We start from the raw sequence: 60,948 nt of genomic DNA on the forward strand, positions 1-60,948 counted from the left end.
TCTACAGCTATGCAACCCATTGAAATAATTGTACAGAGAAATAAATAAAATCTATCTTGTTGAGAATTTCTAATTAATAATCAATGTTCTTGCATGCTCCAGGCTATTGTTTACTCCCTCCCAAACTAGACGTTATTACTCTAACCACAAACGAGAATATTCTGCAAGTGACAGCAGCTAAATCTGAAGAACTCAAAAATAGTGATTGTTTACACATATATGTTCTACTACTATCCATACTTTGCATGACAAACGTATTTCTTATAAATATTTCTCCTACCCTCCTGGTTCGAAATCATATCTTCTGGACATGGAGAACAGTCATAGCAACAAAATTTCTTTCCCTCCTTTTTCCCCCTGCTGTACCCAGGATAGCACTGATCATTACATAAAGAGAATGGAGGTACCTATTCTTGAACAAAGGAAGGATTGAGCATTAATTGTTTGGATTTCCTTTCTCTTCCAAATAATAAGCGATAAACAAAGGGCTGATGAAATGAAATATTAACATCTGTGATTGCGCAAATGGCAAGTTCAGTGTGAGGAAAGCTGTACCAAGTCTTTAAGTAGGGGGGTGGGTCTACTCCACCACAATGAAGGAGGGAATCTAATGCCGCCGCCCCCACCCAATTACTATGAAAGTTATCATTTGATATAAAGTGAGAATTTTCCACACCTGAGACAATTCTCTGTGCCATTCAAGTCTCTCTTCGTTAATAGTGAGCACTTCACCAGGGAAAGCCTGAGGATCCAGCCTTCCCACTTTGACTTTGACATAAGAGTTATTTGGGAAAGTGACCAAGCTGGTAATGTCAAATCCAGCTACTATTTCTCTGTTTTCATTAAACATAATTTCATCACCAGCACTGTTGTTGAATAGAATGTCTTTAAACAATGAATGACTCTGGATGGGGAGAGAAAAAGAACTGAGAAGAAGAAGAAGAAGGGTTTGGATTTGATATCCCGCTTTATTACTACCCGAAGGAGTCTCAAAGTGACTAACAATCTCCTTTCCCTTCCTCCCCCACAACAAACACTCTGTGAGCTGAATGAGGCTGAGAGACTTCAGAGAAGTGTGACTGGCCCAAGGTCACCCAGCAGCTGCATGTGGAGGAGTGGGGAAGCAAACCCAGTTCACCAGATTATAAGTCCACCGCTCTTAACCATTACACCACACTGGCGTAAGAAAATACCAAGACGTTGATTATTTTCAGAAACGTTACTCTGGGACACCCCGCCACTGTACTGGAGAGCTTCCAGTCACAAGGACACTTTCCTTCATGTGTGGTGGGAGTGTGAAAAATGAACAACTTATTGACTATATTCATGAATATTTCTTCAATAACAAGCCAGTCTGTAGCCCTGCACTTGGCTGTTAAAAGTGATCTAAATTTCACCCTTGTTTAGAAGGAGCTGCTAACTCTGCTGCTGGCTGCAGTCAAACTTGAAACTGGAAGTCTACATTGGGTTCCTTCCAGGAATGAATGGTGTCGGACATTAATCCATCATAGCAGGTTTTTGATGCTTTATGGGCACTATTTACATGCTTTATAAATATAAAAAAATACTGCATAGTCCCTCAGTGACACGTGCCTCTATGTTTCAAGGCTACATTCTCAATAAGTGACGCTTACTTTCAAAATCTCTTTTCATGGAATCTATTTTACTACAATGTCTGCAAAAGTGTAGTGAACTTTCTGTTTCTCTTATTCCAATTTCAGTAATGTTCTCCACACAGGCTTTGTTCTCTTTTTAATTTATTGTTTATCTTATTTGTATGTTGTTGTATTTGAAAATGTAATAAATCTTTAATGTGTTTACCACACAAACCCTTGCATATTCACTCTGAAAAAGTTCAATGAAATTTAAAAAGGATTTATTGCCATATGTGCTTGAGAGGGAAACCAATTTATGTGTGGAACTCCCCCCCCCCCAGTTAAAGAATCATAATGAGACACATCATCCAGCTTAAGGTAGCAAACATGGGAAGGAAGGAAGGAAGGAAGGAAGGAAGGAAGGAAGGAAGGAAGACAATATATAAATTAGTGTTATTTTACCAGTAAAATGATGCACTTATAAGCAAATAGGCTATAACCATGGAGACTTTAAGCCATTAGTGGAAGGAAGGAAGGAAGGAAGGAAATTTGAGGAGGTGAATGAGATCAGGAGTTTGGGCCTATGTTGTACATAACTTTCATGATAAAAGTGTTCTATTATTCTGTATTTCATACCACACTGTTCCACCATACAGTTATGTATGCAACTATTTTTCAGTTAAAGGGTTATGGTAAGGGACAGCATCTCACTTATGGTACCAAGCGTGAAGTGCAACATGTGAACCCATGTCACTTCACAAAAAGTGGCAAAATCTTCCATCACCCTCCCCCCAAACTCCACTCTCCCTGAAAATAGATATTTATTTTTTATATATAAAAACAAAACTAAACTAAAACCTACCCATAATATTTCTAGGGAGGACTGAAATTGATGAGCGGGACCAGGGGTTTAGACACATGTTCTAAATGGATTTCAGAGGCATTACCTTCCAGGGTTCCACTTTCCAAGGATGCAGCTTGCCTCCATTTTCCATTTGTCTGTAATTTAATCTGTATGAATGCATGATCTGTAAAGCATGTGCCACAGCATAGACAGCATTATAGATACTGTAGCTGTGACCTGTCATCTTCAACTGAAAAAATTGCCCAGGAAGGCTCTCCAGCTTCTCCTCACCACTACATGCTCCATCAATATCTGTGAAGCCATCAGAACCTGGAACAAAGCAGTCAAATGCTTGTTCCCAGAAATCTTTGATAAAACCATCTTCTTTAGCTTGAGTAGGTTTTAAAGTTTGAATATATTTTTGGAATCCTTGAACCTCATTTGAAGGAATTGTGAAGGAAATAGCACCATGGAACATTTGGATATCCCAGGTTTTTTGTAATATAAAGAGTGCAAAATCAATCTGGGCTGTTGTAATCCATACTTTCCCAAAAGATGCAGTCTCATTGTACTGAGACTCAGCTGCTAGAGACTTCTTTACCCCCAAGATAATGGCTGCCAACCATCTAATATTTGCAGTTTCTCCATATAGAACAATCACATTGGCTTTGCTGTTCTTGAAAACTGGCACGCTCTTCATAATGTATTTATTCATTTCACCCATTTCCAATATTCTCAAATAAATTGGAACTTTATTTGTGAAGGCTGAACAGATTCCATTCTTGGAAAAGATTGCTTCCATGACCTGCAAGAAATGTTCTCCACCAGCATCATCAAAAGTCATCAGCCCAACCCATTTCCATCTAAAATGCACTAGTAGCTCAACAATTCCTTGGTACTGGAGGGCTTCATTGGGCACCATGCGGTAAAAGGAAGGGAAAGCGACTTGATCATTCATTGCTGGTTGAAATGAGCCATATGAAAACTAGCACAAAGAAAGAAACAGATTTTAACTGTAATAGCATCCTGAAGAATGAGCCAGGTTGTATTTTCCCTCTGCCTCTTTTCCAAAGCAAAATATTGGTCCAAAGAAGCAAGAAAATATCCATCCCAACACCAGATCTAGAACCTGGACAATACCATTTAATTGGATCTGTTCCTGGAAGTCACAGTCCTCTGCCAAGAAATCAAGGCACAAACAGAAGTATGGGTGTGCCCTTAGACTCCTTCCAGGAAAAGAAGAAGATTTTATTATCCCCTATGAATGCAACACATTGATCCTACCTGTGGAATCTTGTAAAGTCCTAAAATATCTGCCATCTGTGAGGATGTATCAGATCTAAGTCCACCAACGATGCCCATTAGATGTGTCTGAGTGTCACATTTGTAGTTGGGGAAAAACTGATGGAATTTGAAAATAAGATCCAGTGTGGTGCGGTAGGTCATCCTTGCATCATAGTAGCTATCATAGATGTGGAACCCAAGAGTGACATTGGGCAAGATGTTGGAATTCTCGTTGATCTCATGCACAGCAAATGCCAAGGCCAGGATGTGCTGGTAGAATTTTGGCACCATCCTGGAAACAGATTTACAAGCTCTTCTTATGAGAAAAATCAACAGCACATTAAAATATGGTTCCACTCTGGTTTTAAGATAATTTAGCTGTCCAATGAAAAGGAAAAGCTATAATTCCCAGAAGATGGTTGTGGTAAATACTTTTAGTTGGACAGAAAATGCAATTCACATTGGCTCACTTTTACTGGATTGTTTTCTTTATCATTTACTTTAATAGAACACACCCTCTGAAGATCTTGAAATGTTTTGTTTTTTTAAAAAAATACCCACTATTCCACCATGTAGCCTAAAGCTTCCAAACAAAAACATGGCAAGCCAAAGGCTTACACTGCTTAACAAACTTCTACAAAAATGAAAAACCCATATCAACACAAGAAATACAATGCAAACTAGCAGACACCCAAATACCCTAGCTGACCCAACAACAACTACATGACTTCTTAAATAATCCACCAATCATAGCAGCAGCCATTAGGCCTCTGACAACCTTTGAAAAACTTCTCCTGACAACAGAGGGACACAGCAAGGGGATGGTATCCACACTATACAAAAGACAACTCCAAGACCCTACAAAATCCCTCACCACAATTAAAGACCAATGGGAACCTGATATAGGTTACGAAATAAATCCTACCGAATGATCTAAACTGTGGTCTAAACCACCCTTTAAGTCCATCTCAGCCAAAAGAAGGAAACTCACTTTGCAACTACTTCATAGATGGTACCTAACACCTCGGAAGCAGGTGCTGACACACCCAGGAACTTCACCTAAATGCAGGGGAGGTTGCACCACTACAGGAACATACCTACAGATGTGGTGGGATTGCCACCAAATTCAATCCTTTTGGACATCAGTCCTACAAGAAATATGCAAAATAACAAAACAGGCACAGTGGTACTTCAGCCAATCACCCATTCCCACCACCCTTCTGAGTAATACCCCTCCCCACCCTCTCACCATATATAAGGGTCTGGTGACTTCTGTTTCAGTGTATCTGAAGAAGTGTGCAAGCACATGAAAGCTCATACCAAGAACAAACTTAATTGGTCTCTAAGGTGCTACTGGACAATTTTTTTATTTTTAAAATTTATATATTTATACATTATCTTTGTAACCGAAGCAGTCATAAATATACTGAACAATACTGAACAATATTAGAACTTACAAAGAATGGCTATCAAGCATATACATATAAGACCATCTCCACATCCCTGAAGCTCTAATGGGTTCATTGCCCCACAGTCACTGGACCATTTAATACATCTCTCCCATCTTTCACCTGAGAAAGGGTCAGTTCAGAGTAGGCTGTCACCTGGAGGGGGGAAGCTATAATACTACTTTCACCCACTCAATCCCAGCTCCTGATAAATAACCAATCAGCACTGGTAGTGACAGAGCTGGCTCAAGAGATTTTGGCATCTAGGTGAACCATAAAATGGCACACACACCTTCCCTGCCAGGGAAGAAGGGATGAGTGAAGATCTGCACCAGGAACAAGTGGGGAATAAATATCTACATCAGGATCTTCTGCCACTGTGGATCCTGCCATCTGAGGAAGTTACCTCACCTTGCCTCATGGGTGCGCCTGCCCTGGAAAGCTGACACAAACATCAGCCTCACACTCAAGTGGTCCTGAAGGGCACCATAAACTCAAGTTGTTGCAGCCAATCAGCAGCTATGCTCTTCTTCTCCACCAGCAATTTCAGTAAAGGGAAGGGTTGTGGCAATTCAATGTATGTTTGCTCAGAGGGAAACTGATAGAAGAACTTAACAAAAGTTACAAAGTGATTTTTAAAGCACTTCATATATTTACTGAGATATTTCCAGGTGGGGAAAAATGGAGATCTCTTAAAAAGCAGCACATCTTTGATCATTGACCTGTTTTGTATAAATTTTAAAAAGAGAGAGAAACAAGCCAATAAGAAGAGAGAGAAAAATGCTTCTTCTTTGGTAAAATGGGAAGCCTCAGCAGGCAAGCCTATCACCTCAGCTGAGTGAAATCATCTCAAAATATTTTAATGATTCAAATGGGTTTCTAAAACAATGATATATCTAGTTAATGTCTTCTGGTCCTTAGGAACATTCACTCAGTCACAACAATTGATACTGTTCAATATAAACCAACCTTTGGTGATTCTAAAAGGATATAAACACCAAAATAAAAGCAAAGCTCAGTTTTATGGTGTGTGGGAAAAATAATTTCTTACAGTTGGACACCAATCTCCTCCTCCAAAGGGTGTTTCAGGAAATCGACATCAGTTAAAAGGAAGTAGATATGAGACATTATTCCTCCAATGTGGATTTCACTTGACTGGTACCATTCATGCGGAATATGTACTGGATCATTCCCAGTGCAGTTGAAATTTTCTACTTTGGAAGCCGTATGTGGTAGCAACAGCAAGAACAACATCTCAAACCTCATCCTGATGGCCATAGGAAGCTCTGAACTGAGATTCCTTTCTGATGCTCTAGGGTACAGTTATTATTGCTAGCTTGGATTGAAGAAATTAGCTCTGCTGCTGGTCTCTTTCGAAAATACACTTTTAGGGATCTGTATCTCGTATCTACCTTGCATTTACCATCCAGAGGGTGAATGTCCCTTCACATCAATTGCAAGACAATAATCTGACTCTTGACCTGTTAGATCTCAAGCCTTGCCTCTCTCCAATCCCCCTGCCTGTAGCTGGCAATTTTACAGTGGGGTAATATAAAATCCTTTCAGGCATGCTTCTTTTCTGCACCACCACCCCACTGAAAAGTCCCTGCAGAGTTGGCCAACTGAATAAAATACAGTAATTTGGGTAATTACAGGGTGACATCACTACTTGCTGATTCAAACATGTTTGTGAGATGTCAAATCAAACTTCTTCAGCTCTCTAGTTGGTCTTCAGCTGAGTGGTGACTTGAGAGTGACCCGCAGTGACCACAAGGATAGAAAAGGTCTGGATACAGGGATATTTCTATTAGATATGTCAGAGTTACAGTTGAACTCCTGCTCTCCAATGGCATTATGGCAAATAGCAAAGCACCCTTGATGGTGTGTCATTTCCCACACACCCTGCCCTGTCCCTTGTCCTCAATTTCCACTGGTTATCACAAGATAATTCCTCATATCAAAATATTATGTATTTGGGAGTGATATATGATCACTGGAGTCCTCTAGGCTTTTATTAGTAGATTTTGTACTTATAACTACATGTTATAAAACTACAGTTTTATAACTACATGAAATGTGAGCTATAAGCTATGAGTCAAGGAAGCTATGATTTTGAGAATGTATATGAGCACAAGTAACAAAATAGCAACCATTGTATCCTTCACATGATACAAAATGGCTTCCAATAGATAGCTGGCATGACACGAAATGGCTGTTGTGGCTCTAAAGCACAAGTGCAATTTTGTAGTTAAAGACTCACATATACACAAAAAATAGGAATGGGGAAATAAGGACAATATGGATTAGTCTGTTCAACATTTTACTTTCAAATTCTGCAATTTACTATACTTCACCAAGCAAACAGGAACAAAATTCAATACTGAGGAAGGCATTACTCAGAAAGGCATATGAAGGTTTCATTCTACATAAATTTCACCGGCTGTTTGTTTTGTGTATGTGAGAAGAATGCTTCAGATATTTCAAAAGGACGGTCCAAAATCAGACATTGCACAAGGAAGCTGACATTCACAGAAAACAAATTAAAATGAAGAAAATGATTTGAATATTTGAAACATTAATGTTTTCTCCGTATTAACTGCTCCTTTTTGTTCAGATCAGGCCTAAAAACAATAATGTAGCATTTAGGAGCAAAGATGCAGCTCAGTAAACCTGAGCCAGATGACAGGATGGAGAAGACCTCCACGGCCACCATGTATTTCCCTTTGGTGCTCAGGTAAGTTGGAACAAAGGACAGCCACACACTGCAGAAGACCAACATGCTGAAAGTGATGAACTTGGCTTCATTGAAACTGTCTGGCAACTTCCTAGCAAGGAAAGCCACCGTGAAGCTGACAGTGGCTAGAAAGCCCATATAACCCAGGACACAGTAGAACATGGTGACTGACCCTTCATTACATTCAATTATGATTTCTCCATACACTGAGTGACTGTCCAAATATGGGAACGGGGGAGAAAAACCCAACCAAAGAGCACAAATGGCGACTTGAACGAGGGAGCAACACAATACGACAGAATGTGCCAATCTTTTCCCCACCCATTTCCGGAAACTGTTTCCTGGCTTGGAGGCCATGAAAGCCACAACCACTGTAATAGTCTTAGCCAAAACGGAAGAGACAGCAATCGAAAAGATGATGCCAAAAGCTGTTTGTCTGAGGAGGCAGGTGATTTTCTTGGGTTGTCCGATGAATAGCAAAGCGCAGAAGAAGCAGAGGAGGAGAGAGGCAAGGAGAAGGTAGGTGAGGCTCCGATTGTTGGCTTTGACGATGGGAGTGTCCCGCTGCTTGATGAAGACTGCCAGCACCAGAGCTGTGATCAGGGCAAAGAGAAGAGCCAGAGAAGTCAAAGTAATGCCCAAAGTATCTTCAAAAGAAAGAAAACTTTGAATCTTGGGGATGCAGTCATCTCTACGATTATTAGGGAAGTGATCTTCGGGGCATCGGGTACAGTAATCCAAATCTGAAAGAAAAAGATGTGTGTGTGTGTGTGTGTGTGTATATATGTATTAAAGATAACATCAGTAATTAGAAACAAGTTTCTATGAGTCCACCTAAATCAGTATTTGCAGTCTTGGTAATTGCTTCCAGGGATTAATTCTCATTCATTCTGCATAAGAAACATGCGGTTTGCCAGGGTTCTTTAACCCTATTGAGTAAAGAAAGACTTGTGGTGTGGCAGGCTATTTGGAGATAGGGAAAAAGGGTTGATTTCAATTGAGATTTCCCGAGCCTTCTCTTCCCTTTTACAGTATATAACATACTATATATATATATATATATATATATATATATAGATAGATAGATAGACATATAACTATTACTATTCTCCATCTTTGTCAGTGCTTTAGGCAGCGTCAAAAGTTCACTAGACTCCTTGCCTGGCTCCTTTGCATTACATCAGCCAAAGTGATCCAGCTTTCTATTGTGCAGATCTATTATTTTCTCCCCTTCCCCCCTCTTTTTGGTGGAGTTCCAAGATTTCAACAAATGATCAGTTGTTTCAAACATTATTAAAGGGCCATACAATATGCTGTTGGGTTTGGTTTTTTTGCTGAAGCACCCTTTCCATCTCCTTCCCATCCAGAAAAACACTATTGAAAATAATCTACAGGCTAAATCTCATGCATCTGCCTCCAAGAACTGTCTATACTTTCCATTAGAAATGTTTAAACATGTCTCCTACCTTCCTGTGTTGAGATCATTTCTTCTGGGCATGGATAACAATCGTAGCAACAAAATTTCCTCCCCTCCTTCTTTTTTCTGCTGTACCCAGGATAGCATTTTTCATTACATAAGGAGAATGGAGGCACCTATACATTGATGAAGGAATAATTTTCCATGGAATTAATTGTTTTTATTTTATAAAGAAGGATTGGTTAATGTTAAACATTAACATATTTGACTACAGAAACAGTGCAGAGAGTGTGGGCAATGCTTACTACTGGAATAAGAGGAAAACATGATAAAGAAATCTCTGTCCATGGTAAACCCTGTACTATATTTTTTTCAATAACTAGAAAGTACCAAAAAAGGGGGGGGGGGAGAAATTAGAAATAGCAAAACAAGATGGGCTAAAATATCTACAGTCTCTTAGCCACCAGCACCAATCTTCTGCAGTGGCTACCTGTTTGCTACGAAGCCAGGTTCAAAATCCAGGTCTAGGGACTTCCTGAACAAATATATCCCAGCTCAGTGTCTGTCAGAAGTCCCAGTTCTCAGCTTGGTAACACAGCCAGCATAGGTAATTAAAAAGGAGGGTTTATTGCAAAAACAAACAGATAGGTCCTGATGGCTCTAACAAAGCCTCCGGCATCTTTACTCAAAATGACCCTTCTGAAGAATCCTGAAGAATCCTTACTTTGATGTTAGAAGATATTGAACTTATGAACCTTACGTCTCTTGCTTTGCTTCCTGTCTAACAGCCCACCCCTTCGCCGATTCTCCACACTTATTGGATTAGCTCCAGCCTCTTCCTTTTCTGACAGGCTACCCATGTCTCTATTCCCTCCTGCTTGAATTTCCTGAGAGCTTTGGCTGCGCTCCAGCCCGTTCCCAGTTGTTCACTTGGCAACCAGCATTCCAATGCTCGGAGGAGACAAATCTGAGCCTCTCTGTTCTGCCGCAAGCTGTGACGTTCCACTAGGAGCTGGCGCATTCCTGACAGTGTCACTGGTTGTCCCGCACATTGATTCAGTTGACACTGACAAGAAATTGAGTGCCATTGGCCCAGCCTTGTAGAACACTCTTCCAATGGAGATTCAGAATGCAGCTTCTATCTTGACCTTTAAATGCATACTGAAAACTTTTATTCGGATGCTTTCTGTAATGGTTTCTGATCTGATGATGGTGATGGCATGATGGTTTTTATTCTGTATATATAATTCTGTATATATAAACTTCAGTTCTTTTCAATGAAATTGAGGTATACAGTGGTACCTTGGGTTAAGAACTTAATTCGTTCTGGAGGTCTGTTCTTAACCTGAAACTGTTCTTAACCTGAGGTACCACTTTAGCTAATGGGGCCTCCCGCTGCTGCCACCACACGATTTCTGTTCTCATCCTGAAGCAAAGTTCTTAACCCGAGGTACTATTTCTGGGTTAGCGGAGTCTGTAACCTGAAGCGTCTGTAACCCGAGGTACCACTGTACAAGCATTTTAATAAATAATTAAAGAGTTTTCACAATGAATTTATTCCTTAGGGCGGCATTTCTCTAGTAATGATATCGCTCATTATATATTTGTGTGTGTGTTTGTGTATAATTGTAGGCTGCCTTTTTCTATTAAAAAAAAACAGCAAGGTGATGGACAGCATGCAAAATTACTCTAAGTTCAAAAACAAACCAACAAATTACCACCCTTATCGAAGATACGTTGTGATTTATTAATTGGAGTAATGTGCTAATACTATGCCAAGCCAATGAATGTCATTGTATGAAACAAAATTTGTAGCCATTTATTTTAAACGGATGCCAGCCCATGGATGGATGTCAATGATATCATATGAGATGCTCTGCCAATGCTCTGCACCTGAGACAAGTCTCTGTGCCACTCAAGTTTTTCCTCGTTGATGGTGAGTGCTTTGTCCGGAGCAGCCTGAGGATCCAGCCTTCCCACTTTGATTCTGACATAGGAATTGTTTGGGAAGGTGACTATGTTTGTAACATCAAATCCAGCTACAAATTCCCCATGTTCATTGAACATAATTTCGTCTCCAACAGTGTTGTTGAGTGGGTTGTTCCTAAGCAATGAATGAAGCTACACGAGGAGAGAAATAGAACAAAGAGACCCATAAGAGACAGAATATTCTCAGCAAGATATACACAAACCATTTCCAGCTCATGCTAAGCATATCTGCTCAGAAATATATCCTAGTAAATTAATTGGGGCTAATTCAATTTCCTTAGGTAATAACAAAGTAATACACAATAGTTGGGTTTTCCCCTGTCTGAGAGCTGTGTCGTTTTGTGGGAACACCTTCCTGGGGATATGTTGCCAGTGGCAGGAGAGCTAAGTGGCAAAAGTGGGCAAACACAAAGCAGTTTACAAAAAGATGAGACAAGGAAATCAAGGAAAAATTACTGCCCAACTTTAAAACACACTAAAGTTAAAATACTGAAACAGATTCAAATTACCTTAACTTTCTAAGCACCTGAGCAGGTTTGTCTAAACCAGGCATGTCCAAAGTCCGTTTTGGGGGCCTAATCCGGCCCACCAGCCAGTTTAATCTGGCCCCTGTGGCAGTTTATTTCCTGGGGTAAAATCCTAAAAAAAACCTTAACAACTTCAATCCTAAAAGAAGCTTGACAACTCCAAACCCCCAAAAAGGTCAACAACTTTGGCTGGCCCTTTGGTTGGCCCCCACGGCCCTTCACTTCATCAAATCTGACCATCTTTGAAAAAAGTTTGGACACCACTGGTCTAAACAATATATGGAAACTACAGAAAGGAAATTGATGTGATGAGTCTGACTAGCTGCTTGGACCTATTTTTTGAAGAGAGCTCAAAACTAAATCCATGCATACTATTCTATGTGCCACTATAATGCTCTAGCCCAAGTCACAGATGTTTGTGAGTAGGAGGCATTTACCTGCCAGGGCTCCACTTGCCAAGAATGCAACTTGCCTCTACTTTCGATTTTTCTGTGGTTGGAGCTAGCCGAGTATTTGACACGTAAGGCATGGACTACAGCATAAACAGCATTATAGATGCTATAGCTATGGCCTGTCATCTTCAACTGAAAAAATTGTGCAGGAAGGTTCTCCAGTCTCTCCTCACCAGTACACACTCCATCAATATCTGTAGAGCCACCAGAATTTGGAACAAAGCAGTCAAATGCTTGCTCCCAGAAATCTTTGATAAAGCCATCCCCTTTCGGTTGGGTAGGACTCACACTCTGAACAAATGTTTGGAAACCTGGAATGTCTTTTGAAGGAATTGTGAAGGAGATGGCTCCGTGGAACACCTGGATATCCCAGTTTCTTTGGAATAGAAAGAGTGCTAAATCAATCTGGGCTGTCGTAATCCATACTTTCCCAAAAGGTGCCTTTGCATTGTAGTAAAGATTACCAGCAAGAGACTCTTTGATCCCAAAGATAATGGCAGCCAACCACCTGAGGTTTGACGTTTTCCCATATATAACAATTGCATTGGCTTTACTGTCCCTAAAAATAGGAATACTTTCCAATATGTATTTGTTCATATCGCCCATTTCCAATATACGGATATTAGCTGGAACTTTGTTTGTGAAGGCTGAGCAGATGCCATTCTCGGAAAGCATGGCTTCTATAGTCTGTAGGAAATGCTGTCCCCCATCATCATCAAAACTCATCAAACCAATCCATTTCCATTTGAAATGCAGAAGTAACTGGACAATTCCTTGGTACTGAAGAGATTCGTTGGGAACCATGCGGTAAAAGGAGGGGAACCCAATGTGATCATTCACTGCTGGATGAAATGAGCCATAAGAAAACTAAAATATAAAAAAGGTAATGGACAGGTATTTATCTGAAGACTCTGTAAGGAATCACTGCTGTCCAACACTTATCATTTCCTGGTTTTATTCTCGCAATAAATTCTAGATGCATATTTTTTATTAATTTCAAGGCCAGAGTCAGTAGTTGGAATTGCACCCAGAAACAAATATGGACACAATGTTCCGTTCTACGTAGTGTGCACCTCTAAACAAACATCTGACTGGTGTCCAGCCTGTGAGTTCTGTATATTTGTTCAATAGCAGTCCCATAAAGATTGTACTGCAATAATCTACTCAGGAAATTATGAAAGCATGGAAGAGAGTGGCTAGCTAATCATTAGTCAAGCAGCCAAGAGAGCTAGAGAGTTCTTTAGGGGTGGGGGTGGGGGAATACCACCTGGGCATTCAGAATCAGACTTCTTGCCATATTACCTCCAAGGTGAGGCAGGCTAATCTAATAAGACTGTCCTCCAGCTTCATGATCAATTTTACTACCCTACCACCTTCCCCATCTTCCATGATTTCATGTATTTATTGACCCCAATTCATCCTCTTACTCACAAGACACATTTTCTGAGGGCATCTGTAGGAGAGTTTTGTTATTAGTGATTGTTGTTTACTGATTGTGTTTCTGATAGATTCTGATTTACTCTTTGCCATCCATCTTCCTTGAGAGACAACGGGTTGAAGCCAAGCCACTGTGTTAGCATCACCAAAGTGACCTCCCCAGGGTGCAAGCCTGGGCAGTGTATATGGAGGTCCTGGGCTGCCTAGATGACAAGCCCCCCCCCTCTTGGCCATGCTGTTGTGGTCCAAAGGAAAGTAGAGCAAGATGTTTTTGTTTCTAATATGGGCTACCTTCCCAGGTTGACAATCCGCATCTCCATCCCCTTTATTTACTAGTTTTATTATAAACCATTGCATGGACTGTGGAAAAAATGGAATATAAATCTAAAAATGAAATATTCATCATTTTGAAAATACTTCCCCATGAACTCCATACCTGTGGAATCTTGTAACGTCCCAAGACATCTGCCATCTGTGAGGAGGTATCAGACCGAAGTCCACCAATGACTCCCATTAGGTGTGTTCTGCTGCCACATTTGTAATTTGGGAGTAAATGGGGTGATTTGAAGAGCAGTTCCAGAGTGGTACGGTAGGTCATCCTTGCATTGTAGTAGCTATCATCAATGTGCAACCCAATAGTGGTGTTGTGCAAGACATTGGGAAACTCGTTGATCTCTTTTATGGCAAATGCCAAGGCCAGGATGTGCTGATAAAACTTTGGGACCATCCTGCAAAAATAGAGATATACATGCTCATCATTAAAGGGATAAATCAACATGTTATCCATGTGGTTTTCAACTCTAACTCGCCAGTGCTGAGCTGCAGATACTGTAACATGAAGGTGAGATCCATCAAATATAGTTTCACAAATGGTACATTCTCTTGCCATCGATACAAAGTGGGGTTTGGGGTTTACCTGTTCATGAGAGCTGGCAAATTGCTTTGATGCAGGAGCCAGATTGCCCAAATGGAGCCATTTTTGTTGGAGGGTATGTGTGACACATACCATAAATGATTGAGGCAACACCCTCCTACAAGTCAACATTCACAACCCAGAGAGTATTTTCATTTTCATCATAGATTTTTGTTATTGAAAAGTTTGAAGAAGAAATGAAACCAACACTCTTCATCAGAGCTGGTCCAGCAGAAAAAAATGGGGGAGGGAGGAATCAATGATATGCAAGTCCATTCTTACAACTGTAGAAAACCTCAAACTTCATAATGAAATTTCATTCTGAAAAGTTCTGTGCAAGTAGTTGCAAAATGCATGGGCAACTTTTTAAAAACATGTACAAGAAACACAAGTCTGCTGAAATGTTTCTCCTCTGTTTTTACTTTATTTCAATAGATCTTCCTGAAGAAGCCGTAATTTTAAAGCAAATGGAACAAATCTGGAAGCAAATAAATTAATAGGTATCATCCCCATCCCATATATGATTTAGCTTATATGACATAACCGGAGAAGAGTGAAATTGTCTTTTAGAAATTTAATGACTCAAAGATCCTGTTATTAATGCCCTCTATTGCGTACTTCATTAATTTGAAAGGAACTTAATTTGGAGACAGTAGCAAAATACATGAAATCTATAAGCACACAGTTTTGCAATCTCCAACATCTACTCCCTTTCCCCTGAAAATATCCTGTGAAGTTTGGAAGAAAGTGAGAAGGTGGTGTTTGTTCATTGACAGTTCTTGCTTCAAATCTGATAAAGGGCACCTTCACTTTATTCGTTCCATTGCGTTCTTAGAACATTTTTGGTTGGATGGTTGGTTGTTTTGGAAAGCCTAATCCAAAAGACACATTTCTTAAAAACTGTTTTATCTTATTGTTTACTTTACTTAGCTTTGAATGTTTTTAAATATCTGTTTTAAGTGATTTTAAATACAATTTTAATGTTTGTTTTCTGTATTTTATTAAAATCAAACAGTATATAAATTTTATATGAAAAAAATGTCAGGTACCAACAGCAAATGCATTTATTAATACCTTTCTATTTTATTTGAATCAAAATTTTAAGACGCACCTATTTACCCTGGCCTTTGACAACTGAAATAGAGATTCTTGTGACTGTAATTTATTTTAATCTGTTTAATTTCTTTTTTTTAATTCTTGCAACCTGCCTTGGATCTTTAGAGTAAAAGATGAGTCAGAAATCTACCCAATTAATCATTCATAGACATAAAAACGTAAATAAAAGCCAAAATAAAAGCCAACCTCTCTTCAAGGGTGCATGGGAAAAATAATTTCTTACAGATGGGCATTAATCTCTTCCTCTGATGGGTGCATCTGGAAAGAAAGTTCAGATAAAAGGAAGATGAGATGAGACATTATTCCGCCAATGATTATTTTGCTTGGCTGATACCATTCCTGTGAAATGTGCCCAGGATTATTTCCTTTGCACTGACAATCTAATACTTTGCAGGTCACACGAGGGAGCAACAGCAACAGTAACATCACAATGCTCATCTTCCTGATAGAGTGAGAGCCAGATGTAATTTCCTCCACACGTTCTACAGCATGGTTAACCTTGCAAGCCTAGTTTGAACAAGATGACTTAGATGGCTGCCTGCTCTGAAAAGATATATCGTTTGACCTATGTCCAGCTTATATTTAAGATTTAACGGGTGAACAAAGCATGTCTTGAATGCCAGTTGGGAACCTGACCTACACAACTCAAAGGTGGAACGATCTGCATTCAATTTCTGCCTGTCTCAAGTCCCTAACTGTATCTGGCAACGGCACAGTGTGGTTATAAAATCATATCAATATGAGTTGTTTTTTCGAGGGGGGGTTGCCTGTTGTCTTCTGGAAAGCCGCAGAGCTTTGGCCAGCTGAATCAAACATAGTAATTTGGATAATTACAGAGGAGATAATCAGTATAGCAAAATATTTGTGCGGTGGGTGGCATCATCCATAGCAGGCCGGCTGATGCAAAAATAGTTGTGGAAATGTCACTCAGCCCTAGTGGGACAGCAACTGAGCAGTGAGTTGTGGATGACCTATAGTGACCTTGATGATGGAATTAGTCTGCCACAATTTATTGTTTGTACTAGAAATGGCAATGGTACAATTTGCCTCCTCTTCTCCACTAACTTTAAAGTGAATTACAGCTATCTCTGTGATGTGTAACCTAAATTATTCCTCTCTTTCTATTCATCTCTCTATGCTTGCTCCTAAGTTCCCACTGGGCAGTTCAAAACAAATCATTGTTTCAGATTAACATATAAGCAACAGAGGCTTCTAGGATTTTATCAGGAAAACTTTGCAGGTCAGTTTTATAATAAAAGTAAAGAAGTTGAGTGCCAAAACCTGAGGGAGATATCGCTGATTAGGTGCATATTTGCAACTACTCAGAGGACAGTGATGGCTTTATATGAAAGACAGGATAAATATTTCTATTTCTTTTCTTTTCTGGGGTGACCTCCTTCACTGAGTCCTTTCATGTTTTGAGATTGGCAACACGATTTGTACCAATGAAAAATCACGAATCAAGTGTGCAATATTGGCCCATCAAGGAACAATGAACTGGGAGTCAATTCAACCACTAGTCCTGTTAGCTAGGGATCATGGGAGTTGTAGGCCAAAAACATCTGGAGGCCCGAGTTTGAGGAAGCCTGATTTAAGTTTATGAAATAAACAAACAAATAATAAATCTTAATTTCACAGGTAACAGTAGTTATGGCTGGATATCATCATGGCAGATCCAAATACTTACTAGATGGACAAGTAACTAAACAAGTGAGAAAAGTCAAACTACAGTGGTACCTCGGGTTAAGTACTTAATTCGTTCCGGAGGTCTGTACTTACCCTGAAACTGTTCTTAACCTGAAGCACCACTTTAGCTAATGGGGCCTCCTGCTGCTGCCGCGCCGCCGGAGCCCAATTTCTGTTCTCATCCTGAAGCAAAGTTCTTAACCTGAAGCACTATTTTTGGTTTAGCGGAGTCTTTAACCTGAAGCGTATGTAACCTAAAGCGTATGTAACCTGAGGTACCACTGTATATTTTTATATTAGTTTATAAACCAGGCTTCCTCAACCTTGGCCCTCCAGATATTTTGAGACTACAATTCCCATCATCCCTGACCACTGGTCCTGCTAGCTAGGGATCATGGGAATTGTAGGCCAAAAACATCTGGAGGGCCGAGCTTGAGGAAGCCTGTTATAAACTAATAAACTCTCTCTCCCTCTCCATAAACCAGTCCTTTCTCTCTCTCAGGAGCCAGTCGGAGCACACTGGGCTTCTCTCTCTCTCTCTTGATTGACCAAAATCAATCCTATGATCGACCGGTCGATTGTGATTGACACGTTGGACATGCCTGATTTAAGAGACTAGGCTAGTTCCACCAGTGACCCAGGGGTCAGCAAACTTTTTCAACAGGGGGCTGGTCCACTGTTCCTCAGACCTTGTGGTGGGCCGGACTATATTTTTTTTTGGGGGGGGGGGGGATGAACAAATTCCAATGCCCCACAAACAACCCAGAGATGTATTTTAAATAAAAGGACACATTCTACTCATGTAAAAACATGCTGACTCCAGGACTGTCAGCAGGCTGGATTGAGAAGGTGATTGGGCTGGATCCGGCCCCTGGGCCTTAGTTTGCCTACCCATGCACTAGTCTATGGACTGCACACCAGTGCTTTAGACAAAGGTAACAGAAGGAAGGTTCTCCCATTATAGTTTGTTGAAAATGATGCTGGAAACCAGGACATCTCTTACATATGCGTGTTCCTGGGAGAAGCGTGGCTTATCAAGCTGTTATAACAGAAAGGGAAATTTGCAGTGGGTTCTGCTGCTGTTCAGAACCCCCCGCTCCATACCCAGTTTCTTGTGACCCCCTCAACTGTCAGTAAGGGCCACTTTTCTTCCTACATTGCATCCAACTGTCCAGTTGAGCTTTTTTGTATTGTCAACATCTGCTCCTAGTCTTGTTAAGCTTTTTTTTAAAAAATAATTTTGATTAACAGACCAATCAAATCACATAAATTCCAAATTACAAAGCCGAATTTTAAATTTTTTGTTGGGGGTACCCATATTTCAAGTTCCGAAAGGGATCCAATCCGCTTGTTGCTGCTGCTTTAATGTCCACAAATCTGTCCAAATAATGTTCACAATTCTATCCAATCCTTTTTTGCTGTTTCCCACATCTCATCTTGTTATTTTCATATATTTTTCCTTTCTCTTTGTCTTTGTGACCTCTGACAGTCTCCACAAGCGGGTTGAAGCAAATTTGTAATCCTGTGTGGGTTTTTCCGTTCGTCCAAGGGTCGTATTCAGACGGCTACCGTATTTCATCGCTTCCATAAAGAAAAACACTCTTGCCGTCTACTAGTTAAATTTTCCCAGGTCTGTCACTCCCTTTCTCAGTCCTCTGAGGAGGTTCTGCCAGGAATCCAATATGAAAACAAAGCTTCCTCCTCCCGATCATCAGTCTGCCAAGATGGCGGCCTTTTTATTGCTGTGTCATCAAAAGCCCTTGTTCTTTTCTCAATCTCCATAAGCCAAGCTTTTGGTAATAAATCAATTCCACGCAGTTTTTAATCATCCAGCTTAGGTCAGTTATGCGACAGTTCTTTCTTGGGGAGGGGTTATTGGGTAATCACATAGAAGAAAAGAAAAAAAAGTCCCCCCCCATCCAGTCCCGCTCCGACATACTGAACCTTTGATGTATCTTCTTTGATGGATCTTCTTCATGATATAATCCGTTAAATCCAACCCGTCGCTCTACTTTCCCAGAGGTCACTTCAATTAGCAGTCTTCCCTCCCGTTCTTCACTTGAAATATGTGCATTTGCTTCTTTTCTAATTGTTTATTTCAAGCTGCTGCAGCCAGTGTGCGATCAGAGACAGCGTCCGGGAGAGCCGGACCCACCCAAGGGCTTTGTGCCTAGTGCCCTCACCCCCTTCTTTCGAATCCGGGGGTGATTTATGGCCACAGCAGGCAAGGCAGTGTTCCCCATGTCCTTGGGGCAACAAGGAGACTGCATACTCCCATATCAGCCTCTTAATTACCTCGTGTGAGCCGGAGAGATGGTATTGTCGGCCATCTTCCAATGCGCCCCTGGTGGCCCCCTAGTCTCGGTTCTCGGCCTTTTGGCTAAGATCAAGTGTAGTCTTGTTAAGCTTGAGTCCAGGGAATGGAAAGCCCACTGTGAACTGTTGGCTTATTAAAGCTTATTAAAGCTCCGGGTGTATGGACAGGTGGGTACAGGGTGTGGTCAAAACATCCATACAGGAAGGTGTAGCAGGAGAGGACCTCTTGAAGATAATTTCTTCTCACCAGTTCCAATAGTGTGGTGGTACCTGCCCTCTGGAGTTTGCTACCATTAAATATTAGACAGGCACCATATTTACTGTCTTTTGGGTCCTTAACTACTGACCTTCCTCTTCCAACCAGCTTTTTAAGTGGATATCCTTATTCCAGTCTGTATCTGTACCTGTAAATTCTATTTAACTGCTTTGTTTTTTGTGTATGGAACTATTTTTTTACAAAACAACAACAACCAACAGCACAGGAAACTGTAACTGTTTTTGTACATTTTTATTGCTTTTTGGTTGCCATTGTTTTGTTTTACTTATTAATAAAATACCTTGCAGTAAGGGGAAGTTAACAAATCAATCAGTCAATAATTCTGTATCCATGCTCACTGGACTGCTTTAGTTTGTTCTCCTACATGAGTCTTACTTTTTAATAATAATAATAATAATAATAATAATAATAATAATAATAATAATGTAATTCTTGGGCTTACCTAAGATGGCTGATACATCCCTCTTGCATATGGGTGGGTTTTTTTTTTAGATTTTCTGGAAGCAGATAATCTCCTTACATTTTTGATAGATCAGTTTCTAATCTGGGTGATAGGAAATTCATATTGAGTACTCTAGTAGTGTGAATTCAACCAACCATTGATACTAAGAAGTGAAGTGAGAAAAATAGGAACTCAGAACATTCTTGCTCATTTAATGTGTTGTTGTTGTGCTGTTTAGCCAAAAGGAAGATATAGCAGTTTTCCAATTTTTAAAGCGAAATAACTTAGGCCACCCCTGTGGTTATTTTATGGGGTCACGCATGAAAAGCATTACGGGTTTTGACTGAATAGAATTCCTGTGAATGTTTCATTTATGTATTTATCTGATTTTATTTATATTCGGGATCTTCTCTATTTTGGTATCGATATATTGCAACTTGGAATGCAATCCTATGGCTTCTGGGAAGGTGTATTGGGGTCATAAGATGCAATGGACTTCAGAGCTGAAGAATGCTTCAGCCATTCTAGCATCGTTCATGGTCCTGAATGATGACCGTGATGATGGAAGTCTGGCATCAATAGAGCCCAAAATAAGTAATACTGAAGGCTTGTGAAGGAGCTGAAAAGAACTTCTGAGCAAATGGTCCAATCCTGCAGGGTGCTGCTTTGTAAGAACCTTCACTGGGTGGAGGCTACTTGCAAAGGAGCTCCTGGCATAATTGAATCGGCCACTCTTCAGTTTGTGAGCAGGAGATTCCTGCTGGGGCGTGTTTCCCCTGGGTCTTTCCTGAGTGGGAACATCCTGGTACTTCCTGCCTCTGCTTCCTGCCTGATGCCCCACCTCTGACAGTTCCAGATCACTCCAGGAGGTGGTTGTTCACCAAACAGTGTTGATCTGGGGTTGTCTCCAACTGACTTAGTCAAAGCCAGATTCTACAGAAATTGGTATGGTTTGGTTTGTGGTTCAGGCAGTTTGTACCTTGTGCAAAATACTACACAATTTCAACACCAGGCTATTTCAACCTGCCACATCTTTTCTGGTATTTTATCTTGCATCTCCCCCCCCCCCCAGGATTGTTTATGGCCCACTACAAACTTTTGTGTCTCTTGCTATTCCACTGCAGTGAATCGGTGGCACTTTCTACAGACATGTTGTCAACATATTGTTTCCTGCTACGTTTCCTCCAGTGCCTGACTCTGCACCTGCAGTTATCTTCTCTGTAATTATTCCAAATTAACCATAATTGATTTGACTTCTTACTCGTGTCCCAGAGGGGTGCTGGTAGAATGGTGATCAAGACAGAAGGATGTCATTAGCACATCCAGATCTATTCAAAGTTGAGACTTGATTCTAGACACAACACAATATAAATCTGATGACTGTCAGTTCATCTCAGTTCTAATCATGCAAAATCACACTGAATGTTTGGTCATTCAAGTTAACCTGTTTTGTACTCACGGACATTTGGGGGATAATGTGGAACAGGTGAAGATTTCAAGAAATAATGCTGCTGTACAGTATGTCGTTATTTCTAGTGTTGGGATTACTGCTCCTGCCTAAAACAGTGAGCAGGATTCCTGCTGCTAAATGTACAGTGAGTAAGCCTGTTCCTATTCTTCACAGATATTATCAGTCAGGAGAGCTGACAGTTGCTGGTATAATTTCTCAGACCTACATCTTGTATGACCCGATCAAATTCCAAGGGCATCCATATCAGGAGCTGATTGGGGAGTTCATGTAAGAAGCTGAGAATGTTCACCATGCCATACTTCTGCCTAACTAATATTTCCAGGTGGTGTAGACTGATGTTTGCTTCAATAGGGTTGGGTTATTTATTGATATATTTTTATATGTCAGGATAATAAATTGCTTAATGAAATAAAGCACTACGCAGTGAACATAAATTAACACAAAACACTCATAAATAATATACAAAACCTCAGCAATTTAAAAAATAAATAAAAAGTATGAATAACTAAATTATATTGCATAGGTAAAGGTAAAGGGACCCCTGACCTTTAGGTCCAGTCGCGGACGACTCTGGGGTTGAGGCGCTCATCTCGCTTTATTGAATTCTTCCCTTTCAGAAGATCACCCCCCTTCTGACTGAAATGAGATCCAAGTAGAATGTATCTTCACACCACTACTTCTCCCGTCCCGAATTCAGCTTCCAAGTTTTCTCTTGCCTGAAACACTTAAAATACACCCATCACTGTCTTTTGATCTAAGCTCAGAGGCTTAACACCAAGAGCATGACTCTCAACTCTCCCTTTTCCCTCCCCAATTGCTGACTCCAGCTAGCGTTAATCTGCAGTCATTCAGGAAGAGACTCCAGTCCCCTTTTGGAATCCCACTGCACTGCATCACCAGACTCTGGTCCAGCTGAGCTTTCCATCACAACATATTGAACAGAAATGTAGCAAATATCTCTTGCAGTTGCTACACTCTTGATGCCACATGTTACTCTAATTGCAGATTACTGGCGCAGAATTACCAGCACATCTTGGCCCTGGTATTTGCAGTGAAGGAGATCAACGACAACTCCAAAATCCTACCCAACATCACTCTTGGTTTTGACGTATATAACAATTACTTCCATCCACGGTTCACATGCCAGGCAACGTTGAAAGTTCTCTCCACACACAATCAATTCATCCCTAATTACAAATGTGATGTTCAGAACCATTTGGTAGCAGTCATTGGGGGACCCAGTTCCAACATAGTTGGGCACATTGCAGCCGTACTGGGCACCTACAAGATTCCACAGGTAAATTTTGTTCATAGGAATTATTTTTAAGATGAAGGTTTTGCATTCGGAAGCAGAAAGTAATCTGACTGAAATTAAAGGTAACACCATGCATGCTGCTTAATGCTTGGATATGATTTCTTCCTCCTATTTATAGTTTCTGGTATGAAATGGCAAAACTATCCCTGAATGCTATGGTGAACAGCCTACATTTTGCTGGACTTCAAAATCTGCCAGCAATTTAAAAAATGGGACAATACAATAGATTGGGCTTCCTCAGCCAGCAGCAAAATAAGGTTGTACACCATTACAGTTTAGTCAAAGTAGACCCACTGTAAACTGTTCACATGACAAATCTAGGTCCATTGGTTTCAATTGTTCTCCTTTGGGGAAAGGGTAACTGCATAGAACCGTCTGGACACTAGCTTTGGTGTGGGCATTGAGGGAAGAAAATCCAGCTGCTAAAACCCAAACAGACAGATGTTTGTGTGCAGTTCCCCTGCAAGGAAGTTGAAGAGCTGAAGTTTGCAACATCTGCTTTATGAGCCAGTTCTCTCAGAACATCAACTGAATCGTCTCAAAAAGACAGACTAGAAAACCAGTTTGTGGCTATTAGAGCAGGGGTAGGCAAACTAAGGCCCGGGGACCGGATCCGGCCCAATCGCCTTCTCAATCCAACCCACGGATAGTCCTGGAATTAGCATGTTTTTACATGAGTAGAATGTGTGCTTTTATTTAAAATGCATCTCTGGGTTATTTCTGGGGGATAGGAATTCATTCATTATTATTTTTCTTCAAAATATAGTCCGGCCCCCCACAATATCTGAGGGACAGTGGACCGGCCCCCTGCTGAAAAAGTTTGCTGACCTCTGTATTAGAGCTTTCCTATATCATTTGGATGCTCTTTTATCCTGCCTCCTGGTTTCTTCTTCAGTCCTGATTTGCTCTCCAGTTTTGGCTTCATTCCTCTACTTTTGTTCCAATGTAGAAGTTTTGGGTTCATATTTCATGCACTGTCAAACCCTACTCACTTGAAAAGACATGCATTATTTCTAGCCTTCCTGTCAATTCATAGACTTTTCTACTCACAGGTCCAGGTTCTCGTGGTGGCTTAGGAATCCTTCTAATTCATGAATACTCTGTATGGTATGCAATTTTATGCTTTAGAATAACCATCAGGCTCTGACACACTAAGTGCATTAAAGGTTCATAGTTCAGTCATAGAGCATCTGCCTTGCATATCAAAGGTCACAGGTTATATCCAGCATCTCCTACCTACTCCTGTTTTGCTTTCTTTTATTTAGTTCACCTATGCATCTGCTCCAGAGATGAATAACAAAACCGAAAACAATTTCTACCACTGGATGTTCCCAAATGAGTCTCATCAATATGTTGGAATGATTCAGTTACTGTTGCATTTCAGGTGGACATGGGTTGGGATGATATACCACAATGTGGACAGTTCCAAGATATTTGTACAGAATATGCTCCCCATCCTTACTCAGAATGGCATTTGCTTCGAGTTCATCAAAAACTTACCAGATATAGGATTTTCTAATCAACTCTCTGAAATGATGAAGAAGGCATTTGGGGTTATAAATGTTGCCATGGAAAGCACAGTCAATACAGTGATCTTTCATGGTGGCTTTCAGGCAATGATGAATTTAAGAATTCTGTTCCAACTCTTGCAATTTGAAGATGTTCCAGTGAAGTCAAAGATCTGGATCTTAACAGCAGATGTGGATTTCACATCTTCTCCAGTTCAAAGAGACTGGGACATTCATTTCATCCATGGCTCTTTATCCCTTGCAGTCTCCTCAAAGGAGGTGGCAGGATTCCGTGAATTACTGCAAATGAGGAACCCAACACAAGAAAAAGAGGATGGTTTTCTGATGGACTTCTGGCAACAGGTGTTTGCTTGCTCACTCCCTAGCTCTAGGGAAGCAGAGATGGATGAAAATACTTGCACTGGTGAAGAGAAACTGGAGACTCTTCCTGGGTCTGTTTTTGAAATGAGCATGACTGCCCACAGCTACAGCATCTACAATGCCGTCTATGCTGTGGCGCACGCACTACATGCCATGCACTCATCCATTGCAAATGGCAGAACAGCAGTGAAGGGAGACAGATGGAAGGACCTGGCTCAGAAGACATGGCAGGTGATGCTACTCACTGGGAGATAAAAACCTGAGATTTCAGCTTGCATGGCATATTCCTCTGCAGATGAAACTTGGACATGAAACCCGTTTCATTAAGTAAATCTCTAATGTAAACAATTATCATCTAATGATGTAATTTGTTGTCTCTTCCCTTTCTTTTTAGCTTCCTCAATTTCTAAGAAGTGCCACATTTAATAACAGCGCTGGGGGGAAAGTTGCATTTGACCAAAATGGGGAATTAGCATGTGGATTTGATATTATCAACTGGATCACATTCCCAAACCAATCCTTTCTTAGAGCAAAAGTTGGGATCATAGACTCTCAGGCACCCCCAGATAAACTGTTCTCCATTTCTGAGGATTTAATCATATGGCCCAGAACATTTAATCAGGTAGGACTTATGTGCCTTTAAAGACACACTGTATTCATTGGGGAATCCTATGGCAAGATGCTCTGGGATGAGCATCTTAGGGTGCAACGTCTCTCTAGCTCAACCGTTCCTGTTCAGCCAAACTCAATCTGCATCAAGCAACGAACATTGGCTCAGCTGAGGATAAACAAGTTCCTGATTACAGCTCAGCCATGGCGGCAAAACTGGCTGAGCTGAACCTCACCTGGAGTACTGTGTCCAGTTCTGGGCACCACAGTTCAAGAAGGACACTGACAAACTGGAACGTGTCCAGAGCAGGGCAACCAAAATGGTCAAAGGCCTGGAAACGATGCCTTATGAGGAACGGCTAAGGGAGCTGGGCATGTTTAGCCTGGAGAAGAGGAGGTTAAGGGGTGATATGATAGCCATGTTCAAATATATAAAAGGATGTCACATAGAGGAGGGAGAAAGGTTGTTTTCTGCTGCTCCAGAGAAGCGGACACGGAGCAATGGATCCAAACTACAAGAAAGAAGATTCCACCTAAACATTAGGAAGAACTTCCTGACAGTAAGAGCTGTTGGACAGTGGAATTTGCTGCCACGGAGTGTGGTGGAGTCTCCTTCTTTGGAGGTCTTTAAGCAGAGGCTTGACAACCATATGTCAGGAGTGCTCTGATGGTGTTTCCTGCTTGGCAGGGGGTTGGACTCGATGGCCCTTGTGGTCTCTTCCAACGCTATGATTCTATGATTCTATGATTCTATGATTCTATGCTGAAATGAGGTTAGATTAACCCCCAAATAGGGGTGTGTGGTGGTCGTGGGAGCACAAGAGAGCGGGGACTTTGGCTGTATCCTAAGCTCCTTCAGCTTGGTCCGGTCACCTGGGAACCTAGCATAAAACATGAAGTCAAAGGTTTGTCCTGCTTCTGCCAGGTTTGGGTAAAGCAGCATCAGCAACCCCATTGGTGAACGGGGTCTGGAAATGATGTAATTTTTCATCAGCTTAATTAAATTTAAGCTTCTAGTCTGGCCCAAATGAGGTGGTGGAACCTACAGTAGCTTGCATGTGACTTGTTTGCCTAGCATTTAGAGGGCACTGAAAGAGGGGGGAAATCCTATCTTTATCCCCAGAATTTCATGTATTCTATATATGCTAAGCATTCTCTTCTTTCATTTGTTTACAGACACCTCTTTCACTGTGTAATGACAACTGCCCTCCAGGTTATCACAAGACAAAAAAGGAAGGGAAACCATTTTGCTGTTATGATTGCTGTCCCTGTCCAGAGGGGGAAATTGCAGACCAGAAGGGTAAGAAATGTTGTGTACATCATTTATAAGTCAAGGTACATGGACATTCAGAAGTTACCATAAAGTTCCAAGTTCTTCATAGTTGTTGTGGTGGCTGATAGATTTCACAGGGATATGTGTGCAATTATGGATTGTGTGAGTGTATACTACAGTATTTACTTGATTCTAATGTGCACCTTTTTGGGCCAAATTACATTTAGGTACACATTTAGGTTCAATGGCACATTTACATTTGCTAGCAAATCCTTTTTTTTTTTGGTTTCAAGGTTCTGAAAAATGAGGTTTGCATTAGATTTGATGGTGCATTAGACTTGAGTAAGTACACTATTTCTCATCCCAAAGGCCAAATTCCCTGAGAAACTTTATGGGGGTGAGCTTGAAGCGACTGGATGCATTAAAACTGTTCCTTTTCCAGACCCATTTGATATTATTCAAAACTTTACTTGCAGAACTTTCGTCATAACAGAATTAAAACATCAAACGATACATCCAAACAGTTTCATAAGACATATGCCAGTCCAAGGCATAGGCTCAGCATCTTACAAAATATGAAATAATCCAAGCAGACCTAAAGTCTCCCTCCTTATAGCATCCATTTTGCCCAGAGCTGTTTTTCTGGAGAGCTTCATTTACATCATCGTTCTACAGAGCCTGGGAGCAAAGAACTAAAGGCAGTGCTCTTGAATTTGTGATTCAATACCTTAAATATTTGATCTTAGGTTAAACACTTCTGTGTTAGATAGCAGAAACAAGTTAATTATCAACTCAGAGCTCAGAGTCCTAGTCTTGGCTTCAATATAGTACTATGTTAAAGCCTTCATTAATACACATAGCCATTCCCATTTCAGTGTCAATTAAACCGATTATATGTAACATGCCAGCAGTGGCCATGGCCAGGCAAAAAAGTGAATGGAACAAATAGTGTAAATTTTGTATTTATTATAGTTCCTGTTATATTTATTTATATCCTGCCTTTCCCCCAATCCAGGAACCAAGGTGTCTTAAACAGATGAAACAGAGCAAGCTAAAAACAGAGAAAAGACAATCATTAAAATGTAATTAAGTGCTAGTAGATATAAGGCCTAGGACAGTTCACATGAGGGAATAGGGTCTTTCAGATAGCCTGGACATCAACCATTTGGGGTTTCGTAGGTCATAACCAGCACTTTGAATTGTGCCTGGAAACAGACCAGGAGTCAGTGGAGCTTTTCTAAGAAAAGCCCCACGTAGAGTTTGTTCCAGTAATCCGAACAGGATGTAATTAAGGCATGTGTCACTGTCACCAAATGAAGCTATATGTTCAGGAATTTCACCTTCATTTCTTCCAGACATGGATGGATGCATTCAGTGTCCAGAGGGCCATTATCCAAATATTAACAGGGATTTCTGCCTCCCCAAAGCTATAACATTCTTGTCTTATGAAGATCCTTTGGGAAAAGGTTTGGCCATTGCTGCTCTCTCCCTTTCATTCATTACTGTTCTGGTGCTGGGAACCTTTATGAAGCACCATAAGACACCCATCGTCAAAGCCAATAACCGGAGCCTTTCCTATGCTCTCCTCGTCTCTCTCCTGCTCTCTTTCCTTTCTGCTTTTTTATTCATTGGTCAACCCAGTCCGGTGACCTGCCTCCTTCAACAAACTGCTTTTGGCATCATCTTCTCAGTCACTGTTTCTTGCATGTTGGCCAAAACCATCACTGTGATTCTAGCTTTTAAGGCCACCAAGCCAGGATCCAAAATGAGGAAATGGATCGGGAAAAGGGTGGCTGCTTCCATTGTTACTTCATGCTCCCTTCTTCAAGCCACTCTTTGTACTGTCTGGCTGGGAACCTCTCCCCCATTCCCAGAGTATGATACGCATTCAGTGGTTAGTGAAACCATTGTACAATGCAATGCAGGATCTGATGTAATGTTTTATTGTGTGTTGGGCTTCATGGGCTTCTTAGCTACCGTCAGTTTTACTGTGGCTTTCCTAGCCAGGAATTTACCAGGCAGTTTCCAGGAAACTAAGTCAATTACCTTCAGCATGTTATTGTTTTGCAGTGTATGGTTATCCTTCTTCCCAACCTACCTTAGCACCAAAGGAAAATACATGGTGGCTGTGGAGATCTTCTCCATCTTGGCTTCTGGGGCAGGATTACTGGGTTGCATCTTTTTCCTCAAATGCTACATTATTGTGTTGAGGCCTGATCTAAACAAAAAGGAGCAGATAATAAAAAGAATGGTTTGACCAAAGTTTGTGTCTTCTGTTATGGTGTGTGCTTGAATGCACTTCATGTGATTCTCCCGAGAGCTTCTTCTTCCACAGGGATGGTACTTACTTACAGTTAGGGATTCTGAGGCATATCTCATCAGGTAGCACATTTTGGGGGGCACCCAGTCACACATACCCCCTTTGCAGGGAATGTGATCAAGAAGATGGTGTTGGAACAATTGCATGTGCCCTCGATGAAGCTGGTGTTCTGGACCGATTTCAGTCTGTGTTCCAGCTTGGCTATAGTCTTGGTCACCCTTGTGCATTAGATTTATTGCGAGAAGGACAGGTGAATTGAGAACCTGTAATACTTTCTTGTTTTTCTCCCCACACCTTTGATTTTCTTACCCCATTGCTGAAAGAATTGCACTGGTTGCCAAGTAGCTTCCAAGCTAAATTTAGGGTGCTGGCATTGGTGTGCAAAGCCCTATACGGCTTGGCATCAGGATACTAAAAGATTGTCTCACAACTTATATTCCCAGTGCAACCCAATTGGTCACACTCCCCTAAATCTGTTCCATCAGTATTTGGGGAAAGTTTACTATAGGGATAGCTAACTAACACTTGATCTGGGGTCTTGAACATATTTTTCTGATTCTCTTCTAACACCAGCCCCTATGATCCTTCTGAATTTAGGGGTTGCTGCATGGACACTCCCCCCCCGAAACACAGTGCTAGGATGGGGGTAGAGATTCTTGTGTTTTCCAATATGTCAGTGAGAGGGTGTAAAATGATGTCAGCTGCATCCACCACTGTCATCTGGTCCATGAAGGGCTGACAGTACGTTAATATCGGGGGTGAGGAACCCAAAAGTTGCTGGATTACAATTTCCATCCTACTTGGCCATTGGCCATGCTAGGAGGGGCTAATGGGGGTTATGTTGCTTTTTGTGTTTTGTGTTTGGATAAAAATGAAATGTAGGTATAATAAAAAGGAGAATTCCCTGGATGCCTAGATCCAGGTCTAGGCTGGTGAGAAACTCTTTGTTGAGTTTCTCTTTGGTGGCAAGTACTCTTTAGTGAGAAGAGAAAACCCCAGAAGAGGTTTTAGAATCACCAAATATGCAACAAAGCAAAGCATGAAAATATAGGCTGTTAGACCTTTTAAAAAAATTCCCTTCAAAGTTGCTTCCAAAGTTCCCTACATTCTTTAACATAGAAAGAGACCACATGTTTGGCAAGTTTAAAATGGTTTACTTGAAAACACTTCAAAGTTCTGTTGTATTTTTTCCATACAACAGTAAGAAAAGACACTTAGCTTCCAAATTGATAAATGTTTCTAAATTATTTGCACAGAAACATAAAGATGGCTTGCTTCTAGGTCGTCAAATGTAAAATGTGGATTGGTGGATGATGAAGAAGACTGTTGGTTTCTTTTACTTTTGCATTCGGCCTGTAGATATACGGACTTGGAGTTGCATCTGACAAAGGAATTGGGGTTGTGAAATGATTTCTACTTGCAACACAGAAAATCTTAACATCACATTGCTTGCAATCTATTTGAACTGATTGTGTTAAGGGTCTGCTGCACGTTATGAAACCTGTACACAAGTTTCCTTACACGGCTTCCTCAACAAGAGTTGTTTTGGGGGTGTTCCCAAAAAGTTTCTAAGCAGATTATGGATAGCCTGCTTTGGGGGGTGAAAACACCACAGTATCCACTGTCCCTCATTCCAAGGAAATTGAACCCTGCGTAGGAAGCTGCAGTCGTGCACTGCTCAGAGATTGGGGTGGAATGCAGCAGAGGAGAGGTGTGTGTGTCTTGATGCAACTGAATGGTTGTGTGGTAGTCACAGCCAACAGAGGTTTGCCTGTGGTTCAGGTGCTCCGTCAGGGTTAAAAAAAAGAAGGTTAATCCATCTGTGACTTGTTTCAATAAAGGGAGATGCAAACTTGGATGCCTCAACAGAACTTCAACAAGTGCATAAAAGGGCTGTTTGATTCATATCACATGATCAAATGGAAGAGTTTTCTTTCTTTTTTCTAATTTTCTAATTTTCAACATTCAGAAGATCTGCCTAGTGCACATGTATAAAAACTAAACTCATTGATGATGTGTATAGATTCAGAAATGCTCTGTGTAACCTTAGTTTATGTACATAAGACCTGAAAATAAAAAGACATCAATATCACATGAAAAGGGAAATAAGTCTCTTAAGAGAGAGAAAAAACAGGGAAATTAAAAAGTTTAAAGTTCCTGAATTTACATAAAGCCTTCATAAATTGATATGCGGATGATATTGTATGGCAGCAAAACTAAATGAAATCCTCTGAAATGCGAAACTGGTGGTGCAAAATCCCCTAAGTTAGTACATACCTTATATTTTGATTATGTCCAAATTTTAAGATTTATTGGCATCTAAACTTGCTAGAAATAATACAGCATAAATAATACAGCAGGCTACAGTCTTCCTAAGAATTCATTGATAAAATATTTCCCTACTCTAATCATAGCTGACTTAATGGAAAACTTGGACCATTCACTAACAGCAGCTCACATGGCATTTTCTGATCTGAAAATGAAAATTATAAACATTGGAATACAATAAGATTGAGTTGGGCTTGGTATGCTGATTATTTGTTTCTTCTAATCAGCTGCCCCCTGGTGTTCAGCTGAGGCCTCAGTAAAATAATGTAGCATTTGGGGAAAAAGATGCACCCCAGTAATCCAAAGCTGGAGGCCAAAATGGAGAAGATCTCCACAACCACCATGAATTTTCCTTTTGTGCTCATGTATGTTGGTACAAAGGACAACCAAACACTACAAAAGACCAACATGCTAAAGGTGATAAACTTGGCTTCATTAAAGCTGTCAGGCAACCTCCTAGCTAGAAAAGCCACAACAAAGCTGACAACGGCCAGGAGGCCCATGTAGCCTAGGATACCATAAAACATGAGGTCTGACCCCTCATTGCAGAACAGTACAATTTCTTTGAGCATTGTGTGTGTGTCCAAATCTGGGAATGGGGGAGAGGTTGCCAGCCACACTGTACATATGGAGGCTTGAATAAGAGAGCAGGAAAGAACAAGAGAATTGGACAACGGTTTCCCCACCCATCTTCTCATTTTGGAGCCTGGCTTGGTGGCCATGAAAGCCAGAACCACAATGGTGGTTTTGGCCAATATGCAAGAAACTGCCACTGAGAAGATCATGCCAAAGGCAGTTTGCCGAAGGAGGCATGTGAGCTCTACAGGCTGGCCAATGAAGAGCAAAACACAAAGGAAACAGAGCAGGAGGGAGATGAGGAGAGTGTAGGTGAGGTTCTGGTTGTTGGCTTTGACAATGGGAGTGTCGTTGTTCTTCACGAAGATTCCAAGCACCAAAGCAGTGAGGAAAGAAAAAGAGAGAGCCAAAGTAGCCAAACATATCCCCAGAGCTTCTCCATAAGACAAGAAGGTTTTTTGTTTTGGAAGGCATCCATCCTGGTCCTTGTTTGTATGCTGGTCTGCAAGGCATTCAAAACATTCATCCATGTCTGAAAAGGAAAAGACAGATATTTGTACATGGAAGCCCCATTTCTTGTGGTTGGCAGATAGCATGCACAAGTATTGAAAGGCTTTGAATTATGACTCCTAGGTCAGTTCTATAGGACAAGTTCTTATGTTCAGAAGAAGTCATTTTCAGCTATGATCCCCAAGCAATGTGCATCTTAAGGTCAATGGGAAGAAGTTTCCCTCAGGTACAGCACTGAAGATACGTCTCCAGCGCCTACCATCTAGCTGTCTGATTTCCAGCTGTAGACAGTGGTACCCTAACAACTCTAGTCCTTGCCATTGTAACCTCAAAACTGGCTGATTGCAATTCTTTCTGTGGGGCTGGCCTGGTTTGGAAGCTCCAGCTGGTATAAAATGTAGTGGTTAAATCTTTAATGGGACACCATTAAAATATTTGTACTGGTTGGCAATGTACTACCAAGCTAGGTTCAAGGACCTTTTAATATTTTACAAAGCCCTCCCCTCTGGTCTAGGCTTTATCCACTCATTTAGTAGCCAGTTGAAGAAGAAGAAGAAGAGTTTGGATTTGATATCCCGCTTTATCACTACCCGAAGGAGTCTCAAAGCGGCTAACATTCTCCTTTCCCTTCCTCCCCCACAACAAACACTCTGTGAGGTGAGTGGGGCTGAGAGACTTCAGAGAAGTGTGACTAGCCCAAGGTCACCCAGCAGCTGCAGGTGGAGGAGCGGAGACGTGAACCCAGTTCACCAGATTACGAGACTACCACTCTTAACCACCACACCACACTGGTTGGTCACAGTGGGTCTCCAAATCTTCCAGAGCTTTCCCCCCCATGGGAGTCAGTAACCTCCAGAGCCACAAAATAAGCATTTTTCACAGCCCACACAGTCTCATAGTAGGATGATTATGTTTGCTAATAAGCTTTTCATTGGTTTCGGAGCAAGACTTGCACTAAGTGTGTTCCAGTCTTCTTCCAGCTTGTTTCATAGTCTGCAGCTCCTCAGAATACCAAGGAGGTCCTCAGGCACCACAATTGTAACCCAAGGACAGTTTTCCATGGTAATAAATCAGACCACATCTGATACTACAGCATTCACATCAGGGAAATTGAATTCTGATCATCCCTGGAATTGTTCACAGTAAATTCCTTACCCTTTTGGTCTGAGATCTTCCCTTCTGGACACGGGAGGCAATCATAGCAGCAAGAAGCCTTCCCTTCTTTCTTGGTTCTCCGATAACCTAAATGGCATTTCTCGTTACACAGGGAAACCGGTAGTGTCTGTGCATAAACAAAATGAGATAATAGTATCAGAGATAGAATACGAAATCTATAGTTAAGCATTAGGACAGTGATAAAGGAAAATGCTATTATTCCTTTTCAGAGAGCACTTTCTAGGCATCTGCAGCCAGAGCTAGTTGTACTACCAGGAACTCAATTTATCCAGTAGAATAACTTTATCTTAATCCCCTTGTTAAATATGCCAAAGCTCTCAAAGCTGAGTCTATGGCTTTATCACTTTGGAATGCATTCAATAATTGTTTGACATAATTTCATTCATTCCCCCACCCCCATGGGAAGGCAGTTTAGAACACAGTCAGCTGTTGCTTGTCATAATTCCCAGCCATGATTCCCAGTCTTTGATACAATCTTCTTCCTTTTTACAGGTTAAACAATTAACTTTGTTTTGACTGTTGCAACTGGGGTTCTTGAATTATTTTCATAACATTGGAAGCCCTCGACTAATAAAGTTTCTCAATATTACTATTGTTTAGAATATTAGTGAAATAGTACAGAGTCAATCATTATTTGGCTTTATGGACCTTCATATATGCGTTTCAACATATGACTTCATGCTCCTGGATGTTTTCAGATCTATATTAATATCCGTGTGCTCCCCATCACAGTTGCAATCATTGCTTTGGTAGGTAATTTCTGTTTGTGAAATGACCTCCAATAAGTGCAATCACAATGGATCTCCCAGTCAAGTCTACATTGGCCCCATTAGGCAGGATTTTTACCATTGAGAAAATGACTCATAGCCTTTGAAATTGGCCTTACCTGGTTGAACCTACTGGGCCACACAACAGCATCATCATGGATTGTAAGCCCCTCAACTTCTGGAGCCTGAGGGTCCATCATTCCAACTTTGACTCTAAGAAAGGACTCGTTTGGAAATGTGACCCAGTTGAAAATATCAAATCCAGCTACTAATGCTCCATTTTGGTCAAAGGATATCTCTTCACCGGCACTATTGTTGAATGAGATACTTCTCAGAAAGTGGTGGAGCTAAATTGGGAATGAGGAGAAATCATGGAGGTAAACAAAAGGATTCCATCTTACATAAGTGTGATTATCTTCCACCTTTGAGAGCTTTGGTCCATTTTATGTTTGAAAGCTAATCCTCTCCCTGAATCAGTTGTCTACTGACCAAGAGTACACCAGTCTCACCAGAGTGCTAAAAGGGGTGTTGGAATTGCATGTGGAAATGCATGCAAACTGCACAATTCAAATCATTATAGAACTGAGCACAAGCGAGGCCACTTTAAACAAAGGCGTGGAATGCACAACTATTTTCCATACATTTTGTTTTTTCTAAATCTTACTGGATGGTAGCGTTTCCTCTCAATATGAGCCCTAAGGAAGAATATAGCCCCTATACCTAAGTGCTAAACCTTTTTAAATAAAATAAAATAAAAATCTGCATTAGTTGGATCACATTACCTGCCATGGTTGTGGTTTCAGATGGTCCCATGCTATTCCATTGGTGATTCTTCTATGGTTGAATTTGAAGCATGACATGGTATGCAAAGCATGCGCCACAGTATATAGAGCGTTGTGGACACTGTAGCTTTGGGCAGTCATTCTCATTTCAAAAACAGATCCAGGAAGGCTCTCAAGATTCTCCTCCCCAGTGCAGAATTTGCCATCTATCTTGTCTAAAGTAGGATGAGAAAAATAACAATCAAATGCCTGTTTCCAGAAAGCTCTGAGGAAGCCATCTTCTTTTAACAAAATGGGGTTTCTCATCTCAATAAATTTCTGGAATCCTGGAAGATCCTTTGAGTGAACAGCAAAGGATAGAGCCCCATGGAGGAATGTGATGTCCCAACCTCTTTGAAAGGGAAATGATGTGAAATCCATCTGGGCTGTCATAATCCAGACTTTTGCCCTGCCTTGCATTGATATATCATCTGTTTCTGCGAGGCTGGGCATCATTCTCATTACCATAATGGTATCAATTTCACCGTGAACGAGAACAACACTGGCAATGCTTCTCATGACAATTCTGATTATTTTAGAACCACCGTCTACCATTTTATGGAGCTCATCAGAATAGGTTGCTTGGGGGAATCTTTCTACAAAATCAAAGCAGATACCCCTCTGGGAAAACACGGGAAGAACATTTTGTACAAATCTCTCTCCAGTGTCATCATGCCTTGAAAGCACCCCAATCCACATCCAGCTGAAATGCAGTAGAAGACGAAGTATCCCATTGTACTGCTGAAGCCCATCTGGGAACACCCAGTGGAAGAAAAGTGTTTGCACATAGCTATTCAGAATGGGAGAAGAGCCATACATGAGCTGAAAGTAAAGGAAGCAAAGGGTCAGCTGAAGGAAAGGGAAAGGAAAAGTGATACCCAATTGTCCTATCAAGCACCAGTTCAAGTGGAAACCAGTCAGATGGGTGGCAGATAAATAATAAATAGTTATGATAGAATAAGGTTACCAGACAGTCCCCGGATTTACAAATCAGTCCCCATACAAAATCTATTGAAATCTATTGAAGTTGAAAAGAGTCCCTGGATTCATTGAAAAAAATCTGGTAACCTTATATAGAATGTAGAGATGCAGTACAATTTTGTTTGATCTGCTTTCTGAAGTGCACTGATTGAATTGCAGCTGCCAGTCAAAAGATGCACTACTTAGGATTTTGCAATGCACATGGAAATATTTCCCTTATGCAAAAGATACCTTCAAAAACCACACTTTAGGAAGGAGTGCACTGAAAAGCCTTGGAAAGTGTGCAATTTAGAATGAAATGTTTTATTCTTTTCAAGAAGTACAGACAAAAGTCATAGATTCCAAATGTAGGCATTATGTGTGGGGGGCCTCTTTAAATGAGCATAAAATGAGACATAAAGAACCAGAAACATTGAAAGGGGACAGATATTTTAAATGGGTGGAATTAGGTTGCTCAGTTGATGCACCATTTCAGAGATGTGTTAAGGATGCTCAACGGGGACCAACCAAATGGAGACAAATGAAGGAGAAGGCATAGAGGCTGGGATATGGCTATTATATTTCAAATATTTTTGAAATCATGGTCGGATTGGATAACAGGTTGTGGAATTTAGTGGAGGGACTGATTTTTACAAAATGATTTGGGAAAAATTTGGGAATTTGATTGCATGGTTTATATTAATTTTCAATATTCTGTCCAATTAGAAATTCTTCCTCCTATGTTGTCTACATAGGTGAGCATGAAGAATAAATTGTCATTTCAGGAATTATAGAACTAAGTTAAAAAATATCACCTACTGCAGATACACATGCACACAAACACACAAACATATATATGCCCTATTGCCTACACACACACACACACACACACACACACACACGGGCTGAAATGCTTTGGCCAACACCAAAAAGATACTATTCTATTGCGGTTATGATTATTTTGTTCTTACTTGGGCCATCTTGTACATGGACAGGATTGTAGCCATGTGAATATATAAATCAGAGTTTGGTCCACCAATGACTGCTATTGAAGTGCTTCCAGCATCACATTTATAGTTAGGGATGAGTGTTCCTTGCCCAGAAAGAAGTTCCATGGAGGCTTGGTAAGTCCACCTTGCACTGAAATGGCTGTTATAGATGTGGAAGCCAAGAGTGACATTGGGTAAGAGCTTGGGGTTTTCATTGATCTCCTTTACTGCAAGTGCCAAGGCCAGGATATGCTGGTAGAGTTGTGTCAATGGCCTGGAATGAGAGCTGCGTATGGCATAACAGTGCATCTTTGCAAAAATAGGTTGTATCCCCCACAGCCCAGGGAACCGTCTGGCTATATTGACACACAAACCTGGACATTTGGCTTCCCTGAACAGTACTTTTGGTGCTGCTAACTAACCCAATCTATGCATAGATGAATGCACAACACTCCCTCCAGCCACAAACTGGTTTGGGTAAAACTCAGAAAGGGAAGTGTGCTTTAATTTTGTACATATAAAACAACAACAACACATGACTGAATTATCCAATGAATGACTCTGGATACAAATATAGAGCATGCATGAGAGAGACTTCATAAAATCAAGTTATATCCTCCCCCCACAATTTTATTGTTCTAATTGCAATCACCAATATGACAGCCATTTGAAACAGAGAAAGCAAATCTTCTACTGAGATGCTACAATGATATTTGGAAGTTTTACAGCTATTTCACAAAACAGAATACGACTTAGGGCCCAATTTTAACCAGGAATGTGTTTCTTTGTTCACAGAATGTAAGCAATTGTTTCTGCCAACTCTGCTACTATTATTATTAATGTTGCTGCCAATATCTGGCTATCCAATCATACAGGCATTGACTAAAGTTCATCGGAAAATCACTTCCAAGCCTGAGTGATTAATGATTCCTCACATATTTGATAAAAACCAAAGTAGAAACCCAGAGACTTCCATTTAAAATAACCAGAATGCCCTAACAGAGTAAATGTAATTTCTGCTATTTATATTGCCATGTGATAAAGTTGAAATGGCTAAATTCTAGATCTGGAACATCTTTATAGGCAAAGATTCCGAAGCAAAGGTTGACACAGATTGAAGAAAGCATTTTGAGATATCATATCTTCTCCAACCCCTTACAAAGTACTAAAAAGGAGAAGATTAGTGGAAATCACCACCACAGTTCATTATCACCATGTAGTAAATGCATAAATATACTCATAACACATAGAATCATAGAATCTTAGAACTGGAAGGGACCCAAGAGTAATCCAGTCCACCACCCCCCCCGCAATCAATGCAATTCCTTACAAAGTGTGATCGAAAAGTTCAGGAGAGGGAGGGTTCTCGAAGGTCAATATACTCGAAGCTATATAGATTTGCGACATAATGCCAGCAATGATGATGTCTCCAGACTGATAATATTGGTGAAGAATTGGAAGTGGGTCCCTGAGAGCACATTGATGAATAGGAGGCTTGCACACATAGGAGTCAGCAATACTTATATTAATACTGGATATAGCACCATCTTGAATGTACGGTTTTACGAAACGATTAACCTCTTTGCACATTATCAACAGAGCATTCCTGGTTAGAAAATTCTCACTGGAACATCCATGCAAATTTGGTCTGCTCAGTGCAAAGAAATCAGTGATCAGTCTGAGAGTGCCTTGTGTCTAGCAACCTTGAATGGCACAGGGGCTATTCATGGCATCTTCTAGCCTTGGTTCCTAGTTTGCATGTGGCTGCTGTATGATTCCCCTGGGATGGAGAGAAGAAGCCGAAGTGACTATGATTAACTTCATAATCAGAGGAGAGATAATTACCAGTTTTGAGTTGTAGGTTTTCTATCAGATCGCAACAGAAAACCATGTTTCCCTTATCATAGCCAAAGCATCACCTAGAGGTGCAAAATTTCGAACAAGGCATAGCTATCCCTATAGAGGAAAAAAGGCATGGGCAATAACGTTAACGCAAAAGCATTCTAAAGACATGAAAGCTTTGATGGGTGAACAGGACACATTTGATGCTATAGATATGTTGTAACTCTTCATGTCTCACTGGAACGGCAAGGAACACCAGATCTTTGCAGTGTAAGGAGTAATTGATCAGACTGAGAGAACATTAAGTGTCAGCCCAAGCTTGAATGTATAGTTAAAGCCATGGTTTTCCCAGTAGTGATGTATGGAAGTGAGAGCTGGACCATAAAGAAGGCTGTTCACCGAAGAATTGATGCTTTTGAATTATGGTGCTGGAGGAGACTCTTGAGAGTCCCATGGACTGCAAGAAGATCAAACACATCCATTCTTAAGGAAATCAGCCCTGAGCGGTCACTGGAAAGACAGATCGTGAAGCTGAGGCTCCAATACTTTGGCCACCTCATGAGAAGAGAAGACTCCCTGGAAAAGACCCTGATGTTGGGAAAGATGGAGGGCACAAGGAGAAGGGGACGACAGAGGACAAGATGGTTGGACAGTGTTCTCGAAGCCACAAACATGAGTCTGACCAAACTGCGGGAGGCAGTGGAAGACAGGAGGGCCTGGCGTGCTCTGGTCCATGGGGTCACGAAGAGTCGGACCCGACTAAACGACTAAACAACAACAACAACAAGCTTGAATATAACAGGGGATATTAACAGCTTCATTGAGCCTTTGTTCATCGTTGGCATGTGGCTACTTGAATTTTCCTGGGATTTGGAGAAGAATCAGTTATTTTTATGAACTTGGTGATAATAGTAGGAGAAATAATTTCCCTCAGTAACATTGCGCACAAAAATATGTTTAGCACATCACTGACATTGCCCCCACACCCAAAATAAGACTTGGAGATATAAGTGGAGTAAAATATTTATTTGTTAAAATATAAAAAGTCAGAGGAACGGTGAATAAAACTCAAAACAATTTGCTCATCAAAGTATGGGTGAAATCTTTACTAAATCTAGTAGGGACACATCCCTCCATCTTTCTGGGCTTGTCACACAACCTCAAGCTGTGGCTCACCAACTAAGGATAGGGAGGAAATGATTCCCTCCTTGGTACTTGAGACTCGATTTTGAATTGGCACTATTAGGAGGCGCCATTGAGCAGTGCACATGCAAGACCGCCATAGTTGATTTTGTGGGGAGCAATAACACAACTCCTTGCCAAGGGACCCCAGATACACACTATTACATGCACACATCTCAGCTAGGGAACCAAACTGATTCAGAAAGGAATGACACAGGAGTCCAACTTTGAACTTTTATCAAGCCTCCTGAGACTGTTTCCACTGAAATTGTTCTGCAAGGTTGCAGGGGTTTAGAGGATTGAGGTTGAATCCTGACAAGACAGAAGTACTGTTTTGCAGTGACAGGGGGCGGGTGGCTGTGGGGGACTCCCTAGTCCTGAATGGGGTAACTGTGCCCCTGAAGGACCAGGTGCGCAGCCTGGGAGTCATTTTGGACTCACAGCTGTCCATGGAGGCACAGGTCAATTCTGCGTCTAGGGCAGCTGTCTACCAGCTCCATCTGGTATGCAGGGTGAGACCTTACCTGCCCGCAGACTGTCTCGCCTGTGGTGAATGTTCTAGTTAACCCATGCTTGGACTACTGCAATGCACTCTACGTGGGGCTACCTTTGAAGGTGACCTGGAAACTGCAACTAATCCAGAATGCGGCAGCTAGACTGGTGACTGGGAGTGGCCGCCGAGACCATATAACACCGATCTTCAAAGACCTACATTTGCTCCCAATACATTTCTGAGCACAATTCAAAGTGTTGGTGCTGACCTTTAGAGCCCTAAATGGCCTCAGCCCATTAGACCTGAAGGGGCATCTCCACCCCCATCGTTCAGCCTACACTCAGCAAGAAGTGAGCTTGCAGGGAACCAGGCAGAGGGCCTTCTCAGTAGTAGCGCCTGCCCTGTGGAATGCCCTCCCATCAGATGTCAAGGGAATAAACAACTATCCGAGTATCAGAAGACATCTGAAAGCAGCCCTGTTTAGGGTAGTTTTTAATGTTTGAAGTTTTATTATGCTTTTAAGGTTCTGTTGAAAGCCACCCAGAGTAGCTGGGGAAACCCAGCCAGGTGAGCAGGGTATAAATAATAAATTGTTGTGTTGTTGTTGTTGTTGTTGTTGTTGTTGTTGTTGTTGTTGTTGTTGTTGTTGTTGTTATATTTAACTCAATCAGAGGTCAGAATTGAGGTTTCCTGTGATGCCCTTCATTCTTAATCCAAGTTTGGATGAACATCTGTCAGGGATCCTTTTGCTGTGATTACTACATTAGACCCTGTCCAACTCTTCAATTATATGAGTCTATATTCATTAAAGTTCCCCAATGTTCAACATTATCCCCATTCCACTGATAGAAAGGATCCAGAAGGGAGTGTCTCAATTCTAATGTCACACTATTGAGTAACACATGATTTAATCTCAAATATTTATTTAAACGTGCCGTATAGAATTGAACAGACAGACTTGTTAATTATTTTAATTCTTTCTTATGTTTAGCTGCTCTTTGCTATTCAGATCAGGTCTCAGTAAAATGACATAGCATTTTGGGGAAAAGATGCAGCTCAGTAATCCAAAACTGGAGGACAAAATGGAGAAGATCTCCACAGCCACCATGTACTTCCCCTTGGTACTCAGATACGTGGGAACAAAGGACAGCCATACCGTGCAAAAAATCAACATGCTGAAGGTGATGAACTTGGCTTCATTGAAAGTGTCTGGCAACTTTCTAGCTAAGAAGGCCACCGTGAAGCTGACAATGGCCAGGAGACACAGGAAGCCCAACACACAGTAAAGCATGATAGTCGACCCTTCATTGCATTCAAGCACAATTTCTTTCGGCATTGAGTGTTTGTCAAAGTCTGGGAATGGGGGAGTGGTTGCCAGCCACACACTACAGATTGTGGCTTGAATCAGGGAGCAGGATAGGACTATGAAGATGGCTAATTGTTTCCCCACCCATTTCCTTATCCTGGACCCTGGCTTCGTGGCCATGAAAGCTAGAACCACAATGGTGGTTTTGGCCAATATGCAAGAAACTGCCACAGAGAAGATTATGCTAAAAATTATTTGTCGAAAGAGGCAGGTCACAACCTCCGGTTGTCCAATGAACAGCAGAGCAGAAAGGAAGCAGAGCAGGAGGGCGAGGAGGAGAGTGTAGGTGAGGCTCCTGTTGTTCGCTCTGACTATGGGTGTGTCCTTGTTCTTCATAAAGATTCCAAGCACAAAAGCTGTGATGCAAGAAAAGGAGACAGCAACAGTGTCCAAGCTGATCCCCAGAGGCTCTTTGTGAGAAAGGAAGCTGATGGTTTTTGGAAGGCATGTATCCTGACTAATGTTTGGATATTGATCTCCAGGACATTGAAAGCAATCATCCATATCTGGAATCAGAATACAAAGAACATAGCATGCATAAATGAGAATCTCAGCCCTTGCACCGTGCATCAATTCATTTATTTCTTCCTTTGCAAGAGTGTTGGTAGAAGAAAAATATCAAAGTTAATCTTGCAGTAGGAAAGGTATATATCCCTGTTCCCAGATACAGGGGTATGTTCAGGCCTTGTGTTTTAAGGGGATGATGAAATATTTTTAAAAATGCATTTTCAGAAGGTTTGAAAGTGTTTTAGATATTCATACACCTCAGACTTCATACTTTCTATATCACATTTCTGTGCATGTGCAGTTTTAAAAATATTTATATGTTTATATTCAAATTTTGAAAACTGGAGTTGCAAATCTCCTTGAAGCATCATCCGAGGGGGTGATGATGTGTTATGTTGTCTTGTACAGAGAAAAGGGTGGTAATTAGATTCTGTTTGCTTTTAAAAACTGATGTGGATAAGCAAGGTCATAGCTGTTCAATTTGATGAGCTACGGATTGGATCAACTATCTATATGAAATTTCTTACCTTTCCAGTTTGAGATTTTCCCTTCTGGACATGGAAAGCAATCATAGCAGCAAAATGGCTCCCCTTCTTTCTTGGTCCTACTATAACCTGGATGGCAGTGGTCATTACACATGGAAAGGGGCTGTGACTGTGCATAAAAGAAATAACAATGTGCTTATATTGAGATCCTTTATTATGGAAACTTTATCTCAGTCTTCTCTATCCATTTAAGAAATGGCTTCACAATGGGGTTGTGTAATAACATCAGTTCCAGAAGGCATGTCCGGCCCATTGAGAGATGTGACAGGAAAGATCAGGGAATGGATTTGACCCAATGAATTAAAAGCCACCTTCACCCTCTGAAATATCCCCAAATTGGAATGAGATTTATACCAGCATAGGAACTCATCTAAATCTCTACTGTGAAAGAGGGGAACATTGAAAGGATAGAGGATTGCAAAAAGTGCTCTTCAGCCACACCAGTGAGAGTCTAGGATGGCTTTAGATGGGTGGTTGAATCGTCATCAGATTTTCTCTACTACCAGCAAACTTTGACTAGAACAATGAAAAGGCCAAAGGACATTGCATAGCAATAAAGTTCCAGCATTATGCAAGGTGAATGTTTTGGTTCAAAAGTATGATTTCACTGGGGACAGTGAACTACAACCATTTGAGTATCTAGATAACTCACTTCTTGAGTATTGAGGAAATTTATAAATGCACCCTGAAATATGCAAGGACTGTACCTGGTTAAATTGTTTGGGCCAGATGATGAGATCCTCATGAATGGTGAAGACGTTGTCCTGGGAGGTCAGAGCATCTTTCTTATCTTGGAGAGTCGGAGGGTCTATCTTTCCAACTTTAACCCTGAAGAAGGTCTGGTTTGGGAATGTGACCCAGTTTATAATGTCAAAGCCAGCAGCTAGTTCCCCATTTTGATCAAAGGACACCATTTCCCCCACACTGTTGTTAAATGAAATACTTCTGAGAATACGGTGGAGCTAAATTATGAGGAAGGGAAATCGTAAGTGTGTAAAGGTGCAAAACATGGAACTATGAAATATGGTGATAAAATATTTTACTTGGAGTATTCAGATTGCGTTCCCTTAAAAGTCTTTATATAGGCCAATGACATCAACAGTAACAATAAATCACCTAGTATTCCAGATGAGCTCCATTTTTACCCAACAATGCCTCTGGGATGATACTGTACATTCCTCTTCTAAATAAGTCATTCTCAGAGAAAGTTGTGACTACCATACTGCTCATGGAAGTACGGACAACTCTTATAGCGATGGTTGAATTACATTTTAAAGCAGGGGGGTGGGAAACTGAAAGAACTCTCCTCTCCTTTGAGTTCCATTACAAAGCTTTACCATCACTACTTATAGTCAAACTACTGTTCAGCTTTTTATAACTTGCAATGAGCAGGGTTTTGGTTTTTTTTATATAGAAGAAAGTCATTTCTTCAACCACCATTTAAATGCCAGAACTCTATCCTTATTAATAATGCAAGTTTCTGAACCATCTAAGCCAGGGATAGTCAACCTTTTTATACCTACTGCTTCTAATGTATCTTTCTTGATGGAAAAATTTCCTTACCACCCACCAGTGCTTGTTGGAAGGAGGATTCAGCTTGTGCCATAAAACTCCCTTCCGCCCACCTAGAATCCTGAAACGCCCACTAGTGGGCGGTAGGGACCAGGTTGACAACCCCTGATCTAAATGATGCTGTTGCACAAAATAGATGGTGGTATCTTCCATCTGATCAGGCCATTATGATCAGGCCATCACCTGCCACTGTTGTGGCTCCAGAAGCTTCCACCTTCCACCACGTGACATTCCTGTGTATCTGAATTGTGATAAATAGCTGGCATGCAAACTATGTGCTATTGCATAGACAGCATTGTAGATGCTGTAACTATGAGCAGTCATGCCCATTTCAAACACAGAAACAGGAAGCATCTCCAGCCTCTCATTCCCAGAACACCTTTTCCAGTCCATCTTGTGTGCCGCAGAACTGGGAAATGAACAGTCAAATGATTCTTCCCAGAACTCCCTGATGAAGCCATCTTCTTCTACTGAAGCAGGGTTTCTGTTCTGAAGAAATGTGTGGAAAAGCAGCAGCTCCTCTGAATGAACTGAAAGGGACAAAGCACCATGGAGAAAATGTATGTCCCAATCTCTTTGGAAGGGGAATGATGTGAAATCCATCTGGGCTGTCATAATACAAATTTTAGCCATTGTCCTCCATGGCATATTCTCCATTTCTGCAATCTGGGGCATGACTCTCAAAACCACCATGGTCTGAATTTCTCCATGCACAAGCACAACATGGGCAGTACTTGACATAACGACATTGAATGTCTTAACGCCTTCTCCTACCATGTCTCCAAAGCCACTGGAAGAAGTTAGTTTGGGGAATTTTTCTATGAAGTCGAAGCAGATGCCACCCTGGGAAAGCAGAGGAAGTATGTTCTCTATAAAGTTCTCTGTGTTGTCGTCATCCTGGGAAACAACTCCAATCCACGTCCAGGAGAAATGCAGAAGTAAGTGGAGAATTTCCTTGTACTGAAAAGCACCATTTGGGAACATCCGGTGGAAGAAGACAGCCTGAGTTTCACTATTCATGACTGGAGAAGAGCCATATATCAGCTAGTTTTGAGAAGGTAAGAGAAGAGAAACATTTCTCGCTTTGTGAGTATAGAGACATGACAAATTGTGCTTTCCCCCTCAAATTGTTTTACCCTTGAATACCAAAACCAATCCAATACTAAATATCTATAAAGAAAGATTGATATGGATGTAATGAATCAGATATATAATCTTAGAAATCCATTCCTCACCCACCACTACCCGGCCATTTTGCCCGCAAAAAATACATCAAGGCTTCCCTTCCAACCCCACACAACTGCTAAGCTCAGATAATGGTGATAACTAAGTAGGTCAAGTCGTCTGCTGTTTGCAAACTGTCTTTCCATTGGTGTGCCAGTTTTTATTCCTATTCTTTATAAGGCAACTATCTGAATAATCACTGGGTGATTGAAGACATTCAATATTTTATCTCTCAGAGCTTTTGTACATTATAGAAGAAATAATTTCTGAATTTTTAACAATAACAAATGAACTTCCGCAAAACTTGGGGTTCCACACATTCAGATGTTATTGAAATCTAGCACACCAGGCAGAGACTTGGCTAATCACAAGCAAAAGAAAACAAAAAAAAGTGTACAATGTTCAGCAAAGTGTTCAGGGTTTTTTGTTTTTGTTTTTTAAAAAACTAGTCACACAGCTACATATGACTCTGGTGGCTACATGGCTATATAAGCTAGAAAAAGTTTCCACATTCAACATATTAGATGGGTAAAACATCTCTGGAACTGAAATTGTGCTATATTTAGGCGGCCTTTGAAAATTTAGCTAATGGTCCATCAAAGAAGAAAAAGGGAGTAGAAAACTTCCTTGGGTCACTGAGCCATGAGACCTTATCAATTTTTGTAACTTTGGGTACAAAAATGCATAAGATGGATAAACCACAAGGTTTATTTTATTTCAATAATATTCTGAATGTGTCTATCTATTTCATTCACAACTTTTCCAGTCTGCAAGATGCATCAAGATGGAGGTGAATGGCATTCAAATGACTTGTTCAACTTAGAGGTGCTTCACACACACATGTCTTACTTGTGGCATCTTGTACATGCTCAGGATAGTTGCCATGTGAAAACAGACATTAGAGTTTGGTCCCCCGATGACTGCTACTGGAGTATTCTCAACATCACACTTGTAGTTAGGGATGAACTTGGCCCGTCTAGAGAGAAGTTCTATGGAGGCTTGATAGGTCCAGCTGGCACTGAAATGACTGTTATAGATGTGGAATCCAAGGGTGACATTGCGCAAGATTTGGGGGTTGGCATTGATCTCCTTCACAGCAAATGCCAAGGCCAGGATGTGCTGGTAGTTCTGAGTCAGGACCCTTTATCAAGTGTCATATGGTGAGAGTCATGTGTTACATTTTACACCATCGGCTTCAGTTCATCACATTCACAACATTTCAATTCAGTGTATATTTAATTAACATATTGCACATGAATTGCACATAAGGCCAAGGTCCAAGTATTTTAAACAATGACCTCCAACTTCAAACATCATCTCATTTACAAGCATACAGTCATTGTGTTGCAAACAGAAGCAACAGCAGCAATAGAAATTTGCAGCACAACTATACAGGCCAATGGGAATGAAGAAGGCATTATATGACACTCTGACCTATCTTTCCATGGCTGCATTAGTGCCTACTCCTTAAGCCCTATCCAGGCATGCCACTTCACTGAACAGCAAAAACTGCAAGGTTCTCAGCGAAGGCAATGAGATTAAGATCTATTTTTTTATTATTGATGTAAACCTCTAAAATGTATTATGTATAATTAAGTTTTTGTGTCTATCTTCAGTATATTTTACTTTATTGCTATGGCTAGTTGCAGCTGCAAATAAAGATTCTTCTGATCTGATCATGTGAAATAGAACTGATCAAGCAAGCTAGAGTCCCTGATGTTTTTCTCATTGCCCTCTTGAAACTCTACTTCAAGCTTCAGAAACAGTTAATCCTGGACAAATATTTTCTTTCGTCAAGACTCCTCAGAGCATCACTCTTCCTAAACTCTTGGAAATCAGCAGCTCTCACAACATCTGGCTTTAATGTTGATGAAGAAACCCTGAAATATTTCATTGAAACTCAAGACATTACATATAGTATCCCTCTTTATATCAGTTCCAAGAAAAGTCCCAAACGTTTAGCATCAAAATGGAAAGATAGTGATCATCTCTATGAAGCACAATTGAAAGCAATATGCTGTCCAGACTACTACGTAATGAGAAAATGATTAATCTGTAGTTTGCTCATCCTTGCATTAAAAAGAGGGACAGAGATTTGAGATATCCTCAGTAATAATCCCCAAAACTAACTGACTGACCCTAAAGACAATCAATAAAGCAATATGCACTTCCAACAGTTTGTTCCCAAATCCCTTACAAAAGAGCAGCATGACTTGGAATAGTATCATTAAAACACTATGATATGGCTTTAAAGCAACATACATGTGGTCATTGGAAAGTTCCTGAGCCGGATGTTGTTCAAAGGTTATGGTGCTTGAAGATATGTAGATCTGGGAAATAATGCCAGCGATGATGAGGTCTCCCGACTGATAATATTTGTGAATTATAGGAACAGGTTCTTTGATAGAACATTGAGGAAGAGGAGCAAGCATGCATATCCCCTGGGACAGCAGTAGGAACACCACCACCCCAAATACTACCATCTTGCAGAGAGTTTAATGGTAGACACCAAGCCATCTGCTCTGTGATTCTTATTCAGCGGAATTTGAATGATGACTCACCCAGCTGATTCAAGGGCAAACAATACAGAATAAAGAATAGGTGGCCATTCAGAGCTATGTCTATAGGCCCAGCTCTGAGTGACTTCTAGATATTAGTAACATCTCTTAGTCTTTGATTGTTATTTTGCATGGGACCAGTAGACTGCCCCAAGGATAGGGGGAAGAAGTACAAATAATGGTGATTAATTTGATAATTGCAGGTCTGTCGAGAACTTAATCTGATTCATTGTTTCTCTGCAATATTGCAAAAGAAAACATGTTTTTCACATCTCAGCTAAAGTCTTCTCTGGAAAATCCTCAGTGGAAGGAAGTTTTAACTTGTTATAGTTACAAATGTGCTCACAACTGAGGTCTTAAAAAGAAAAACAACACAGGCATGTAACTGGTTTGAACTATATTTAATCATTGAGGTGGAATTAACTTTTGCAGAAGTTCCAAATGGGCCCTTAATTTGAAAACTTGAATGTTTTAGAATTCAAATGAAAAACCACATTTGGTTTGTGGTGTCACTGCATCTGGGGGGAGGCAGCCAATAGAGCTTCTTGTGCCACCATGCCCACTGATAAGATGTCTGGCACATGGGCTCTGTCTGGATGAAGTGGGCAAGGCCTGGAAACAGACCAGAGGGGGGAATCTTCCTCTATGACCCACCCTGCAGATGTATTTTACTTTTAAAATTAATTACCCGCCCTTCACCATGACGTTACAGCAAGTTGGAACAAATAGAAAATAGAATTTTAAAATAGATACAAAAGAGTAGAATTTCAACATCTCCAGTTTGTCCTCCTGTCTCCAGCTGATCCAGCCTTTCATGGATAACACATGCTTTGAATATGAACAGGGAAATGCTTCCCTTAAAAAAAAACCTGGAGATGTCTGGACTGTGTTTCCTAGTAGTCATGTTTGATGCTCCTTGTGGTCTTCACCGCAAAAGAGAGAGAACGCTGAAGATACTGCGAGTCATTAGGAGAAATTGAGAAGTCCAAGCTGATTTCATGGAAAGCTGTTGTGATCCAGACTTTTGCCCCTATTTCCTTCTCATACACACTGTGTATTGAGCAGGATACAATGATTTCCATTACATTGGTTACATAGCAAAGAAACATCCTGACTTGTCTTCAGAGGAGGAAAGGTTCACTTGGGCTGATTGGGTTATTAAAATGATTCTAATTACTTGCTTTCAATGTTTTGGATAAGGCAACGCAAATCCCTCTGCTGTGGCTCAGGCCTTAAGCAACTCAGGCCTGCGACGCATGTCTCAAACTTCAACACTTGCACACTGACATCAGCAGAAGTCATGTAAATCTTTTCCAGAGTACAAAACTTAAACAGACTGACAAATACTCACCTTTTCTCCACACAAGCTATTATAGCAACAATTATGGATTATTTTTTCTGGAAGTGAAATAAGTAGACAGTTGCTTCTGTTGATTAAAAATATAAGGTTTTGATCCAGACAGTTTTAGTAGTTTAGCCTATTTCACTCGAAGATAAGTACTATTATGAGTCTGAATCCAGAAACATATATTTTCTTTTGTCTGGATATTTAGAAGTCAATTAAACATAAATATTGTACATTAGTGAGACTATTCTATGTTTCATTTCTTTCAAACAGGCTATTGTAAATATGAGTAAGTTTAGATCCAAACCACAGTTCACATTGTTTTTTATCTACAGTAAATAAATAATAAAGAATGCAACAGCAACATAGGTCTCAGTCCAATAAATTACAGCACAATTTAGCCCATGTGTATTATTTTTCTTTATTAGATTCCTAGACTACCCTTCATCTGAAGATCACAGGGTGGTTTACAGTATAAAAACATAAAAATACATACCATAATAACAAAGCCAATACACTCCCCCTCAGTATAAAAGGCCACAGGAATGAGTTATTCCTCCCTGGCTTAATTCCTGTCACTTACACATTGCTAATTTAAAATGGACCAGGGCCAAATAATTTAGAATATTTCATTGTTTTGTTCTTCTTAGCTGTTCCTTGTTGTTCAACTCAGGTCTCAACAGAATGATATAGAGCTTTGGAGAAAAGATACAAACCAGTAACCCAGCACTGGAGGCCAAGATGGAGAAAATCTCCACGGCAACCATATATTTCCCCCTTGTGCTGAGATAGGTTGGGACAAAGGTCAACCAAACACTGCAAAAGACCAACATACTGAAGGTGATAAACTTGGCCTCATTAAAACTATCAGGCAACTTACGGGCTAGGAAAGCAACACAGAAGCTGACAGTGGCAAGCAAACCCATGAAGCCCAAGATGCAGTAAAACATGGTGACTGAGCCCTCATTACATTCTAGTATAATTTCTTTAACAACTGAGTGCATGTTGAAATCTGGGAATGGGGTAGAGGTTGAGAGCCACACCGTACAAATAGTGCTTTGAATCAGGGAGGAGCCAAGAACAATGGAAACAGCCAGTCTCTTCCCCAACCATTTCCTCATTCGGGATCCAGGCATGGTGGCCTTGAAAGCTAGAACGACAATGGTGGTTTTGGCCAGAACACAAGACACAGCTACCGTGAAGATAATGCCAAAAGCAGTTTGTCGAAGAAGGCATGTCAGCGTTTTTGGTTGGCCAATGAAGAGCAAAGCACAAAGGAAGGAGAGCAGGAGGAACATGAGGAGAGTGTAGGTGAGATTCCGGTTGTTGGCTTTGACAATGGGAGTGCCCTGGTGCTTAACAAAGATGCCAAGCACTAAAGCTGTAATGAATGAAAAGGAAAGAGCCAATATTGCCAAAATCACCCCCAAAGTTTCTTCATAAGACAGGAAACTTATGACTTTTGGAATGCATGAATCCTGGGCATTATTTGGATACTGATCCTCTGGGCATTGCAAACAGTCATCCATGTCTGGAAAAGAAAACATAAGGTTTGAAATATGAAGCCCTGTTTACAGCGGAATAATCAAGAATAAAGAAATAATAATAATCACTAGTTGGGGTAGCCAATATTAATTCTACAAAACCTAGAAAGATGTGTTCTTGGTAGATGTATGACAAACATATCTCTGTCTTTCTTATGCAATTATATATTCAGGATACTGTACTCAGAGATCATAGATATGGAACCTAGTTGTGGATTCCACTCAGAAGGGGATACTAGCCCTGGAAATTCCATCCAGTTCTGTAAAAAAAGGGGGGAGAGCATTCCACAGATGGGGAGCCACTGCAGAGAAGACCTGTTCTCATGTTACCACCCTCCTGACCTCTCGAGGAGAAGACGCACAAAGGAGGGCCTCAGAAGATGATCTCAGGGTCCAGGCAGGTTCATATGGGAAGAGGCAGTCCTTGAGGCATTGCGATCCTGAGCCATTTAAGGTTTCATAGGCCAAAACCACCACTTTGAATTGGGCCCGGAAACTAACTGGTAGCCAGTGCAGTTGGACCAGGATCGGTGTAATATGCTCAAACCGTCTTGTTCCCTTGAGCAACCTGGCTGCTGAATTCTGCACTAGCTGAAGTTTCTGAACCATCTTCAGAGGCGGCCCTACGTATAACGCACTGCAGTAATCTAACCTAGAGGTTACCAGAGCATAGACAACAGTAGTTAGGCTATCCCTGTCCAGATAGGGGCGTAGCTGGGCCACCAGACGAAGCTGGGTCACTTTGCACTACCCATGCAAAGTAAAATTAAATAACACAGCATGTGCAAAGAGATAGTTAAACATCTTGAGATTAAGTCATATGTGAAAGTTTTCCATTATACTACTTACCCTTCTGGTTTGAGATCTTCCCTTCTGGACAGGGAAGGCAATCATAGCAGCAGAATGGCTCCCCTTCCTTCTTGGTTCGACTATAACCCAAATGGCAATTGTCATTACAAAGAGAAAGGGGCAGTGCCTGTAGATAAAATCATAGAAACATATATGCTATAAACATGGTGTCCCCAGACTGACTCCAACATCTGCATCCCTTATGTGGTCCATGCAATTAGGACAACTGTATGAGCAGGGTCTTCATTGCACCAAGTCCCTATAAATAGATAGCCATATACATATGTAAACAAACATGTTCACATCTGCCACGCCACATGCAAACATGGCGGATACAATTAGCAATAGCACAGTTTGTGGCATGCTCCAAAGGGTGGGAGCCTACCTGCCAGTGTATAAATGAAGATGCAAAGGAAGATGACTGCAGACAGATGTTTTGCCATGACACTTTTTAGATAATGGGCCTGAACTGTACCTGGTTAAATCTGCTGGGCCACACAATTGCATCCTCATGAATGGTGAACTGTTTGCCCAAGGCGGCTTGTGGGTCTATCCCACCAACTCTTACTTGAAGAATGGACTGGTTTGCGAGTGTCACCCAGTTCATTATATCAAATGCAGACTCCAGTTCTCCATTTTGGTTGAAATAAACTTTTTCCCCAGCACTATTATTAAAGACGCTACTTCTCACCCAGTGGCTGAGCTAAATTCAGGAGGGGGAAAGAGAATTGGAATAGAAGGGTAATTAATAGCTATATAGGTAAAGATAAAGGACCCCTGGATGGTTAAGTGCGGCGACTATGGGGTGTAGCGCTCGTCTCGCTTCAGGCTGAGGCAGCCAGAGTTTGTCTACAGATAGCTTTCCAGGTCATGTGGCCAGCATGACTAAAGTGCTTTTGGCACAACAAAACACCGTTACGGAAACCAGAGCGCATGGAAATGCTGTTTACCTTCCCACCACAGCAGTACCTATTTATCTACTTGCACTGGTATGCTTTTGAACTGCCAGGTTGGCAGAAGCTGGGACAGAGCAACGGGAGCTCACCCTGTCGCACGGACTTGAACTGCCAACCTTTTGATTGGCAAGCCCAAGAGGCTCAGTGGTTTAGAACACAGCGCCACCCATGTCCCCAAATTTAACTAGATATAGCAGGTTGATGATGAGGTTTCCCATTTGAGGGATATGAGGAATGGGTCCTTCAACAAAGGGTTTATAAAGACTAGTAGTAGATGCAATTGTAGTTATCAAGCACTAAAAGCCCCAGATCTCCACCATCTCCTTTGTCATCACCTTCATTCCATCAAGAAGAATGCGTAACAACCACACATCACAAGAAAAGGAAGAAGGAAGGGTTACAGCCTTTCAAGCAGCCTTTACATCTTATGAACAAGTAAGGCTTGTTACTACATTTTTGTTTAGAATAAAGGAGGGTTATGCTCCTCCAACTGAAGGGATTTTTAAAGAGGTTTGAAGAATTCACAGGGGATAAGGCTGTCAGTGGCTGCTGGCCATCATCTCCATGTTCTGCTTCCATGGTTGAAGGCAGGGTGCCTCTTTTCTAGGAATCAAAATTGGGGTGAGCCCTGTTGCAATCAGGTCCCATGGGCATCTGGCTGGACATTGTGAGAAGAGGATGTTGGAGTAGATGGGTCATTGGCCTGATCCTGCAGGATCTTCTTATGTCCTCAAGTAAGTGAATGCAGACAAATGACCTTCTGTATATGCTTTCTTTGTATATTACATTACTGTAATTGGGAATTTACTGAATTTCAGCAAGATTTTATATGGTGCATCTTTTCATGAAAAACAATTATACAAAAGACACAGGCCATTCTGCAGCAGCTGCCATTTGGCATTAAATAAAACTCCTGCTGCAAACTCCTGTTAGTGAGATGAACGGCCTGTCCCCATTCAGGATGAGTCCTCACTGAGCTCCCTGGCAGCTTCTACTGACAGACGTAAAACAGATTCATAAAACAGGGAATCATGTTTTTAACAAGACATGTAATTTGGTCTTTAGATGCGAACCACTAATAATAATAATAATAATAATAATAAAATTACCTATTCAGGTTGAGTAAGTTAAAAAGTTATAACACGATTAGGAAATAGAGGATATAACAAGAAACAAAATTTAACGTGGTAGACCACTAGTCGAGAAGGAGAGAAGTCATAGGCTTGTTGGAGCCAAAAGGTGTGTTAATGAAAATATAATGTGATGTAATGATAATATATGTAAAAAATAATAATAATTGTTATATAGAAAAAAGATGCTAACCACAGTTGGTGAGAACAGAAGCTTTTCAGACACTCTGGATTCTTCCCCTTTTTATTATTTCCAAGGGTATGGGGAGCATTCCTGCATTATTGCGCTCCTGATCTTACCTTCCACACCTGTTGATTCCAAATCTTCAGCCATCCTCCATCCACGATTGCTCTGTGTTTGAATTGAGATGAGTGTACGGCATGCAAGGCATGTGCCACAGCATAGACTGCATTGTAGATGCTGTAGCTGTGGCCAGTCATGCTCGTTTGGAAAATAGACCCCGGAAGAGTCTCCAGCTTCTCCTCCCCTGTGCAAATATTGCCATCCTGCATATTTTCCCCAGAGTCAGGGAAATAGCACGCAAATGCCTTTTCCCAGTATACCTTCATAAAGCCATCTTCTTTTTCCAAGATGGGATTTCTCGTCTGAAAAAATTCCTGGAATCCCAAGACCTCCTTTGAGTGAATTGTGAAGGATAGAGCACCATGGAGGAAGTCAATGTCCAGATCTCTTTGAAAGGGAAGTGATGTGAAATCCATCTGGACTGTCATGATCCAAACTTTCCCTTTAGCCTTCATTGGTATACCTTCATATTCTGACATTTCAGGAAATGCTCTCAAAAGTGTCATGGAATCAATTTCACCATGAATGAGCAACACATTGACAGTACTTCTCATGGCAATATTAAATGTCTTGAGTCCATCTGTAACCACGTCTGTAACACTGCTAGAATATGTAATTGTTGGAAATCTTTCCATGAAATCAAAGCAGATTCCTCTCAGGATAAATTTTGGAACCACACTCTGTATAAACCTGTCTCCATTCTCGTCATTCGTAGTCAACAAACCAGTCCATGTCCACCTGAAATGTAGCAATAACTTGAGAATCCCTTCATACTGATGGACTAGATTTGGGAACATTTGGTGGTAGAAAGCAGCTTCAGTTTTCATTTTTCCCACTGGAGCAGAGCCATAGATGAGCTAAATGAAGGGTAGGAAATGAGGAGATGAGATACTTTTTAAAAAGGGTGAGGTGGTTTACTTTTTAACTTGTATTGGCAGCAGTTAAAATCGAACCTAGATTTCGGATTTGTTGCTGTTGTTGTTGAGTGCTGATGACCTGGGAGTTTTTCAGTTTTTCTCAAGCTTAAGAGAAAGTGTTGGAATTCAAATTCTGGTTCTCTAAACCAGAGCTTTCCAAACTTTTCATTGTTGGTGACACACTTTTTAGAGATGCATCATTTCATGGCACAGTAATTCAATTTTACTAGCAAACCAGAGCTTAAACTAACCCTTTTCCAGCCCTGGCAGGAGTGTGGGGAGCATTCGTGTGACACACTAACGTGTTGCAACACACAGTTTGGAAAGCTCTGCTCTAAACCAACTATCCTAGCAAAGGAATTCACTTTGTCCTCACTTGTGAAACTATAGTGGCAGAAAGTATAAACTGAAAGAGGGTTGTGCCAGTCTACTCAAACAATTGCGCATTTGCCTTTCATGGTTGTGCCATGTCTTACATTCACTGGCATAGCAGGGCTTCCACCATATTCTGTTGTTGCATTAGAACTCCCATAATCTATGAGCACTGACCACGCTGTCTGGGGCTGATGAAAGTTGGATTTCAATCACATCTGAAGGACACCACACTGGCATATTTACTGTAGTCCCTCAGCCAGTTTACTTCAAGCATAGATCAGCACAATTAGACACAAATATTTATATTAAGATACCTGTCCAGCTCTTCACCATTTATTTCCATGGCAGTTATCATATATTAAGCAATAAGGGGAAAGAGCAAAGTGGAAACAAACAAAAAAGGATGAACACAGTGACAGTTGTAAAGGTACAGCTGATCTTCAGAACTTGCAAAGTTCCATGCCTTTGCCTCAAAAGAAGACCCAATGGTCTGGGTAGTTTGACACCATGAGAGGTGCTCTAGGAGAATTTTACCTGTGGAATCTTGTAGATGCTCAGTATAGTTGCCATGTGGAGACAGACTTCAGAGTTTGAGCCTCCAATGACTGCTACGGGGTTATTCTGGAAGTCACACTTGTAGTTGGGAATGTATCTGCCATATGTAGAGAGGAGTTCCAAGGAGACACGATAGGTCCAGCTTGGACTGAACTGACTGTTATAGATGTGGAAGCCCAGGGTGAGGTTGGGTAAGATTTGGGGGTTTACATTGATCTCCTTTACAGCAAATACTAATGCCAGGATGTGTTGGTAGAGCTGTGTCATGATCCTGAAATGATAGTTATGTACATGCTGTGCCACAGTGCGTTTCCTTCTGGATGGGACATCTGCTACACTTCAGCTGAGCTAATGATATTTTACAGATCAATCTATCTCAATCTAGGGAAATCTGGAAGAACATTAGCACACACAGATTGCAGCCCTAAACTAAACTGGGAGACTAAGCCTTTTAAAAAAAGAGTTTGACTTACACTATCCCTTTTGCTAATGCTGCTTCCACTGGGATGCTAGGTCATTTGAAGGAAACCCAATGGAGTATGGAATAGGTTTCCACCTGCCCCAGCACTGCTATGCACCTGGAACATCTCCCCTTTTGGGGGCTTACCCTGGCCTTGTATGAGCCAGGTGAGCTCCCAATTAGCTGGAAAGGGAGACTTAAATCAATATATCTGTGTCTGATCTGGGATGAGGAGTTTCAGCTGGCTGAGCCCAGGCTGATCCACCTTGCAGATCCTGGCTTTGAATTGCTCCTTAAGCTGCTGAGAGAAATAGGCTGGGGATGTTAGATTCATGGCTGCCACAACTAAAAAGATAAAAGGAAGGTGATGATTAATGTGGCTTAGCTACAGGTATGATGCAATTATTTGACAAAGGCAGGGAAAGTTGAGCTGCCATTCTTCTCCCATTCACTGGATCTAACACTGATCTATGGGCCTGGCTCTTCCAGGGAAAATGTAATAAATATGTGGTATCAGAGGATTTTAGAAAACAAATCTTACACAATGTCGTCAAAGAGGTCACTAGAAGGACATTTTCTGAAGTCTATTGAGTTGAAGAATATGTAGATCTGAGACATAATACCAGCAATGATGAGATCTCCTGGCTGGTAGTACTTGTGAAGAATAGGAAGGGGATTACTGATGCTGCATTCAATGTTAGGAATCTTGCATGTCACCTGAGGCAAAAGCACTGGTAGCCATAGTACAAATCCAACCATCTTGCATGAAATAATTCTTCTTGTACATAAATTCTCCCACCTCCACATTATCATTTGCTGAGTCCTGTACTGCAGCCTGCACAGCATGACTTAAGGAGACACTAGGGGCTAGTTTGTGGCTCAGATGGTGCAGGATAAAGTCTCTGTTATCAGACTGATCAAGCACTGGCTATCGCGTCATACCTTGGAAATGTACAAGGGATATTAGTAGGATCCTCCTACTTTCATTAATAATAATGCAGCTCATAGTCCCTTTGTATGGGGAGAAGTGTCTTCTATTCTTATGTTAATAATTACAGGGCCGATGATCACATTATTATGGTTTACAGGCACTTAGATGTGATGGCTGCAATCATCCAGTTTATGTCATCACCTAGTTGTGTTATGGAAATTAATGGGCCCAGGTGATGCAATTTGTAGCAAGAAACTAGATGGCTGTAACTATAGTAGTTAGGGGCAGATGATGTTTATATTCTCAACTTTGCACAAACAGGGACCATTAAGCAAATAACATGCTAGGTGCATTATACTTGAAAGTGCAGTTGGGCTGCTTGCTCTGTGCAGGTCTCAGAGGTCTATATGAATGGAGGGAATGAGGGTATTTTGTGGGTATTTTCCAGAGTTCAAAAGTAGCAGAAAAGTTTCAAAAGATTCCCTATTAATAAGATGATGTTTGAAATCCCCTTGAAAAAATATTGTGCGTGGAGGGAGTTTAATATCTTTGAGAACCAGCCCTAAGTTTGTATTCTCTGCAGTCCTGACTTCTGTTCATTTCTAATGAGACACCTAGAGAGCAAGGATCAACTCAGCAACCCAGCAGACTCTCCACCTCTTCCCATGCCAGAGGTTGTCCACCTTATAAGGTCTGCCAGAGACTATTCATTGTCTGCCCAGTGATACACTGTAGAAACTTCCAAGCTTACTTAAGAAGAGTTTGACTTCTTCAACCCCGGTCTGGTGGAACGCTCTGTCACAAGAGACTAGGGCCCTGCGGGATTTGACATCTTTCCGCAGGACCTGCAAGATGGAGCTGTTCCGCCAGGCCTTTGGTCAGGGCTCAGCCTGTCTCCCCTTTTCTTTTTGTATAAGAACTAATATGAAAGAGGCCTCCCAGTATTCTCACTGGCCCATATAAGATCAGCGTAAACAGCTGGGCCTGATGAACATTTACTGTTCCCAACCCTAACCCTGTGGAAAGCCATCTAATTAGACTTTAATTTGATTTTGACCTGTTTTTAGGAGGTAATTTAATTATTGTTTGATTTTATACTTATGTTATATATCTGAAGTTAGCTGCCCTGAGCCCGACTTTGGCCGGGGAGGGCAGAATATAAATAAAATTTATTATTATTATTCAGGCCTTAAGGTCCTGAAAATTATAGACTGGTTAGTATAACATCTGTCCTGGGAAGACTTGTAAAAAGTATGATCATTCAGTCAGTCATAATTTTATTTGTAAGCTGCTCTTCTACAAAAACAATCAGGCTCCAAGTGTCTTACAACAAAGAAAACAGGAAGACATCTCAAAATGAACCAAGTACAAAAGTTTACTCATGGCTTTTCTAAAGTCATAGAATTTTAGTGGCTTCAATGATTCCTTCTTCTTAACTGCTCCTTGTTATTCAACTCAGGCCTCAGTATAATAATATAACATTTTGGGGAAAATATGCAGCCAAGAATCCCAAAGCTGGAGGCCAAGATGGAGAAGATCTTGACAGCCACCATGTATTTTCCTTTGGTGCTCAAGTACGTTGGGACAAAGGAAAGCCAAACGCTACAAAAGACCAACATGCTGAAGGTGATGAACTTGGCTTCATTGAAACTGTCAGGCAACTTCCGGGCTAGGAATGCCATGATGAAGCTGAAAATGGCCAGGAAGCCCATAAAGCCAAGAGCACAATAGAACATGAAGGGTGATCCTTCATTACATTGCAATACAATCTCTTTGGTCACTGAATGCATGTCTAAATCTGGGAACGGAGGAGATATTGCCAGCCACACAATGCAAATGGCGACTTGTGTAAGGGAGCAGGAAAGAACAATGGAAATGGACAGTCTTCTTCCTGCCCACATCCTCATCCTGCTCCCTGGTTTGGTGGCCATGAAAGCCAGAACTACAATGATGGTTTTGGCCAACACACAAGAAATTGCCACTGAAAAGATTATGCCAAATGCGGTTTGTTGAAGAAGACAGGTGAGACTTTCAGGCTGGCCAATGAATAGCAAAACACAAAGAAAGGAGAGAAGGAGGGAGAGAAGGAGAACGTAGGTGAGGCTCCGGTTGTTGGCTTTGACTATGGGAGTGTCCCTGTGCATAATGAAGATTCCCAGCACCAAAGCTGTGATGAAAGACAAGGAAAGAGCAGAACCGGTCAAAGTGATTCCCAAAGGTTCTTCATACGTTAGGAAGGTTATGTATTTTGGATTACATGAATCCTGGTCGTCATTTGGAAACTGATCTTCTGGACACTGGAAACAGTTCTCCGTGTCTGGAAAACAAAACATCAGGTCTGAAATAATCAAATCTAAATATGAGAAAGACCTGGATGAATGGTGTCAGGTTAAAAATGGAAATATAAATATTTGAAAGATGTTCTCACAGATGAGCAACCCAGCAGCGCTGGGTGCTGTTTTGTCAATGAATAGGTCTTTCCCTACTACTTCTTGTTGGGCAGGCGTGAAACAAACTACTTCTCCTCTTGGTCTGGGGAAGGGCAGCCTTGCCGTCTCCACTGACTGCTGAAGGTTCAGCTGCAGGGACCACTGTTAACCCTTTCCCTGTCAGCAAGAACATTCTGCACCAACTGTACAAAGGCAGTTGACAGCACCAATTGTCAATTTCTTTTGTACTGCAGAGCTGCAAGAAAGCACACTTTGGCCCAATCAATCACATAGAAGATTTTGAGCTGCTGGGTCTGGGATGAGTACATGTAGCTTGCTCTTCTTTTGCATTTCACCTCAAGAGGCAATAGACTGAAAGGTGG

General features: G+C 41.1%; 5 protein-coding genes across 5 annotated transcripts in view; all 5 read right to left on the reverse strand.

Moving 5' to 3' along the window:
* The window catches only part of LOC310750905 (vomeronasal type-2 receptor 26-like), a gene marked incomplete at both ends in the record, with an annotated part of 8,119 nt that extends 1,682 nt beyond the window's left edge, over nucleotides 1-6,437 (reverse strand). The window contains 5 exons of the mRNA XM_083589305.1: nucleotides 281-407; nucleotides 677-904; nucleotides 2,543-3,424; nucleotides 3,724-4,015; nucleotides 6,223-6,437. Of these exons, the coding sequence (XP_083445431.1) occupies nucleotides 281-407; nucleotides 677-904; nucleotides 2,543-3,424; nucleotides 3,724-4,015; nucleotides 6,223-6,437 (1,744 nt within the window). The remainder of the gene's footprint in view (nucleotides 1-280; nucleotides 408-676; nucleotides 905-2,542; nucleotides 3,425-3,723; nucleotides 4,016-6,222) is intronic.
* A 1,309-nt stretch (nucleotides 6,438-7,746) lies between these two features.
* On the reverse strand, nucleotides 7,747-14,616 carry LOC310750906 (vomeronasal type-2 receptor 26-like; the record flags this gene model as incomplete). Its single annotated transcript, XM_083589306.1, has 4 exons — nucleotides 7,747-8,648; nucleotides 9,372-9,498; nucleotides 12,276-13,157; nucleotides 14,164-14,616. The coding sequence occupies 4 exons, from the start codon at nucleotides 14,614-14,616 to the stop codon at nucleotides 7,747-7,749; spliced, it is 2,364 nt and encodes a 787-aa protein (XP_083445432.1).
* Nucleotides 14,617-31,888: 17,272 nt separating this feature from the next.
* LOC310750907 (vomeronasal type-2 receptor 26-like) lies at nucleotides 31,889-48,644 on the reverse strand (the record flags this gene model as incomplete). The annotated part of the gene is made up of 6 exons (XM_083589307.1): nucleotides 31,889-32,790; nucleotides 43,399-43,525; nucleotides 44,124-44,378; nucleotides 45,172-46,032; nucleotides 47,062-47,353; nucleotides 48,475-48,644. 6 exons carry the CDS (start codon nucleotides 48,642-48,644, stop codon nucleotides 31,889-31,891), a joined length of 2,607 nt encoding a protein of 868 aa, XP_083445433.1.
* Nucleotides 48,645-50,744: 2,100 nt separating this feature from the next.
* On the reverse strand, nucleotides 50,745-57,964 carry LOC310750908 (vomeronasal type-2 receptor 26-like; the record flags this gene model as incomplete). The annotated part of the gene is made up of 6 exons (XM_083589308.1): nucleotides 50,745-51,646; nucleotides 52,509-52,635; nucleotides 52,984-53,211; nucleotides 55,159-55,755; nucleotides 56,725-57,016; nucleotides 57,747-57,964. 6 exons carry the CDS (start codon nucleotides 57,962-57,964, stop codon nucleotides 50,745-50,747), a joined length of 2,364 nt encoding a protein of 787 aa, XP_083445434.1.
* A 1,587-nt stretch (nucleotides 57,965-59,551) lies between these two features.
* Nucleotides 59,552-60,469, reverse strand: LOC310750909 (vomeronasal type-2 receptor 26-like; the record flags this gene model as incomplete). The annotated part of the gene is made up of 1 exon (XM_083589309.1): nucleotides 59,552-60,469. The coding sequence occupies one exon, from the start codon at nucleotides 60,467-60,469 to the stop codon at nucleotides 59,552-59,554; it is 918 nt and encodes a 305-aa protein (XP_083445435.1).
* Between the last annotated feature and the right edge of the window lie 479 nt (nucleotides 60,470-60,948).

This window comes from Podarcis filfolensis (assembly GCF_964270895.1).
Source record: "Podarcis filfolensis genome assembly, chromosome: 16".
In the NCBI taxonomy this organism is placed as follows: Eukaryota; Metazoa; Chordata; class Lepidosauria; order Squamata; family Lacertidae; genus Podarcis; species Podarcis filfolensis.